Source organism: Neomonachus schauinslandi, chromosome 8 (genome assembly GCF_002201575.2).
Source record: "Neomonachus schauinslandi chromosome 8, ASM220157v2, whole genome shotgun sequence".
Classification (NCBI taxonomy): domain Eukaryota; kingdom Metazoa; phylum Chordata; class Mammalia; order Carnivora; family Phocidae; genus Neomonachus; species Neomonachus schauinslandi.
The window spans coordinates 98,150,416-98,222,504 of record NC_058410.1 but is presented as its reverse complement, the minus strand read 5'-3'; the positions used below and the strand labels follow the sequence as shown (position 1 = coordinate 98,222,504).

At 43.4% G+C, this 72,089-nt stretch overlaps 2 protein-coding genes, 1 non-coding gene and 1 pseudogene across 3 annotated transcripts in view; all 4 read right to left on the bottom strand.

Moving 5' to 3' along the window:
- The window catches only part of LOC110582041 (glutathione S-transferase A2), a 13,128-nt gene extending 1,261 nt beyond the window's left edge, over positions 1 to 11,867 (bottom strand). The window contains exons 1-6 of the mRNA XM_021691962.1: positions 11,710 to 11,867; positions 5,596 to 5,698; positions 4,752 to 4,803; positions 3,632 to 3,764; positions 1,579 to 1,720; positions 1 to 132 (exon numbers count right to left, since the gene is read on the bottom strand). Of these exons, the coding sequence (XP_021547637.1) occupies positions 1 to 132; positions 1,579 to 1,720; positions 3,632 to 3,764; positions 4,752 to 4,803; positions 5,596 to 5,698; positions 11,710 to 11,762 (615 nt within the window). The 5' untranslated portion in view covers positions 11,763 to 11,867. The remainder of the gene's footprint in view (positions 133 to 1,578; positions 1,721 to 3,631; positions 3,765 to 4,751; positions 4,804 to 5,595; positions 5,699 to 11,709) is intronic.
- Positions 11,868 to 15,955: 4,088 nt separating this feature from the next.
- Positions 15,956 to 55,368, bottom strand: LOC110582186 (annotated as a pseudogene).
- A 1,528-nt stretch (positions 55,369 to 56,896) lies between these two features.
- On the bottom strand, positions 56,897 to 56,998 carry LOC123325613. Its single transcript, XR_006540547.1, has one exon. It is a non-coding gene; the product is annotated as a U6 spliceosomal RNA (small nuclear RNA).
- An 8,355-nt stretch (positions 56,999 to 65,353) lies between these two features.
- GSTA4 (glutathione S-transferase alpha 4) overlaps positions 65,354 to 72,089 on the bottom strand; it is a 17,786-nt gene continuing 11,050 nt past the window's right edge. The window contains exons 6-7 of the mRNA XM_021692142.1: positions 70,490 to 70,621; positions 65,354 to 66,187 (exon numbers count right to left, since the gene is read on the bottom strand). Of these exons, the coding sequence (XP_021547817.1) occupies positions 66,065 to 66,187; positions 70,490 to 70,621 (255 nt within the window). The 3' untranslated portion in view covers positions 65,354 to 66,064. The remainder of the gene's footprint in view (positions 66,188 to 70,489; positions 70,622 to 72,089) is intronic.

Genomic DNA, 72,089 nt, shown 5'->3' with positions numbered 1-72,089 from the left:
CTTCAGCAGAGGGAAGTTGGCCAGAAGGCTGGGGTCAAGCTCTTCCACAATGTAGAGAAGTTCAACCAGGTGAATGTCAGCCCTGCTCAGCGTGTTGCCAACAAGGTAGTCTTGTCCATGGCTCTTTAACACCTGGAGCGTTTGAGGAATCACATCATGAGCTCAGGCACAGTCAGGCTGGGCCCCTCTGCTCCTCTCTGCTCTCCAGCCCAACCTCCCCATCTCTGCCGCCTCACTGAGAGGGTGTGGGCTTCAGACCCTCTGCATTGCCCCTGACTCACTGAGACACTGGGTCTCTGCTGTTCTTTCCCTCAGCTGAAGTCCTGGCTAATGTCTCCCTAAAACATGTGTTCACTGTATATCTCTTCTGACGTATGCAACTTTTCCTAATAAAATGTTGGGGAAATTCATGAAATTTATTAAAGTATTCCAATAATATGCAAATGATAACATGAAGAGAAAACCCCATGGCACCACCAACTTCAGGAAATTTTGGCAAATACCCTTTCAGCCTATGTACACATAAGGAAACATGGACAATTATTAGGCAAAGAATATAATAAAACTTCATATGCTATATGGTAACCTACAGTTTTCATTTATCTTATCATAGAGCTCTGTGATTTCAAAGTATAGCTGTGCTCAAATGGGAAGACTGTTCAGGACTTCATCATCTGAATGTGCCCCAAACTCTCAGCACCACGGGGTCAAGAGAGAGAATATTTCCTGATTACTGTGAATTCTTTCCTCCTTGAAAAGGGCCAACACGCAAGCAATGACTTAACATTTGTCAGTGATTAACAGAATGATCTAATGCCTCATAAAGATGGGTGTGTCTGTGTTAACCCTTTCATCTCTATGTATGGCCCCCTGTATCTCCTACAATCATTTTTTTGGCCCATAGTTTTTATTTAGCACAATTTCAGGTACTTTTGATCCTGAAATGTTCTCCTCTTACCTCCCAGGAGAAACATTAACTAACATACATACTATGTATAGTGATGGAACCTCATTTCCTTAGTTTGCATGACTTTCCTCTCAAGTCTGAGAACCATGTCTTCAACTATGTCAATTGATTTTTCCTTAACATCCCTCCATCCGTCTGGTCCTCTCTGTCCCACTGCCCCCATCTCTGTCCAAAAACATCTCATCCATCCATCCCCAAAACACTACCATATTTTCTGAAGGGCAGCTGGCCTCATGTCTCCCTACCCATGTTGCTAGTGTCTCCCCTGACCCATTGCTGTCATTGTTTTCCTCTTGGATCAAAGCCCCTGCATGGTGCTCTGCAAGATCTATTCCAACCTCAGAGCCTTCAACCGCCCAAGCTCTGACTATGACCAGGGAGGTCTGCTGAATAGAGAATTCTAGATTGGGTCCTGGTTAGTTGAAGTCTTGCTGGAAAACTGAAATTTGGGTATAACTGGTACAATTCTCCCTCACCATCAGTTTTTATAAAATGCCTTGTGAGTCAGGGTGCTACTGGGAGTGAAGGTCAATGCCTAAGGAATGCCAGTTAGGCACTCTCTTTCCTTGCTTCCAAGTCCAGTGCCCCAAAGCGCTCACCAGTCCACTTACTTTCTCAAACACGGGGAGATAACGATCTGTCGTTCTCTCTTTGATCAGGGCAATCTTGGCATCTTTTTGGTCAGGTGGGCATAGAGGCAAAACAATGATCATTTCATTCAAATCTGCCATACCTTCTGTGTACATATCTATCCTGAAAGACAAAGGGACCAAGTTGTCAAATGTCTCCTGCTTTGATTTTATAGTTGAAAAACATACAAGAATGGGCATCAGGAGGTGGGAAAGTGGCTCAGCTCCCATTGGATGCATTTTTATTGCCACCCATTCAGCTCAGATTTTTACTTGATTTGAAAATTTCATCCTAGAACAAGCCATCGACGTAGAGACATGTCTAGCTATTATGTGCAAAATTTTCATCATACACATGACCAAAGAGAAGGACAGAGAGCATTGGTGACCTGTCCAGAGTCACAGAGAAATTGGTGCAATCCTGCATGTACCCACCTACAGGGACCGTACCTGGGCCTTGCCATATCTGTTGTGATTTGTTCTCTGCACAAGGTAATGTGACTCATGTGGCTAAGCCCTGCCACCGAAGTGATCTCTAGAGAGAGTCCCTGGCACAGCCATCTCAGTCATGTCCCTCCTGTCTCGTCCTGTTACACACCTAGGCCCACTGATGTGCCCAATATCAGCAGGCTTTCCAATTATTTTCCACAACCCTACCCACATACAGTTACTGAACTCTGGCCTTGCTTGCATTTCTTAAGTCTTCACCTAAAATAACCCCAAAAAGGGTGGAATTCTTTGTACATTCCAATCAGTACATATTTTAGGAGATTTGGCTTTATTGTTCTAAACTGGGCTTCCTATAAGAGTTTTTTCAAATAAAATCTTTATTTTCACATAATTCACATACCATAACGTATACACTTCTCAAGTGTAACAAGTTTGTGATTCTTATAGTAAAGACAAACAATACTGTACCATCACCACTCTAATTACAGAATATTTTCATATTCCCAAAAGAAATGCTGTATGCTTTTATACTCATTCCAATTTCTTCCCTCCTCCAGCCCCTGGCAACCACTAAGCTACTTTCTGTTTCTCTAGATTTGAGTGTTCTGGATATTTCATACAAATAGAATCATACAATATGTGCCTTTGTGTCTAGTGTATGTAACATGATGTTTGTAAGGTTTATCCATATTGTACCATGCATCACTACTTCATTCCTTTTCATGGCCAAATAATATTCCATTGATAGATAGGCCAATCTTCCAACCACGGATCAGTTGATGCACATTTGTATCATTTCCACTGTTTGAACAGTAAGAACAACACTGCTATAAACGTTTGTGTACAAGTTCTAGTGTGGATGGATTTTCAATTGTCTTATGTGTACACCTAGTGATGGAGTTGCTGGTATATGGTAAATCTATGTTTAACTTTTTGAGTAACTGGTAGCAGAGCCTTCTGAGATTTAAATATCAATCATGTGGTCCTATCACAACAGAGAAGAGAACCCACAGATATGGTTGTGTTGACTAAAATTTAGCTGCTTTAGTCCTGTATCAAAATGCTCAAGATAACCTTGGCATCTTGAGGACCAGGCTCTGCTTACTCTTGTCAAGTGACCAGTCCATATAACAGGCTGGCAAGTGAAGTTCTTGGTCAGCATTCTTGTAATTTATGAACCTTTAGAATCAGCTCCTTTGGGTCCTTCTCTTCCCCCATCTTATCTGCTAGATACTCAGACACGTTGTCCTTTGTCTCTAGCTGGTATCCAGCTCCTAAAGGCCTGAGTACCTGGAGTGATGAGCCGACCATCTTTCTGGCTTCATAGGTCATCAACATTAGGGAAACCCTCTCACCATATGTGCTCTATCCATGGACTGCTTCCTTTTCTGTGACCCCACTTGGTGAATCCACTCCAAGTAGAATTCCTCATCCTCACAGATCTCTGTGGTGTCGAACCTCAGTCTATCCCACCAAGTCTTGTGCTGCTGCTGGCCATAATCTCCCTGACACAGTCCTGCTCACCCAAGGAAGAACCCAAATTTTCACATCAATTGTTCATGAAAGAACAGAAAAAATACCGTACAGGGCTCTCTCCTTTATGTCTTTCCCATAGAGGTTGTATTTGGTGGCAATATAGTTGAGAATGGCTCTGGTCTGCACCAGCTTCATTCCATCCATTTCTACCATTGGTACTTGCTGGAACATGAGACATCCATCTTTTGAAAGAAGAAGAGAAGAAGCAGAGTGAAATGTTTTATTGGATCATCCTCTTTTAGCATGAAAAAACAGGTATTGCCATGACCTGAGACATAAAAGGAAACAAAAAATTATTGCCTGGTCACATTTCATCAAAACAGCATTTTGTTTTTAGCTTTCCCCTAACCCTCTTTTTTCTCAGTCTACCTCTTACTTTTCACCTATTATTTCATTTATCTTTTTCCTTCCGATGCAAATACATGGTAGGTTCCTGTAGTTTTTGCAGCTGAGTTACTTCCGTGGATGTGTTGGGAAATCTTGAGAGAAGCTGCAACAGAGATGCCAGCACCTGTATTTCAAGTGAGAAGTCCCTTGGAGCTTATGCCGTCAAGGGCAATTTTGAAGGAGATGTCTCTGTAGGCTGTTTTATGTGCTCTTTCAGTTCTACCACTGGATGGTGTGTGCAGGGCAGGCCCTGCTTTCCTGAGTCCACTGATGCTTGTAGTGTTGGACCTTGTTCTTCATCTCCCTCTTCACACTGTCACCTGGCCTTTCAACTAATGCAATACCATCTCATTCTCTGAGTCTATAATATTGCTAGGTATGATCTTGTCAACCCCACCAGAGAAAAGCACTCACAGCAATGGCTGACCTATTTCTACTTTTTCACTCTACTGCATGTGTTTGAGGGTCCTTGGATGGGCAGGCTGTGTGGGATGCTGAGCTGACCCAGCTCACTTGGGGTGCAGAAAAGCTGGAGAGAGCAAAGAGAGGGCATTTGCCGGACAAGTGGCATGATTCCTTTAGTAAATACTCAGAGTTCAAGCCCTTCCTAGCCCTGAATGAGATGGAAGACAGGCCCAAGGAGCCCCACCCCTTACACTGGAGCCACTTTTCTTCCTTTCCGCCACCCCCAACTCCCACCACACTCACAGATAGGTGTTAAAACCTCAGCTTATGACTTCTACCTGATAGCCTCATCCCAGGAATTAGATACTTGGTCTTACCATTCCTTAATTTATCCCAGTCTTCTGGAGTTTCTATAAATTTCTCTTCAAACTGGAAAGCAGAAACTGAATTAGCATACCTACAATATCAACAATGCTTCTTTAAAATCATCTAAGATCAAGGTCCATGTTTCTAATTGTTGCACACATGTCATAAATGATATTTTGTAGTTCACTTAAATCCAAATCCAAATAAGGCCTACACACTGTGCTTAGTTTCCTTAAGTTATTTTAATTGTTTATGTTCTTTGATGAGAAGAAATTTTAATAATATATTAGGTCAAATCTGTTCATCTCTCTCTCTTTTTTAAAAGATTTTATTTATTTGAGAGAGAGAGAAAGCATGAGCAAGGGGAGGGGCAGAGGGAGAGGGAGAAGCAGACCCCCCGCTGAGCAGGGAGCCCGACTTGGGACTCCATCCCAGGACCTGAGATCATGACCTGAGCTGAAGGCAGACCCTTAACTGACTGACCCATCCAGGTGCCCCAAATCTGTTCGTCTCTTAATAGCTGACTTTTTTTCTTTTTTTTTTTTTTAGAAAGAGAGTGCAAGCGTGGGGGCGGCAGGCAGAGGGAGAGGGAGAGAGAATCCCAAGCAGACTCCACGCCCAGGGCAGAGCCCAGTGTGGGACTTAGTCTCAGGACCCTGAGATCATGACCTGAGCTGAAATCAAGAGTCCGAGACTTAACCAACTGAGCCACCCAGGTGCCCCAGCTGACAATTTTTTTAATGCAAAACTCTTGACAGGTCATTTAGTAAGAAAATTCTCTTAGCTTATGTGAGAAAAGTACTTTGATAGAGTCAATTTTAGATCCAACTTAAGGTGACAGGACTCAGATCAAACCTCTACTCCTGCTGCGGCCAAGAGCCACCGGATGGACTCCATTCGGCCTCGTCCATTGAAGTAGTGAAGCTTGGGCTTTCCCGCCATGGTAGTCTCCGAATTTCTTTAAACATGATGAAAGAACAAACAAATGAATGGATTAACAAATGAACAATACCACAGAAGCAAAAATGTACTTTTTGATGCATGGTCAGATAGCACCAACCATGTGGAAGGAGCATCTGCCTTCCTCATGGCAGAGTCGGAAGAGTCCCTAGAATGTCTTTCATGGCCCAGATTCTCATCCATCAGTAGCCAACCCTGGAAAATTGTTCCAAACCATGCTCATATCTCCACTGGGTAGAATCTGATTGTCTTGGAAGGCTAATAGGACAGAGTGTACGGTAAGGATGTAAGTCTGGGCATTAGGGGGAGGGGGACGGATTAGAGAATTGATATTTATTGAAAAATCTCCTAATGATCATGACCCAATGCTAGTCCCTTTGGATACATTATACCTTTAATCTTCATAACAGCCCCAAGAACTGGTTGTTATCATACCCATATCAGTTAATGAGAACAAGACTCAGAGGTGAAAAGACGTGTCTATAGTCATTCTCAAGTTAGTGATGGACATGGAAATCCACACCTAGGATGAAAAAGAGAGGATAGGGCCAGAACCCACACAAGTGCTGGCCCTGGGAGCCTGTGAGGGGCACTGAAACCAGGGGACTCCACTTACAAGAAGGGGAGGAGAGGCAGAGTCAGTCTTCCATTCCTTGGCTGTTATGCTGCTTTTGTTTAAAGCAAAATTAGGGCCGAGACTCACTTACCTATAGCTCAAAAGACCCTAGTTCTTTCCGTAGACACAGGATGCTAATTCCCTTCCTTTTTTTTGGAATTCTGCATTCTACCTTTACTTGGTGGCATTTTATAATCTGGAAAAGGGGATGTTACTGTATTAACTTTACAGTAAATGGAACAGAACTAACATTTCTTCAGTGTGTGTATGGGCATGTGCATGAGTGCACACTCATTTGATCTGTATAATGGTAAGGGATACTTTGGTTCTGCCTGGTCAGTGAAGCTTGAAAGCCCTTGGTTCATCCCCGCCTGCATGAGAAGTGAACATAGCAGGGAGCCAGACAATGAAACCCAATGGCTCAAACAATGAATGCTCTATCATAGATGTGAAGGACTCAAAACCAGGAGTCTCAAAGCCAGGTCTTGAAAAGGAATAGGTGCATATTCTGTGCAAATCCCAGGCTCTGTTTACAGAACATTAAGATTCTCTTGCAAAATTCTGTTTTGGAGTTTGGGACAAAAAGATACCTCTCTTTACCCAATGTGATGTGGGAAACAAAGGCAGAAGGAAATGTAGATAAAATTAAATGTCCTCGCAGCCCACTGACAAACACTTGAGATAGGCAGAGTTGTAACATTCCTCCAGGAAACTCCCAACTTTCTTAACGATAATGCTTTGCTAGAGGGAAAAACAACCTTAGCTTGGCAATAGCAAGGCCTCTGGTACCCAGTGTCTTCTTTAGCATCTGAAGATCCTTCTGGAACATCCCTTATCTTTACTTCCCCCACCCCCAAAGCATATCATCAGTTGCTCCTCACAATCCTGAGGCAGCAGCTGTTCCTGCCCACGGGTCCGGTCCCTGTTCTTTAATTAAAACCACCTTTTTTGCGCTGAACAAGTCTCAAGAATTTGTTCTTGGCCATCCGCTCCAGACCCCACCAACACTACTCCAAAAAACTACCTCAGATGGATGTATCTCTGAAAAAGTGTGTGTGACTTGAATTTTAGATATCAAAATGTTTTCAATGTCCACATTTTTCACGTGGCACTCAATAGTTCTAACCTTTAGAAAGTAAAGAACTGTTGGGGCGCCGGGGTGGCTCAGTCAGTTAAGCCTCTGCCTTCGGCTCAGGTCATGATCCCAGGGTCCTCCTCAGTGGGAAGTCCGTTCCTTCCTCCCTCTCTGTCCGCCCCCCTCAAACAAATAAAAAAAATCTTAAAAAAAAAAAAGTAAGTAAGTAAAGAACTGTTTGGAAATGTACTTATCAAGTCATTTGTCTTGTAATTGGAGATTTTGTTTATTGTACTTTCTTATCATGGGGAATGGAGGTGCTGTGACTCAGCAGAATGAAAAGGAGAATGCAGCTTGTACTGAGTGTGTTTTGAACTACAGATCACGGAGCTGTGATAAAAGGCCGCACACTGCCTTACCCATTGACTGAGGTCAGGATACAAAAGTAAACGATGTTTACCTTATATAATATTTGATCATAAGGCTCCCCAGGTAAACAACTTTGCTTCCCTTCTGAACGGGAGGTCTCATCAAGACTAGGGCAAAGGTTGTCACAGAACTTTGCCTGATCAGCGGAAAATGAGAACCGGAGAGACTCAATGATTGGCCATAGAGCCACACACCTATGCTCCTGATTGGCACTCCGTATCTGGTGAGCCTGACCATCCCCCCAGGACAACCCCAGGAAACAGCTTCTAATATCCTCTTTTAAAGATGAGCAAATTCAAGTACAAAGAGACAAAGCCGCTTTCCTCCACTCACAGGCTGTGTGTGTTGGCTTAGTCGGAACTCACCTGATTTCAGGTCCTGGGCTTTTAAAACCATGTAACACTTTGACAGCTTCTATGCTTCTCTCTGAGACCCTTGTTAATTTGTTCCCATTCAGAGCCCATTAGCCAACTCCTGGCTGAAGGAGGCAGAGGGGGAAACATGGAATTCACAAGCTCCTTTTTTGTTAGCTGATTTACAGGGCTTGACAAGAATATTAATACAAGCACACCTTGCTTTGCTTTTACCTTAATAAAAAAAGTAGACTCATATTCCTCAAAAGGAGAATATCCTATGATAATTCCAGTAGTAAATGAAAGGAGTTATGGCTCTGGATGTGGTCCTAATCACAGTGTGTGGGTCAGAGAGAGAGAAGGAAGCCTTGGAGACAAATGCCAACCCCTCTGCTTCTGAGTACATAAACTCAGCCAGGTTGTTAAATCTCTGCCTATCAATTTTCTCTTCTAAAAACAGATAGTTACATTTACTCTTGAGGGCTGTTGGGAAAGTTAAGTGAGATCATGGACCTAAAACTCATAACAGGGATCAGTAAATGCAAGTCCCCTCCTGCTCCCTGTTTCTGGGCGAAGGTTGGTCTCTGGGCACACTGGGTAGCACACATCTTTCTTCTGTCTGTCTGTCTATCTCATCTCTCTGCCTATTTATCCATCATCTTGTGTGTATCTATCTACCTCTTGACCCACAGAGCTCCAGTAGGAATCAGATGTTACATATATCCAGATGTTTCAGAGTCATACAATCATTTATCTGGCTTGTGTGGAAAGACCAGTGATATTGACTGTGTGCTAACCGGAATTGCAGGACCTTTGACAAAGATTCAGGGAGGTCGGGCACAGCATTAAACACAGCCTTTTGTAGCCTCAAGACGTCGGCAGATTTCTGGTTCGGCCCCTGCCCCATGCACCCCGCAGCGTCTCTCACCTCTGGCCCACCCCCCCGTGCCCCCGGCTCCCTGATCCAGACACTCTGGAGTCTTTCCTGTCCCCAGGCTCCTCTGCGTGGGTTCCAGCCCCGTGAGTGGGATTGCTGGTCACCGCACCGCAGTGCAGGGTCTCGCTGTCAACACTTGATGAAAATGATCGCTTCTCTCCAACATCCTGTTCCCTACCTGGTAACAGACATTTCACTGAACCTTCTCCAACGCTTTGTTTCCGGCTGACGTGTCATGTATTTCCTGCTTTCAAAAAGTTTCCCTCCAGCTTTCTCGACTAGCATCATTGAGCACTCTCCCGTACTAAGAAACCATGGCTGCACAGGAACAAGGTAGGAGCCTGATTTGGTTCCTGCCCGAGAGGGTTTGGAGACAACAGACAGCACACAGAGGGCCCAGTGGCGACTCTAGTTTCGTTGGTTCCAATGAAATCATGATTCATGATTCTCATGGCCAAGCAGGTCACAGCAAGGCGAAGGCTGCCGGGCTGTAAGCCGAGGATGCTGTGCCTTCTGTCCAGGCCGGCTCCTGCCTCCCGGGGCAGCATGACATCCTCACGCTCCGTGCCTCTTCCACCCCCACCTGTCTGCCTCCCTGCCCTTCCAATTAGGGTCATGCCACATCCCTGTCAACCTTGCTCTCTTTAGCATCTTGCAGAGTGTTTTTCCTCATTGCCATCTCAATATCTTCTGCCATAGGTACTGTATTTTTCCCGTGGATTCTGGATCGTTACAGTGATGTCACTGACCCTCTCGTCTCACCTGTACAAAACCTGTCTTTTCCCACGGATATTAACACTTCCGGCAGCACATTGTTGACTCTTCCAGTCTGATTCCAATGACTCGTGCATTCTAGCTAGGTGAATTTCTGTGCCTTTTAAAAATGAATGATATGCTCTGCTGATCACCTAGTTTTCTTATCAAGACTTCCTGAGTTTGGGAGTTTGGGAAGTCCTGTAGGCCAGTGAGTCTTAAATGGGAGTGATTTTGCTCGCCTGCATCCTGAAGGCCATCTGGCAATGTCTGGAGGCATTGCTGTTGTCAAAACCAGAAGGGCGGGTGTCACAATGTCAGTTGGGTAGAGATTAGAAAAGCTTCTGATGTGGCATGAGGCCATGCTTCATGTGCCTCTGAATGCTTTTTATCTACTACTAGTCATTCTGCAATTTATCTGCCTATTTTTCATCAACCATGTTATCCTGACAGACACATTTATTGGATATTTAGTTGGAAATATCTTATGATTGATTGTAGTTGGCTGCTGTATCTACGTAGTCTTTCCAGGAGAGAGCGCATGGCCATTTTGGAAAATACACTCATGCTCCTGTTAGCCATTGGGACTTCTCGTTCTGCTCCTCAGGCTGTCCATCACGGGCACTAGAATGGAGCCTCACCCCCGCACTGCGCTCTTTCTACAAGTACTGAATGAAATGGACAGACACTATGAGAATCTAAACTGTGTCAACAGCATTGATGAAGTGACCATCTCTTATAAAACTTGTAAATAAACTATCACTGTAGATATTTTAAAGGTGTGAAGTTTCCAAATTTGAGGAAATATGTATGTTAAGATTATTGTCAAGTATGTTCTTTAAAATGAATTAAATGTACATTTCTACAATACATATTTTTTAACTAAACAACAACAAAAGGACAATTAGCAGGACAGCTCCCCACAGCAGGGAATAAGCCAGCCCAAAGTGTCAATAGTACCAAGGTTGTGAAACCCTGCTCCAGCCCTGCTCTAGGTTGCCATGAGCTGGTTGAACCCTAGAGAGAGAATGGGCCTCGCCAGCTAGCTAATCAGAGCAGAGACTTGGAATCTAGTTCTGCTGATATTTTTTTCTATTATAGTAAGTCTTAATTTTTACAGGCTACATAACATTGCAGTATCATAATTCACAACCGTTGTGGGTTGACTACAATAGTTCTTATCTGCGTGGCTATGTTCTAAGACCCCCAGGGGATGCCTGAAACCAGGAGAGTACCAAACCTTATATAGACTATGTTTTTGCCCTATGCATACATACCTATGATGAAGTTTAATTCATAAATTAGGCACAGTAGGAGGTTAACAACAATGACTAGTAATAAAATAGAACAATTACAACAATATGCTGTAATAAAAGTGATGTGCATTGATAACTTATGAATATTTTTCTTTCTGGAATTTTCCATTTAATATTTTCAGACTGTGGTTGGTTACCATGGGTAACTGAAACCACACATAAGGGGGGGGCGCTATACCTACAAAGAAAGTCAGGCTGGCACAAACACGTCTGCTCGCTCTTGCTCTTGTCATATTGTCGGATTGCTGAAATGCTTTCATTCTTTTCCCCCTCATACCATGACTATTTTTCTATCTACGTTCTCATGCCCTGGTTTTCGAATCTCTTCATTTTTACATTTCTGTAAAAATGTATCCAACAGCAATTGAGTAAACAACTCTTGAACTATCCCCTAAACACACCAAGAAGGCACAATGTGAGTATAAAACAGACTTTTCCCTGTGCTAAGGACACATTTTAAAGTAGTTTTCTGGTAACCTAAAGATGAGGATGTGAGGCAACATCAGAAGATGTATGAAAGCAGTACTTACCTTATTAAAGTCACTCTCCCAGGAGGCTCAGCAGCTCCATGCCAACCCCTCATGCGTTTATAAGCTCTTTGACAGTAAGTAACGCCTCCTTTCTGATAAGGGTAGAGTTCAGTGAGGGAAAAGTTACTCCCACAGTGTTCAGGGCCTTGGCTCCCATGCTAGATTAGAAGGAAATGGCGAGTCATCCTCTTATGAAACAACTGGGTAATATGTACCTTTTCAAGGTTGGCAATTAAAAGATTAAACAATTTCAGACTGATTGGACTCTCTCTGCCAGTCAGTGGAGTATGGCTTTTGGAAGAAATTGACTGTGAGGTTTTCATGAATTGGATGCCAGGTCCAAGGTAGATGAGAAACCGCTACATGAGCCTAGCAGGGAGCTGATGTCCGTAAATAGCAAGTAGATCTCTGGAATACTGTTTATATTGGGTTTTAGATAAAATAAGGGCACCCAATTAAATGTGAGTTTCAGACACATAATAAATGATTTTTTTGGTACTGGCACAAAAAATAGACATATAGATCAATGGAACAGAAGAGAGAGCCCAGAAACAAACTCACGTTTATATGGTGAATTAATCTTCAACAAAGGAGGCAAGAATACACAATGGGAAAAACAGACTCTTCAACAAATGGTGTTGGGGAAACTGGACAGCTACAAACAAAAGAATGAAACCAGACCACTTTCTTATACCACACACAAAAATAAGCTCAAAATGGATTAAAGATCTAAATGTGAGACGTGAAACTATAAAAATCCTAGAAGAGAGCAGAGGCAGTAATCTCTCTGACATCGGCCATTGCAACATTTTTCTAGATATGTCTCCTGAGGCAAGGGACATAAAAGCAAAAATAAACTGTTGGGACTACATCAAAATAAAAAGATTTGCACAGAACAGAAACAATCAACAAAATAAAAAGGCAACCTCCTGAATGGGGGAAGATATTTATAGATAATATATCTGCTAAGGGGTTAATATCCAAAATATATATAGAACTTCTACAACTCAACACCCACAAAACAAATAATCCAATTTAAAAATGGACAGAAGGCACGAACAGACATTGCTCCAAAGAAGACATACAGATAGCCAACAGGCACATGAACAGATGCTCAACACAACTCAGCGTGAGGGAATTGCAAATCAAAACCACAATGAGATATCACCTCACTCCCATCAGAATCACTAAAATCAAAAACACAAGAAACAACAAGTGTTGGTGAAGATGTGGAGAAAAAGGAACCCTCGTGCACTGCTGGTAGGAACAGTATGGTGCCACCCCTGTGGAAAACAGTATGGAGGTTCCTCAAAAATTAAAATTACAATTACCATATGATACAGTAATTCCACTACTGGGTATTTACCCAAAGAACATGAAAACACTAATGCAAAAAATATATACACCCCTATGTTTATTGCAGTATTATTTACAATAGCCAGGGTATAGGAGCCACCCAAGTGTCCATCAATAGATGAATGGGTAAAGAATGGGTTAAACACAGATGAATGAGTGGATAAATACATACCACATATACACAATGGAATATTACTGTTATAAAAAAGAATGAAATCTTGGGCGCCTGGGTGGCTCAGTTGGTTGGGCGACTGCCTTCGGCTCAGGTCATGATCCTGGAGTCCCGGGATCGAGTCCCACGTCGGGCTCCCTGCTCAGCGGGGAGTCTGCCTCTCTCTCTGACCCTCCCCCCTCTCATGCTCTCTATCTCATTCTCTCTCTCATATAAATAAATAAATCTTTAAAAAAAAAAAAAGAATGAAATCTTGCCATTTGCAACAACACAGAGTGACCTAGAGGGTATAATGCTAAGTGAAATAAGCCAGTCAGAGAAAGACAAATACCATATGATGTCACTCATATGTGGACTATAAGAAACAGAACAAAAAAAAAAAAAGAAAGAGAAACAAACAAAATCAGACTCTTAAACACAGAGAACAAACAGACGGTCACTAGAAGGGAGGTGGGTGGGGGATGGGTGAAATAGGTGATGGGGATTGACAGTATACTTGTAATAAGCACTGAGTAATATATAGAATTGTTAAATCACTATATTGTATACCTGAAACTAATGTAACATGTTAATATGTTACTGATACTAGAATTAAAAACAAATTTTTAGTAAAAAAAGATACAAGCTTTTAAAAAATAAATGATTTAGTATTAGTATGTCCTAAATGTTGTTTGAAACATACTTACACTAAAAAATTATTTATTGTTTACCTGAAATTCATATTTAACTGGTGTCCTGTATTTTCTCTGCTAAATCTGGAAACTCAGTTCTTATGATTTTTCTTCTCTTCCTCACTCCAGTCAGCCTTCCTAGCCTCTGGGCCTTTGCACTTACTATTTGTTCTGTTTGGAATACTCTACCTTGAGCTGCTGTTTGTCCCCTATTATGTCCTTTCTCACAGTATTTTGACATTATATGTTTAATATCAATTTCCCCCATGCTATGAACTCTTGGGAAAAGGATCTTCATCTTGTTTTCAGTCAAGCTCCCATTGCCTGGCACAGCACCTGGCACAGAGAGCTCAATAAATAATATAGTGTTTGAAAATAAATGGAGGGGCACCTGGGTGGCTCAGTCAGTCAAGCGTCTGCCTTCAGCTCAGGTCATGATCCCAGGGTTCTGGGATCAAGTCCCGCGTCCGGCTCCTTGCTCAACGAGGAGTCTGCTTCTCCCTCTGCCTCTCCCCACCCCCCTCATGCATTCGTTCTCTCTCTCTGTCTCTCTCTAAAATAAATAAATAAAAAATTTTTTTAAAAAAAGAAAAGAATTAAGTGGAAAATGTTTAGCAAATGCCAAAGTAGAGAAAATAGTATAACAAATCCTGATGTACTGATCCCCCTGCTTCAGCAATTGCCAACAATCCTTTTTCATCAACACCCTGTAGTGGGTGGTACGCAGGCCTCCTAAATGTCCAAATCCCTGGAACCTGGAAATGTGATCTTATTTGGAAAAGAGGTCTTTGCAGAGGTCATGAAATTAAGGAACTTGAGATGAAATCATCCTGGATGACCTGGGTGGATCTCAAATCCAATAATGCATGTCCTTATAACAGAAGAGAAAACACAGACACACAGATGTGAGGTTGTTTGAAGGTAGAGGCAGAGAGGGAGGTGATGTGGCATTGAGCCAAGAGAAGCAAGGATTGTAGAAAGCCACCAGAAGCTGCAAGAGGCAGGGAAGGATTCTCCCCTCGAGCCTCTGGAGGAAGTACAACCCAGCTGGCCTCTTGACTTTGGACTTCTGGCCTCTGAAAGTGTGGATTGTGTTGTTCTAAGCCACCCATTTGTAGTAACTGGTAGAGTAACCATGAGAAACTAGTATGTACTCCCACCTACTGCCCCCAGTACCATGGGATTATTGTGAAGCAAATCCTAGACAGCATATCACTCCATCTATCAAAAACTTAGCATGGTTTTCTGTAAAAGGTAAACACTTTGGCTAAACAGAACCATACTATTCTCCTATCATGCTCACTTTTTAATTCCTGACTTTTATTAAATTTTCAGCATTCAAATTTCCCCCAATGTCTCATGAAGTTTTCTGTACAGTTGGTTTATTGGCATCAGAATCCAAGCAAGGTCCACAGATCACATTTGAGTGAGATGAATAAATATATTTTGAGACATGGATAAATGAACACAGACGTCAGGCAGGGGAATTGTGAGAAATTCCCAAAGCCCAGACTCACACCCTTGGGCCATCGAGGTGTACTCGGAGCCCTGGGCAATGTTATCACCATTTCCAGACACACCATTCCCAAAACATTTTTATTATAGAAAGAAAAATGACTCCCAAAGATGAAACAAGAACATATTTTTATGGCATTACCCAGAGGGGTAGCTATTTTCCTGTGGGTACATGAGAAGGTCAGATATGAATTTCTACACTCAACTCTTTGAAAGGCTAGGTAACAAATGTTATATGACAATTCCTAGAAAGATCAAAGAGACCACATAATCTATGTTTTCCTATGTTAATTTTTAATTCCAAGAGACAGAGGGACTGAATACTGATTTTATATTTGATCCTAATGAAAAAGAATAAATAATAGTTTAAAAAGTTAAATTGGCTCATAGGAGCATTATTATTTAATTACCACTAAACCTTGGCAACTTTTCCTAGTCTCATGATAGCCAGGATTTACATTTAGGTAACGCACTTCATTGCTGGAAAACCTCAGCAGATTTGTTCTGCATGTGCTGGACATCCATTCCTGCTTCATTTAATCCTGAAAATCTTCTTGGCTTGTTCTAAACTTTTCTCATCGATGGGAGGCTTCCTCGGGCTGCTAGGCTGCAGAAACTTCTTCACGGTGGGGAGATTGCTGATTCTGCAATGCACAAGGGCACAGCCTCAGAACGGAGCCAAAGACCAACCCCATCACTAGCACAAGCCAGGGAATCAGAGACCGTCCTGCAAGGACCAACTGAGTCCCCTCCATCAGCACCAGTGTGTGGCTGAAAAAGACACCCAGGGAGACATGAGGGTTGGAGGAGAAAAGACAGCTCAATGCCATTTGCCCCAGAAACATCTTTCTTTCAGACTCATTTTGGTTTCAGGTTTTCCCTATCTCCTTCCCTACACATAAATCCTGTAGATTCATCACTCTTGTGCAACCCAGGGAAGAGGAATGTGTCTGTCAGATATCAACACACATAAAGTCTCCAGACAGATGAAAATATAGGAAAATTGTCCTGGAACAGAAGACAGAAAATATAGAAAGGTAAACCATGAGACTGGTCAAAACCAGTCAGCCCACTGAGAGAGGGACAGGGAGAGAGGGAGACTCTGCCCAGAGAAACACTAGGAGCAGGAGTGGAGGGAAGGAAGCGGGAGGAAGGAGAGCCGCTCAGGCAGACACATGAAGGATACACCTGGATAAGGGAAACCCCAGAGAAAACAAGGACAGAAACCATAATGGAATGGGGATGGGGAGGTTGATGCTGAGCCCTGGGTCCTTCTCCTGGTGAAGACAATCTATTCTTCTTGGGGAAGCATCCACCTCAAATGTCCTTGGCATGACAAGATTCTGTGCCTCAACCAGCCCCTAGGACCTAACTCTGGAGGGAGTTGTGGGGCTGAGAAGGAACAATGATGGACCCAGAGTCCAAATGTCAAATCCTGAGGTGGGAGATGTGAGCCTTCCCTCCTGAAAGCTGTGAGAGAGATCACCTTCAGCAGAGGGAAGTAGGCCAGAAGGCTGGGTCAAGCTCTTCCATATAGTAGAGAAGTTCAACCAGGTGAATGTCAGCCCTGCTCAGCGTGTTGCCAACAAGGTAGTCTTGTCCATGGCTCTTTAACACCTGGAGCGTTTGAGGAATCACATCATGAGCTCAGGCACAGTCAGGCTGGGCCCCTCTGCTCCTCTCTGCTCTCCAGCCCAACCTCCCCATCTCTGCCGCCTCACTGAGAGGGTGTGGGCTTCAGACCCTCTGCATTGCCCCTGACTCACTGAGACACTGGGTCTCTGCTGTTCTTTCCCTCAGCTGAAGTCCTGGCTAGTGTCTCTCCTGACCCATTGCTGTCATTGTATTCCTCTTGGATCAAAGCCCCTGCATGGTGCTCTGCAAGATCTATTCCAACCTCAGAGCCTTCAACCGCCCAAGCTCTGACTATGACCAGGGAGGTCTGCTGAATAGAGAATTCTAGATTGGGTCCTGGTTAGTTGAAGTCTTGCTGGAAAACTGAAATTTGGGTATAACTGGTACAATTCTCCCTCACCATCAGTTTTTATAAAATGCCTTGTGAGTCAGGGTGCTACTGGGAGTGAAGGTCAATGCCTAAGGAATGCCAGTCAGGCACTCTCTTTCCTTGCTTCCAAGTCCAGTGCCCCAAAGCGCTCACCAGTCCACTTACTTTCTCAAACACGGGGAGATAACGATCTGTCGTTCTCTCTTTGATCAGGGCAATCTTGGCATCTTTTTGGTCAGGTGGGCATAGAGGCAAAACAATGATCATTTCATTCAAATCTGCCATACCTTCTGTGTACATATCTATCCTGAAAGACAAAGGGACCAAGTTGTCAAATGTCTCCTGCCTTGATTTTATAGTTGAAAAACATACAAGAATGGGCATCAGGAGGTGGGAAAGTGGCTCAGCTCCCATTGGATGCATTTTTATTGCCACCCATTCAGCTCAGATTTTTACTTGATTTGAAAATTTCATCCTAGAACAAGCCATCAACGTAGAGACATGTCTAGCTATTATGTGCAAAATTTTCATCATACACATGACCAAAGAGAGGGACAGAGAGCATTGGTGACCTGTCCAGAGTCTCAGAGAAATTGGTGCAATCCTGCATGTACCCAGCATACCTGGGCCTTGTCATATCTGTTGTGATTTGTTCTCGGCACAAGGTAATGTGACTCATGTGGCTAAGCCCTGCCACCGAAGTGATCTCTAGAGAGAGTCCCTGGCACAGCCATCTCAGTCATGTCCCTCCTGTCTCGTCCTGTTACACACCCAGGCCCACTGATGTGCCCAATATCAGCAGGCTTTCCAATTATTTTCCACAACCCTGTCCACATACAGTTGCCCAACTCTGACCTTGTTTGCATTTCTCAAGTCTTCACCTAAAACATCCCCTGAAATGGTGAAATTCTTAATAGTTTCAACCAGTACATGTTATAGGGGATCTCTTTTTCTTTTGTTTCAAACTGGCATTTCTATTATATATAAGTATAATAGAAATTATAGAAATTTCAATACCAGCTTATTGAAATATATTCACATACCGTAACTGTCACCCTTCAAAATATATTTTCAATAGTTTTTAGGATATTAGGAAACCATCACCACTTTCTAATTCCAGATCATTTTTATCACCCTGAAAACAATTCTGTGCCTTTGACAGCCACTCCCCATCTCCTCGCCCCTCCAGCCCCAGGCAACCACTCAACTACTTTCTGTTTCTATGGATTTGAATGTCTGGACATTTCATATAATTGGAATCATACAGTATGTGACCTTTTGTAACTGGTTTCTTTGATTTAAAACATTTTCAAAGCTCATCCATGTGGTAGCATGCATCAGTACTTTATCCCTCTTCATATCCCATTGTATGGATAGGCCACCTTCTGCTCATCCATCCATCATTGATGGTCATTTTATTTGCTGCACTTTTGTGACTATTTTTTTAATTAATTTTTTAAAGATTTTATTTATTTTTCAGAGAGAGAGAGAGAACACAAGCAGGGGGAACAGCAAGGAGAGGGAGAAGCAGACTCCCCTGAGCAGGGAGCCCGATGTGGGACTAGATCCCAGGACCCTGGCATCATGTCCTGAGCCAAAGGCAGACGCTTAACAGACTGAGCCACCCAGGCGTCCCTCGCCTTTGTGACTATTAAGAACAATGCTGCTATAAACTTTTGTGAACAAGTTCTTGTGTGGATTTTTTCATTCTCCTGGGTGTATACATAGCAGTGGATTTACTGACACACAATAACTATGTGTAATTTTTGTGTAACTGCTACAGTTCCCTATAAGATTTAAATTTCAATCATGTGATCCCATCACAACAGACAGGAGATCCCCCAGATATTTCCATATTGACTAAATCTGGCTGCTTTAGTCCTGTATCAAAATGTTCAAGGTAATCCTAGCATTTTGAGGACCAGCCTCTGCTAACCCTTGTCAAGTGGCCAGTTCATGTAACTGGCTGATACGTTAGGTTCTTGGTCATTATTCTTGTAATTTCTGGAACTTGAGAATCCAAAGGATCTTCCTTTGGCTTTCCCAAGCCTTCTTCTCTAGACACTCAGATACTTTGGCCTTGGTTCTAGCTGTTGGGTGTATCCAGCTCCTAAAAGCCTGAGTATCTGGAGTCATGTTTCCACTATCCTCCTGGCTTCATAGTTCATCAGTTTTGGGAAACTCTGTCAGTGTACTATATCCATAGACTGCACCCCCTTATACAATCGTACTCACTTGAATCCACTCCAAGTTTACTATTTCTCTCCCTCATAGGTCTCTGCTGTGCTAGAACCTCTGTTATAACACCAAGACCTACCCAGCTGTTGGCCATGAAACCTGTGAGCACAGTCCTGCTCACTCAGGGAAGGAACAAGATTGTTCCGGCTAATTGTTGATGAAAGCACAGAAAAAGTACCACACAGGGCTCTCTCCTTTAGGTCTCTCCCATAGAGGTCGTATTTGGGGGCCATGTAGTTGAGAATGGTTCTGGTCTGCACCAGCATCATTCCATCGATGTCCACCATTGGTACTTGCTGGGACATCAGACTTCTGTCTCTTGAAAAAAGAAAAGAAGAAGCAGAGTGAAATGTTTTCTGGGTTACACTCTTCTCAGATGGAAAACATGTTTGTTGAGATAAAAAATGAAATTAGAATTACCTGGTAACACTCTAGCAGAATGGCATTTTGTATTTATGTTCCCAGAGTCTTCGTTTTTCCTAGCAATCACTCTTTTACTTTCTAGCCACCATGCCATGTGTCCATCCATGTATGTATCCATGGGTACCTGCTCAAATACCCACCCAGGTACATGAGAAGTCCCTTATAATTTTGTGTCAATTTATTTCTTAAATCATGGAGATTTTAGGAAGATGTTGGAAGAGACTACAACAAGGCTACCAACCAGGTGCTATTCCAAATGGGAAGTTCCAAAGGAAGTCTGTAACAGCACTCCGGCTGGTCTGAAGGGTTAACCTATGTCAAGCTAACATGCTTCTGATTTGCTGACGTTAAGTCCCTGGATTCTTAGCAGACAGACCACTGGCCTTGAGGAGGGAAAGACCAGAACTTTCCCGGGATGCAGAGGCCAGTAAGTCTGTTCGAAGCGGCCTCTGCTTTCTGATTAGCCTAGCAATTTTTTTAGCCAAATGTTCTTTTTTTAGGTCACACAAATGATTTTAGTAACCTTCCTTTGTGTATCTGTAGACTGCTCTCCTTTGCAGAAAGAACAGTTACTGTTGCATGTCATGAAACAGGAACCCCACCCCCTCGCACAACCCTGAGCACTGAAATAACATTTGTATCATGGAGGCTGCTTGTAATCAAGGAATGTTGCAGGCCACTACACTCCCTTTACAGATTAACTGCCCTAAACTCCTTTAAAAACCCCTTTAGAAGCCTCAGAGTTGGCTTTTGGACAAGAGTCCAGCTACTCCCCAGGTGGCCAGCCTTCTGATTAAAGCTCATATTCCTCTTCAATCAAATCCTATCTCCTGAGTATTGGCCTTTCAAATGACAGGCAGCCGAACTTGGGGCTCAGTAATAAGTCTCATGGTATTCATGGCATTTAAGGCAGGTTTTGAGAGACATTCCTGTGTAGGGGTCCCTTTCCCTGCTCTCCAAAGTTTCTACTTATTGCTATGTATATTTCAGAAGCATAAGAACTATTTTGAAGATAACTACAATAATACACCTAAAATTATACTTAAAAATTAACAAAAATTCTTTAATACCATCTAATATTCAAGCAAATATCAAGTTTCCAAATTTCGTAGGTGTCATACGTACTTACAGTTTGTTGACATACAAATCCAAATAAGGTCCACACATTTGATCAGTTGTTGTGTCTTTTGTTTCCCTGAAAATTTGTTTATGTGCTCTCTCATGGACAAGATGACTTGAATTTTCATTCAGTCAAATTGGTCCATTTCTTTCTTTTTTTTAAAATTTTACTTATATATTTGTCAGAGAGAGAGAAAGAGAACAAGTAGGGAGAGAGGCAGGCAGAGGGAGAAGCAGGCTTCCCACTGAGCAAGGAGCCCAATGTGGGGCTGGATCCTAGGACCCTGGGATCATGACCTGAGCCAAAGGTAGACGCTTAACCAACTGAACCACCCAGGCGTCCCCAGTCCATTTCTTTCTTAATATGTGGATATTTTTACTTAGGGTAAAACTATTCACTTGCCATCTAGTATGGAAATCTCCTAGTTTATGAGAGAAAACTACTTTGATCCAGTCATACTTTTATATCCACCTTAAGATGACCTCACTTAGAACACACCTCTACTCCAGCTGCAGCCAGGAGCCACCCGATGGACTCCATTCTGCCTCATCCACTGAAGTAATGAAGCTCGGGCTCCCCCGCCATGATGCTGTCTCCTGGTTTCCCTAAACCTGGATAGATGGATGGATGGATAACCATTGAACGAATGAAACCATGGAAGCAAACTGTACTTTATGCTGTGCATTCAAACAGAAGAGCGAAGTGTCTGCGTCCTTCACAGGACTGTTGGAGGAGTCCCATGGAGGGCTTCATGGCCCAAATTCTGACCCATCAGTGGCCATTATCATGAAATTGCACCAAACCAGGCTCAGGTTGCTGTTCCTTCTCACAAGGAGGGCATAACTAGGGCTGCCTCGATCCCACACAGGTTCTGGCCCTGGGAGCCTGTGAGGGGCACTGAGACCAAAGGACCTCACTCACAGGGAGGAGGAAGAGGGAGCAGTCAGTCTCCACCCATTGGCTGTCATGTTCTACTTGCTCAAAAGCATTAACTGGGCCTTTGTCTTCCCCTGACTGTTGCCAAAACCTTCTACATTCTCTCCATAGAAAAGGATACTCAACCCATTTTTTTTCAGTTGAAATTCTATGGTTTTCTACTGCTGGGCAAATTTGATTTTACAATCTAGAAAAAGAGGATGTTAGTGCATTACCTTTAGAATATATGTAAAGGAACTAATAGTGATCACATAAAAGGCGTTTTTCTCCTTTTTATCCTCATTTCATCTCCATAAAAATTACTTGAGGGGGATTCTGTAATTTTTTTAAAGGTTTTTTATTCACTTATTTGAGAGAGAGAGAAAACAAGCAGGGGAGAGGTAGAAAGAGAGAGGGAGAGGGACAAGCAGACTCCCCGCTAAACAGAGGGCCAGACGTGGAGCTCAATCCCAGGACCCTGGGATCATGACCTGAGCCAAAACCAGACGCATAACCGACTGAGCCACCCAGGCGCCCCTACATTCTGTTATTATTCTCCGTTTACATTTGGGGATTTTGATATCTATAGAGGTTAAGTGACTAGCCTAAATTAAGTGGTGAATCTAGCATTCAAACATGCTTTTATTTGACCCCAAAGTCTTAGAGCTTCTCTGTACCAGTATTTTGCCAACTATAGGCTGTGACCCATTAGCAGGTTGTGAAATCAACACAGCGGATTCTGCTTAGATTTTTCAATTGCAATATAAAAGTAAACATCAGAGTGTATCATATGCATTAAGGGTACGTATTTTGGGGGTAAAGTTTTAATTTTGGTTACATTTATGCTGCATGTGAGTGTCCCTGTGTGACTGGGTGCTCTGAATTGTTGTAAAGTGAAATATTTTGACAGGGAGCAGCCAAAGAAGTCTGACAGCCATTACTCTATTCTAAGGCTTCCCTGGACTATTGACATTTGGGGCTGGGTAATTCTTTCTTATCGGAGGCAGTCCTGTGCATTGGAGGATATTTACTTAGTACCTTCACTGGCCTCTACCCATGAGATGCCGGACACATAGTGTCCCTCTTCCATCATGACAACCCAAAATAAAACCAGGGGCAAAATCAGCCCTGGCTGAGAACCATGGCTCCACGCCAAGCTGCTCACAGCTGGGAGGAGCCAGAGAGCTCCTCACACAATTACTGGGAAAATCAGCCATGGTCTTGGGCTTGTCAGTGACGTGAGGACAGAAGCACAAGATTCATTACAAAGCAAGGATTCAGTCCCATTTTTAGTCATCAGAGCTCTGGTCAGGAAATATTTTTAAACATCTTTGCAAGATTTCATGGTGGTTGAGTTTTTAGCACAAATGTGTTCGTCCTTACGTAACTCATATTTTTGAAAAGTGACATGAAATTTGGATTTTTATATGCCAAAATAGTTTAAATGCTCCAGGGGTCCTTTATTTATTTATTTTTCTTCTTGGACACCTGGCTCCTGGTTGACACGTAGCACATTTCCTCTTCTCGAGAAGTTTCCTTCAAACTTCCTCCACTAACTCACTGAGCGGTTCCGTGTATGAAGCCAAAATGGCCGGTCAGGAGCAGGATACAAGTCTGATTTTCTCCCTCCCCTGAAGGGGTTTAAGTCTAGTCAGAAAAATAAGCTGGTAGACAACTGAAGGTCTGAGGCTTTCCTGTATAAGGGAAAGCCTGTTTTATTTATTTCCTGTTTTATTCTCTAAGTGCTGGCAATATGTCTAGGGTCCTGCTGACTCTCATTATGTTGCATCCTAATTGATGCCTTCATGTGCCTTCTAAAGACTAATTCTGTGCTCCATTGATGTATCCAGCTCTCCCCTCAAGACTCCCGAGCCATGGAGCCACAAGGCAACTGAGAAGTCAGCTAGTCCTCCAAGTGTGGAATGCATACGCCGCACCCCAGGGAAAGCGTCTGGTTTGCCAGCTAGCAATGAAGTCTGGACTAGCTCCTAGTTCTCCTGACATTCAGACTAGTTTCTCCCTGTTACTCCTAACTATTGAATTTTCACAGCCTGCGGCGATTACAGTTTCTGTGCCCCTCACTAAAGTGTGAGCTCCCAGAAAGCAGAGAAGTTGTCATAGTCCTTTAACACAGTACATTGCTCAGTATGGCTCAGTAAAGTTCGGCACCCTCCATATAACACAGCATGATTGGATACTCAAGAGCCACACTTTTTTTTTTTTTTTCCGGCACTTCCCTCATGGGCCCCCATTTTGCAATATGGGAGTATAGAGTAATTAAATAATAATCTAGGATCGTGGTAGCGAAGTGACTGATCCTGATTAGAAAGCCCAACATGGTGCTGTTTAAACAGACTTATCAAAGCAGTGGAACCCTCCCACATGGCAGAAACATAACTGTGTGATAAAATTTGGACAGTTCATTGGCAAGGTAGCCCAGGGGAATGTTTAACTAGTCAAACAGAATGAGTTCACAAATCCTTTGTTGGACTGGGAACAGGGTAGCTCAAGAGAAGGGCATTATTGCTCTTAACTTTGCCTAGGAGGTAAATCTAGATGCACTCACCTTACTATCCCAAAAGCCCTATATATTTAGATTCACTTGTAGTTTTGAGTCTTTGCTTCATAAAAAACCTTGCCCATCCTTTGGTCCCAAAAACACTGAACAAGGAGGAGGAGGAGAAGGAGGAGGATGGTGTGGAGAAGGAGGCAGAGGGAGAGAAGAAGGAGCTGGAGGAGGAAGTGGAAGAGGAGTGGAAAGAGGGGGAGGAGGAAGAGAGGAACAAGGGAGAAAAGGAGGAGGCTGCAAAGAAGGAGCAGAAAATGAAAGAGAAGGAGAAAGAAAAATAGCATGCTACTTAGCACCAAATCATAAAGTAACTCGTATGAACAACCAGCTAATGAATGTGAAATCAGCTGTGGGGTGTAAATTCTGATACTGATTGGCAGGCATTCATGATCGGTTTCCCAACAGGAAATGTCCGTTCGAGGGGCATGCAACCACTTGGACATATTTTCTTTTCATTGCTTAAGTGGGAGTCCCCAGATGTGGGACCCTGCCAAGTTTGAGTCTAATATAATTGTGTGTTGACTTCTAGATGAATCACACTATTCATCATTTCTAATAGAGAAAGCAATTTTAGTGTAAGCTCATTCCAATGCTCCTGGCATTGGAATGGTGGTATTTTCAGATTGCCCATAATGATAACACCCTGACCTTTCCCATATTATCAAATCCTCTGTTCTTGCTTTCTAAATTCTTGACTATGATTATTTTTCTTAAAGATATGTCCTTGAGGAGCTAATAAACAATGCTTGAATTGTCTCCTGAGCACACAAAGAAGGCACAATAAAAACATAAAGTACTCAAAATAACACATTTGAAAATATTTTCCTAGTGAAACAGGCAGGAGAAAATTAATGAAGGTCGATAAAGTCAGGACCATAACCTGATTAAAGTCCAGGCTGCTCCTCCGCTCACTCCTCAATGCCAATTTCTGATATGTATATTAAATGCTTTAATATTGAGACAAGCCGGTCCCATCCAAAGGGTGTTCCCCAATAGGGAACAGCCCCTCCCATGGCTCTCCAGGTTCCACAGGATTCCCCACCAGACCAGGTAAAAAAAAGACAAATCAACAATGTTTCATTTCAAGGTGATCCCTGAATGCACAAGCAAGAGGTTTCAGGCTTATTTTGCTGCCCAGAAGATCAGCGGAGCCCGGCTGCTATGAACACCATGGCCCATGGGTTTCATTACATTGGCTGCAAAGTTTATGGCAGATGGAAAAAGTCCTGTGGGGAAAGGCATGGAAGGGTCTTGTCATGGGAGGGTCTTGTCAGCAAAGAAGATATGATAGAGAGAATAGGGAGATAGCCATCTAAACTGGTCAAAAAGACTATATAGTGAATACTGTTGCAACCCAAATCCTGTACGACCAGAAAATCTAGCTGAGTTGTTCTAGCCCTGGGTGGGAGGACCTCAGCTGCCTTAACTGGATCATTTGCAGACTCTTCTTTTCTTGACTGTACTTCGGCTTTTCTCTTGAGCCCCAGGGCTCTTGCCTGTATTGCTTCTTGTGCTTGGAAACAGTCTCCCCTCCCTACTCTTAGCCAACCTGTGCGTCCTCTAGCCCATCACTATTTTGACATCATGTGTTAATAGCTGCTTTCCCCGTGTTGACTATGGGCTCCGTCAGAGCAGGGCTGCAAGTGCCCAGGGCTAACTATAGTACCTGGCCCATGGAAGGGACTTAATAAAATTATTATCTTTTCCTAATGGAAAATTTCTAACATATAATAGACTTCAATGTACCCATCACCTTTCTTCAACAATAGTCAGCAATATTTCAAAGCAAATCCCACACTTCATTTTATTTCATCCATAAATAATTTAATATATATCTTCTAAACTCTTTTTTTTAAAAGATTTATTTATTTGGGGGGGCAGGGGCAAAGGGACAGGAGGAGAGAATCTCAAGATTCCTTGCTGAGCACAGAGCTGGCTGATGCAGGGTTCGATCCCCTGACCCTGAGATCGTGATCTGAGGCAAAATCAAGAGTCAGACGCTTAAGTGACTGAGCCACTCAGGCGTCCCTCAAAGGGGTCTTTTTAAGAAGCAAATTAATCCTGTCATTTTCTGGCTTAAACCCCTTCAGTAAGCCATCGTTGCCTTCAGGGTGAAGTCCAGACTCTTGCACAGAGTTTACAAAGCCCTCCCGAGTCCCCCACTCTTGTCCAGCCTCATTTCAGTCACTTACCCCCGCCCACCCCCACCATCTCATCTTTATTTTTATTTTTAAGATTTTTTTAAAAATTTATTTGTCAGAGAGAGAGAGAGAGCACAAGCAGCGGGGGCGACAGGCAGAGGGAGAAGCAAACTCCCCGCAGAGTAAGGAGCCCAATGTGGGACTCAATTCCAGGACCCTGAGATCATGACCTGAGCCTAAGGCAGACACCCAACCTACTGAGGCACCCAGGCACCACTGCCCCCCTTTAGAACTTCTTTCCCACCTCTCTACCCTCCTGCCTTGACACAGGCCATTTGGTCTTAGAATTCTCTCTTCTATCTGCCTTCCTCCTCCCCCCTTCTGGATACCTGCTCCTCACATTTCAGGCCCGCTAAAGTGCCACTGCCTGCTAGAAGCTTCTCCTGACATGGTCCCACAGACCAGGTCTGCTAAGAGCTCGGCTTTACATTCCTGTGGCGGTTACAAGCCCAGCCTTTGGAGCCAGACTACCTCCCTGGTTTCATATCATGGCTCTGGCCCTCACTACTGTGTAGGTTGGGGTAAATTGCTTCCTTTCTGTGTTTCAGTTTCCCCACCTGTAAAATGGAACCATAATACCTATCTCATGACCCTATTGTGAGGATTAAATGTGGAGTGCATTGGTCAGAGCCTAATAGTAAAAAAGCACTATATATATGTCTTAATCATTATATTTCTGCCCCTGTCCCAGTGTTTCCTGACTGTCAGCCTTTAACCCCATTAGGTGGTAGGTTTTATGTGGAAAATATGAAAGAATATACATTTTGATGATTAACAATGGTTATCTTTGGGTTGTGAAACTAGGCATGGTGTGGGTGTGTACATTTTGTCTTTTCATAAGTTTTGCACATTAAGCCTATACTATGTTTGAAATTTAAAGAAAAAGTAATGCAATACTTTAGGAAGTTAAGAAGAATCAGAATACTCAACCATTTCCTCACAATGGTTACAAATATGTGAGGCTATCTATGTACATGGACAAAGACAGAAAGGAACACAGAAGAAGGAAAATAACATGCATTGGAGTTGCAAAACTGTGGATAAATTAATCTTTTTAAATGTATTGGAATTTAATATAATATCATTTCTTAATAAAATTAATTAATTCAAATCAGGAGAACAGGCATGAAGCAAAAGGGAATTTCCTCTATAAAACAGAAGGAAGGGAGGGAGAGCTAAAAGGAAAAAAGAAGAAGCAGGATTCACTTTACCTGAACACAGATTTGCACAGATGGCAAGCATCACCTTATACTGCAGGGTCTAGTGCAATTAGTGCTTAGCTGAACATGCATTAGTGTGGCCCAACCTGGTGTAGGCTTTAACGTTGCTTTTCATTGCCTTGTGTTAGCTTAGGGTCTCCTTGTACCTCATCAGTTACTGTAACTGTACAATGAAGAAGTGAGCCTTTGAGTTCTAGTTTCAAAACACAGCTTAACCACTTACTAACTATGCAAACTTGGGAAGTTGTTTAATATCTCTGAGCCTAATTTTTCATGAGTAAAATGGGGAGAGTAATGCCTACCTTGCTAGGTTTTAGTGAGGTTTAAATGAAGTAATATGTGTAAAATAGTTGGCACTTAACTAAAAATGGTTATCACACATCACACACACACAAACACACACACACACACACAGTGGAATATTATTTAGCCATAAAAAGTATGAAAGAAATCTTGCCATTTGCAACATGGATGGAGCTAGAGAGTATAATGTTAAGTGAAATAAGTCAGTTGGAGAAGGACAAATACCTTATGATTTCACTCATATGTGGAATTTAAGAAACAAAACAAACGAGCAAAGGAAAAAGAGAGAGACAAAAAAAAAAAACCAGACTTTTAACTATAGAGAACAAACTGATGGTTACCAGAGGGGAGGTGGAGGGGGGGATGGTACAAAAAGGGGGTGGAGATTAAAGAGTGCACTTAACATGAAATAAAATAAATATTAAAAAAAAAACACTAGAGATCATTTGGGATGACAAACAAAAACACCCAGCTGTGGGAGGGTTGTCAATAAAGCTAGAGGTCAATATGCAAACCCTGGGGCTGGGCCCTTTCACCAACAGTCTGCTGACAGATGCTGGAGACTCTGGCTCAATAAATACATTAAATCCCAGGTTTTCATTAGAATGTGGTTCTAGAAACTATTTTGAAAGCAGGTTTTTATTCAATCATTAAAAAAAATAAGGAAATCTTGCCATTTACAAAAACATGCATGGACTTTGAGGGTATTACGCTAAGTGAAATAAGTCAGACAGAGAACTCAGACCTATATTGTCTGATCTCATATGAGGAATCTTAGGGGGAAAGCTCATAGATACAGAGGACAGACTGGTGGTTGCCCGAGGCCGGGCGTGGAGGGCAGGTGAAAGGGATGAAGGGGGTCAAAAGGTATAAACTTCCAGTTACAAAATAAAAAAGTAGTGGGAATGTGATGTACAGCTTGGTGCCTATAGTTCATAAAACTGTACTGTATATTTGAAAGTTGCTAAGAGAGTAGAACTTAAAAATTCTCATGGCAAGAAAAATTTATAGCTCTTTGTAGCTCTGTGTGGTGATACATGTTAACTAGACTTATTGTGCTGATCATTTTGCAATATATACAAGTGTCAAATCATGTTGTATACCTGAAACTAATATAATATTACATGTCAATTATATCACACAAAAAAATTTCTAAAGCAGGTTTTGTAAATCAGAGCTTATTTTCTCCCAAGAATTGTGATATATTTGTAGAGCTCCTTTCTGACCAAGGACTCAGTATAAAATAATGCTTAGATATGGCCAAGAAAATGTCATGAAAACACAGATGAAGCAACTCCAAACCTTCAAAGTAGATTTCAGTATATTTATTGAGCTTTAATTGGTTTAAGATGGAAATCTGCTGTTATCCCTAACCCCTCCTTAAAACATATTTCGACACAATTGATATTTTGCTGGAAGAATCTAAGGAGTTGGTGGCCGACAGGAAGTCATGGGCTTCCCATGTCTCCCTCACTCCCATACATAATGTCCACCAAGTTTGCTGATTTTCATCCCTGTTTTTGAATCCATCTCCTCCTCTGTCCTTACTTCCCTCTGCCTTACTTTTGGCTCCACCATCGCTCAGCTGGGTCCTTCCAGGAGGCCCTAAACAGATTCCCTGCCCCCTGATTCTTTCAGCTTGAAGTTACCGAAAACTCAAACCACAGCGTGTTAGCAATAGAGAGTATCACTGTCTCAACAAGAAACCTGGAAGCATCTCAAGAGATCATTAACTTGGCAACACAATAAGGTTATCAAGGACTCTGCAAGTACATCGGCAGCTTCATGACGTCGTGCCCTTGGCCACACAATGACTGCCACAGCCCTAGTCTGCTCGGCTCTTCAGCTGACTTCTGCTTTTGGGTCCTTAGTTAAGGTTGCATGGCAGCACATAAACACATGACCATGATTGCCTATAGATTAATCAAAATTCATTGATGGAACTGAGAAGGGGCCACTTTCCCTAAGCCCATGAGATGGTGATGACAGAACAAATTGTTGGATGCCAGTGGGATAGGCAACCAAGTGTGCCCGCTATGTCTCACCTTCCTCACCAACCTCCTTCTGCACAAAAGGCATCCCAATAATGCATATCTGATCCACCTGCACTCCAGATTAAGGCCCTTTAGTGGCTCCCCATGATTTAAGTCCCCTACTCTACATTCTGGCAGCATGAATACAAACTAAGAAGTATTTTTACGCATACCAATCAATCTGCTCCATGCTTGTCCTCTCCCTCCTTTATTCTCATGCTAATACTGAGCCTCCATGACTCACCTGGAGGAGATAGTCTCCCCTTTCTTTTTTTCTTTTAAGATTTTATTTATTTGAGAGAGAAAGAGAGAGAGAGGGAGGAAGCATAAGCAGGTGGAGGGGCAGAGGGAGAGGGAGAAACAGGCTTCCCACTAAGCAGGGAGCCTGATGAAGGGCTTGATCCCAGGACCCTGAGATCATGACCTGAGTCGAAGGCAGATGCTCAACCTACTGAGCCACCCAGGCGCCCAATAGTCTCCCTTTCATCTAATGTAAGATAGGGCTAAATAACCCTTATTAAAGTCCCATTCCGAGCTATATCTACTTAGTACAGAAACCACCACAGTGGTTGTTCAGGGCTGAGTTCCCTCCTGGTTAGTCCCTGGCCTTCCTAAAACCTACTGTTAAATACGTTTTACATCATCCTACTTTTGTAACACTCTTGCAACCTATCTTAGTAGTTACCTCTTAATGTAATGATTCTTTATCAAATATAAGCTCATTGAGATAATTATCTTATTCATCTATGTAGCCCCCATACCTTCCATGATGTGTCATAAAGTGAACTATCAATTACTTAAAGCATTGTTATTGTTGAACCAGCTGCATACAAGCTGATAAAGGAGAGGAAGGAGTCAAAGATAATGGTGATAAGTGAAATAATTTTGCCAGGAAGAAAGTTGAGCAGGAGAGCCAATTGGGGGTGGGGAGGAGAGGCAAAGGTGTTGTGGGGTTAAGTTTTGGCCCTGTGGAGTTTTAGGCAATGGCAGGACCGCCCCGGTAAGATGAAAGACTGGAGTCTATCTCTGGGGCCAGGAGAAGTTACAACGGTGGTATAGTGATCAGTGCAGAGGAGATCATGTAAAGCACCAGAAAAGACCTATTCATCTCCAGTTGAAAACCTGTATATATGGGCCTAAGAGGGCTGGAGGTTTTAGTGTAGGTGCCACAACTTCATGATCCCGCTCCTGGCAACTCCCATAGGAACCTGTTCTATTGCCGTTGTCATACTTAGCACATATTATTATTATTTTATTATTATTATTTTTTAAAGATTTTATTTATTTATTTGAGAGAGAATGAGAGACAGAGAGCATGAGAGGGAGGAGGGTCAGAGGGAGAAGCAGACTCCCTGCCGAGCAGAGAGCCCGATGCGGGACTCGATCCCGGGACTCCAGGATCATGACCTGAACCGAAGGCAGTCGCCCAACCGACTGAGCCACCCAGGTGCCCCACCCCACCATGTGTTTTATTTATTTATTTATTTTTTAAGATTTATTTATTTATTTATTTGAGAGAGAGAGAGAGAATGAGAGAGAGCACATGAGAGGGGGGAGGGTCAGAGGGAGAAGCAGACTCCCCGCCGAGCAGGGACCCCGACGTGGGACTCGATCCCGGGACTCCAGGATCATGACCTGAGCCGAAGGCAGTCGCTTAACCAACTGAGCCACCCAGGCGCCCTATTTTATTATTATTAATGATTTGACTATCTTCCCTGTTAGTCTATAAGCACCATTATGTCAGGGACTGTGTCTACTTTGGTCTCCATGGTCTGTCCAGCCCAGCATCCAGCACAGCAGACAGCATTTAAGAACGATTTCTTAATTGAATGACTGAATAAATGAATGAATGTTGACAATATTTATACTAGCTAAGACTTACTAAGTGACTCATTGTGTCGCAGCTCCCGTGCTAATTGCTTTTTCATGAGTCCTCTTTTGTAACCCTTACAACCCTCCTTTGATCTGGCACCATTATCCTCCTCCTACAGATAGGAATCTGGGGCTTAAGGAGTTTAAACAGTTTGTCCAAGGAGAGTCTGCTGTCTTGAACACATTATTTTACCTCCTGGTCTTAGTAAAAAGAAGGCGAAAGATAGGTTCTCAATCGTCATCCATGGGCTTATATCTGTCCCAGTCTTTTATTTGACTTGCCCAATATTTTTAAAACATTGAAGCCAACAGTGGAAATGGGGAGATTTCACATACACACCCGGAAATCAAGCTTCTTTTGTAAAATCTCAGAAAAATGAAGGAATTTGTGCAAATTCAGACAGGTCAGCCATGGGCCGGAGCTGAGTCATAGCGGCCAGTCTGGTGAGGCCACGGCATGCCCCCCTCCTGGCACTCACACACACTCTCCACAGAAGGGCCCACTTCATTCATTGGCCTCCATGTTCCCTGCAGGCATTCGAGTTTGCTATCCCTGATCTTCCAGCGAGTCCTTATAATAAGTTCTTTTATTATCATTCAATTTCCTCCTTTTTTTCCTTAAAAGCAGAGTAATCAATCTTTTTTTTTTTCTGGCCTCTTCTTAGTTGTTGTTTTTATTAAAGCCCCACCTATTACTCTGCACTCTCATTTTCCAATGAATTAGAGCCCTCAAGTAGGAAGCTGGATTCCGAAGTCCCCTCTTGAACACATCTACCTCAGGACTCTGTAGTCACACCTCACGTCTCACCAACTGCAAAGTCGGCTCTTACCTGCACCACGACGACAGGAGGGCAACCAAGCTCCTGCCTGAGGAAAGCCAGCCCCTCTCTTCCCCGCGAGCCCACCACCCTGAGGAGCCCTCCAGAGTCGTGCTTGCTCCAGCTATGGGGTAGAAGACAATCACCTGGAGAGCGTGAGAAAGCACAGATCGTGGGCCTCCTTGAGGAGACATTCCGATTGAGTTGGTTCAGGTGAGCCCAAGGAATTTGTACTTCTACCCAGCAATTCCACCTCTGGGTATAAACTCAAAAGAATTGAAAGCAGGGTCTTGAAGACATACTTGCACACCCAAGTTCATATAGGAGCATGACTCACAAAACCAAAAGGTGGAAGCACCCAAGGTTCCTCAAGAGATGAATGGACAAACAAAATACGGTGTGTACATACAACAGAATAGCGCTGAGCCTCCAAAAGGAAGGAAATTCTGACTCATGCTACAACCTGGATGAAGCTTAATGAAATAAGCCTGTCACAAAAAGACAGGGACTGTATGATTGCACATACATGAGATACCTGGAGGAGTCAAGTTCATAGAGACAGTGGTTGCTAGGGGCCGGGGAGAGAGGGGAAGGGGGAATTGTTTAATGGGTATAGAGTTTCAATGTTGCAAGATGAAGAGAGTTCTGGAGATGGGTGGAGGCGATGGTTGCACAACAGTGTGAATGTGCTTAGTGCCACTGAACTGTACACTTAGAAATCAGTGAGACAGTAAATTTTATCTTTTATGTGTTTTACTAATATTTTAAAAAATAATAATAATAAAGATATTTGCATTCTAAGAAGCTCCCTGATGCTGATGCTGCTGACTTATGAACCACACATTTAGAGGACACCACCAACCATAAAAACATTGACATTGAAACCAAATTAGCTCTTAGGGATACCATCTTCCCTCTTTATGACTGGGCGACTTGGTGCTTGTTCTCCAGAGAGCAGATCTCTTAACCTCCCTGGGTCTTTGTTTTCATGTCCAGAAGATGAGAGTTTAGGTGAGAGCCTGGACCAGGTGACCCCTGATTCCTTCGGGCTAGGTGAGTACATGCTTTGAATCTGAACGTGCTTCCAGAAGAGAGCTCCAGCCAGTGGATGGAAAGACTGTGCAGTGTACATAGTGTGGGTTTAGGACAGTCCAGAATTTCCCAGTCTATGGGGAGGAAACAAATTCTTTAGGAAAATTAGGTTCATTCAGGATGGTTCTAAAGGTTTTGGATCAATGTTTAGTATGCCTGGAACCTGACAAGTGGTTATTGGAATCTCTGATTTCAATGTTTGGTAGTTTCCAGAAATGTAGGAGTCTAGTACAGAAGAAAAGCTACAAAATGACCATGGAGGCCATCAAATGACCGATAAAGAGACTTTCCCCTGACATTTTTAGGGACACATGCTAAGGCAAAAGCAAACAATGGCCTGTTTTGATCATGTCTGCTTGTTCTACTTAAAATCCAGCTTATTTTCTCATATTACAATAGGAACAACAAATTCCAAGTTCATTTCAATGAAGAGAGTGGTTTTTTTTTTAAGGTTTACTTATTTATTTTAGAGAGAGAGTGCATGTGTGCATGGGGGGAGAGGGGAGAGAATCTTCAAGCCGACTCTGTGCTGAGCACAGAGCTCCACACAGGGCTCGATCCCAGGACACTGAGATCATGACCTGAGCTGAAATCAAGAGTCAGCTGCTCAACCAACTGAGCCACCCAGGCGCCCCAGTGAAGGTAGTGTTTATTTTAATATATCCTCCTTCCGCTACAAGGTTCTACGTTGAAAACCAACCATTTGAAACTCACCAACAATCAAGTTGGTGCTTCTGTTAAAGCCAATCCCCAGATGACTTTAGATTGAGATTAACTGTCAGATGTCTCCACACCAGGTCTGCAGCACGGTGGAGAGGAACTCTGTCCCTCCCTCGAACATGCTTGGAACTATCCAGAGGGCAAAAGGGGCCTGCTGGGATGGAAGTCATTGGTCATGACGAGCAATGCAAACCGATGGGTACAAATATCTGTGTTGACAAAAATAGAGCCAGCTAAGAAACCAAAACCAAAATCTTAACTGAGGAAAAGCAAGCAGATGTCATTCTTATTTTTTTATTTTTACTTTAATTCCATTATAGCTAACATACAGTGTTATATTAGTTTCAGGTGTATGCTATAGCAATTCAACACTTCCGTAACACTTCCATACATCACCTGGTGCTCATGGCAGATGGACCTTTTAAATCCCATCTCCTCTTTCTTATTATTGTGAGATATTGTTTCCTTAACTGCAAAGAGACCCCCCACACTGCCTATGCAACATTAACGGCTGGGGCTGGAGCTTGCTGCTGATTTGACGTTGAAATCGAAGTAAACTTTAGATGCGACACACTTCATAAAGCTGGTACTTCTTTAACTTTTTGATTATTCAGCTATCATCAAATATACACACAGCTTGTATAATAGACCTAGTAAAACTAATGATTACGTGGATACATCAGTTTCAGGTTTGTTTCTCCCCATTTGGAAAAGAAAAAGTTACAGAAGAATTCAACTTCCCCTCTCAAAGCTACCACCAGGCAAAGACCCGTTGAATAGAAGGTTCCTTCTTACCTCTGCTGACCTCTAGTGGTGTCAGCAGGAGCGCTTAAAGGAGCCAACAGAAGGGGAAATGCAAGGGGGGAAAAAAGTACATGGTGTTTGTGGAACGCATGGAATGTCTAATAGCCCAAACATGTTTTCCTTAGACATGCAGTTGAAACCACCCAAATGAAAACTCATCCATTGGTGATTGTTAAACACGTTTCCTTCCAAACAAAAAAAGTTGCTACAGGTACAACATAACCACCATATAATTACCACATTTTGCTTGGAAGCACCTTGAGGCAAGGATCTCATGCTAAATTTGCAACCCAGGAATTGCTCCAGTCAGAGCTGAATTCATGGCAGACCAGTGACGGACGTCATGGGAGGATGGCACCTGTCTGCGTCGTCGTGCTGTTCACATCCAGTTCTCTGGAGTTGATACCGGACAAGGGTACAGACTCAAGGACAACTGGGCCTCGCCTGCCTGAGTTTGGATGAGAGCCTGCCAGGGACCTGGTTATCAAGAGATAACTAAAGGCAGCCAAGGACGTTGGATGAGCAGATGTGTTCTGTCCTGGGCACTCTCTGGCAAGGAGACAGGCTCAGAGAGACCAAAGTTGCTGAGTCAAGGATGCCAAAGTCTGTGCCTTGATGCCAAGTCTGTGCTATTTTTACCACCTGCCTCTCACCCACCATGGGAGGAAGAAATCATACCATGATCTGGGGCTTGAAACATGAACCAAAGCTGCCACCACTGGAAGCAAGTAAGGGTCTGAAACCTGAAGCAGGCAGAGGTGAAGGTGGGAGGGGGTCAGGGCAACCCAGGACTTTGACACCTGAGTAGGGCTGCCAGTAAAATCCAGGACATATGCAACATTTGGGACATACTGGTACCGAAAAACTCTCCATTGCTTCTCTGAAACGCAAATGTAACTGGGCGTCTTGTATTTTTACTTGCTAAATTAGCAACCCTACGTCTGAATGCCTTTTGTATCTGGTTTGTTTGAATTGGAGGCAAGGGCGTTGAAGTTGTTCTTATTAAGTAAATGTCTGATAGCTCCTGTGGTGTAGACAACAAGTAGGGGATGAAAGGCAATAGAACATTCTCACACCTGGGGAGGATAGCATTCTTCGTGGGGAGCCAAGAGTGTGTTTGTTTGGAAAGACAAGTAATAATACAAGGCCACGTCAAAAACTTCGGTGGGCACCCAGATCACCTGGGATCTGGTTAAAATGCAGAGTCTCATTCAGTGGGTCTGGGGGAGGGCCTGAGACTTTGCATTTCTAACACGCTTCCAGGTGCTGTCCATACTGCTGGTCTGGGGCCACACTCTGAGTAGTATGTGTAAACCATGTAAGCTGAATGGGTAGTTCAGACACAAGTGCCCTCTACAGATGGAGCCTTCCACCCTGGGATGGGGGACAGAGGCACCGGGGGACAGCCGCTGAGGTGCCAGGATTCTGTGCTTCAGATAACCACAGTCTTGGGCATGGCTGTTATTTTTCTGCTGCTGTCCCAGTCCAACTGTGGGTCTTGATTGTTTACTTTTAGCAAGAGACATACAAACACTATTGGTCTGGGGGTGCTATCTCTTTCCTGCCAGTGGCCAGATTTCTGCATTTCTACAGCAGTTGGGCTGGCCATGGGAGCATTTACTACCTACAGACATTTGCATTCAAGGATGAGGATGATCTCATCTCATCTTTCCATCTCCAGATCAAAGGAATGCCTTCCCCACAATCTCACTTTTCAGAGCTTGATTGTTTTTGAATTACAGGGGGCAGGATTGAATTGTGGGGCTAGACCCAGAGAGGCTCATAAGAAGCCGGCTGCACCAGGCCTGAGCCAGCCTTGGGGAGCAGAGAGGTTTCCCTGCCCCAGATCAGCAATGTGGATGCTACAGAATGAAACTGTTCTAGATATCAAGGCCTGGCACCTCATATTTGGCAAACTTGAAGGCAGATAGTGGCTTCAGGGTCATCAGCAAAAATCTCTACTTCTCTTCTCTAGGGTTGGAAAGAAAGAGGACAACTGCAATGTATCTAGGGTCTGCTATGTGCCAGGCATTGTGCCTAAATCCATCATTGGATTCACACACACACACACACACACACACACACACACACACATCCATGTTGAAGAGGGGGAAAGCAGCTGGTTTTTAATTTTTGTTCAATGCAATTGTGAGAATAAATGTCTATCTTTAGAGTACTGATAGACACACACACTTCAAATCTTTTTGCTTTTGTTGATACGGATGCCCTGATTAAACAGAAAATTTGATTTTGGAAATTGTTCAGATAGGGTATAATCTTACCCAAGAAAAAGCCTTTGTAATTCCGTTCCCTAGAAGAGTTTGGGGCTGCCCCGCCCGTTCAGTGGACGTGTCTCTGGAGGTATCATCTGATTCACTTAACTCTGGCATCTCTTCCGATCCCAAGATTCCTTTGTCTGCTTGTTTTGCACTTGACCGGATGCTTTATCACTACATAAAGCTATTCTCTTTGATGCCTTCTGGGAATAATAAAGGCAACTAAGTTATAGCTTTTCATTCGGCCACAAAGTCCGGAAAGGAAAAATAATCAAATTAAGTGGATTTTTGAACTCTTTTGCAAATGTCAAGGGACAACAGAGGCCTTCAGTCTACTGGGAAATACTGGCTCCTTGCAGGTACGCACTCCAGCCCTGTGAAGAGGTGATCCAGCTTAAAGTAGACCTTGAGACTTCTCCACACCCTCCTCTCCCCTGTATTGGTGTCATTGGTCTGCGCAGTCTAATAACATTGCAGGCCCTTCCCGCCCCTGACCCTCCTCCGGAGCGAGATTCACAACAGGCACTCCTGGGCCAGGCAGAGGAAACTCCCGTTCAATCACTTAACTTACTCCATTAACTTCTCAGAGACCTACCTCACAGTCATAGGTAAAACCTGCCTAGCACAAAGCTAGACACAAGGAAGGCACTCAAAGACAGTAGCAAGAGGCTATGCAAAGAGAATTCAAAAGCACCGAGGAGTGCTAATAGAAAGTGGGGATGAGAGAGGTAAGTCAGTTGCCTCTGGGAATGGTTGCTATCTCACATGGTTAGAAATCTAGCCAGGAAGCCAACCTCAGTCTGCCAGGCAGGTCTTGGGGGATGCCGCCAGGGAGAATGGGGCCACATAGACTTACCAACCAGGATGCCCATAGTGATCTACCACCACTACCTCTTATGAGAGGCTCATAAGAAGCCGGCTGCACCGGAAAGCAAAAGAGAATTGCCTCTCTGGCCCCTTCTGGGGCCACTGGCCTGGTGGACCTGGCTTGTTAGAACGGTCTTACCTGGAGCCTGGGCTGAGCAAGGATGTCTCCACAGGACTGGACTTCTTTTTTTTTTTTTTTTAAGATTTTATTTATTTGCGAGAGAGAGAATGAGAGACAGAGAGCATGAGAGGGGGGAGGGTCAGAGGGAGAAGCAGACTCCCCGCCGAGCAGGGAGCCCGATGCGGGACTCGATCCCAGGACTCCAGGATCATGACCTGAGCCGAAGGCAGCCGCCCAACTAACTGAGCCACCCAGGCGCCCCAGGACTGGACTTCTTAATGCTATCAGAGGCCATGCTGGGAAACAAGATGGAATAATCTCTCCCCAACAAGTGTCTGGATCTTTTTAAAGCCTTGTATTTTACAGTTATTTGCTCTTAACTCTGGAAAAGGAAGGCACCTTGGGCCTGGCATGAGTAGCCCTGGCTTTTCCCCCTCGTCCTGGTTCTATCTCTGGGAATCTTCGTCCTCTGGGTTCTCAGGGCCTCGAGTTCCTCTGTACCATCTCAAATGATGGTATGGCTCTTGGAACATTATTGAAAGGATTAAATATTATAATGGGTGTACAGCACCTGGAAGAGAGCCTGGTCCATAGAAAATTTCCAATAAACATTACTTTTCACTCATGACGTATGTCTGAAGCAATCTCTATGTTGTATAGTTTCAGCATGAAGAACCTTTGGTCCCTGATATATCCATACCTATCTTCTGATATCTGAGATTCCTCTTAGAAGGGACAAAGGTTTTTACAATTAAATATGAGGTAGAACGTACAAATTGTGCAGAGAGAGGTTACATAAATCTGAGAATTAACTGTGGAGGGGAAGAGTGTTGTGATCAGAGAAGCCAGAAGGAACAGGACCCCAGCTGGCTTCTCAGACAAAGATGGTGGTGTCTTGTAGGGTCAACAGCCCTGCGTCTGTGTGTCAGCTCTGCAGGTCTTAAGATACAATAGAGTAAGTGCCTTCAGAGGTAACACAACAGGAGAAAACTTCCTTTCATAAAAAATACAGGAGACAGCTTTAAGAAGAAGGAAATTCTGACACATGCTAAACATGGGTGAGCCTTGAAACCAAACACAAAAGGACAAATATTGTATGAGTTCACTTATATGAGGTACCTAGAGTGCGAAAATTCATGGAGACAGAAAATAGAACAGCATTTACTAGGGGCTGGGGGAGAATAGGAAGTTATTATTTATTGGGTATACAGTTTTAGTTTGGGATGATGAAAAATTTCTACAGATGGAGAATGGCAGTGGTCACACGACAATGTAAACACACCTGAAATGTACACTTAAAAATGGTTAAAATGGGGCGCCTGGGTGGCTCAGTTGGTTAAGCGACTGCCTTCGGCTCAGGTCATGATCCTGGAGTCCCGGGATCGAGTCCCGCATCGGGCTCCCTGCTCGGCGGGGAGTCCGCTTCTCCCTCTGACCCTCCCCCCTCTCATGCTCTCTGTCTCTCATTCTCTCTGTCTCAAATAAATAAATAAAATCTTTAAAAAAAAAAATGGTTAAAATGGTAAATTTTACATTATGCATATTTTACCACGATAAAACACAAAGAGGGGGGGCACCTGGGGGGCGCAGTTGGTTAAGCGCTGGACTCTTGATTTTGGCTCTGGTCATGATCTCAGGGTTGTGAGATCGAGTCCCACGTCGGGCTCCACGCTCAGCGCAGAGTCTGCTGGAGATTCTCTCTCCCTCTCCCCATGCTCATGCTTGCACTCTTTCTTTCTCAAATAAATAAATAAATCTTAAAAAAAATAAGAAATAGAACACACAGAGGAGACATATATACAAACCAGAGACACCTGTTACTTTGCAAGAAGAAAATAATTGCCTGGAGCATCAGAATGTTCCTGGTAGCTGGCCAACACACCCACAATCCTGGACATAAAAAAAAAAAGTCTGGGGTGCCTGGGTGGCTCAGTCGTTAAGCGTCTGCCTTCAGCTCAGGTCATGATCTCAGGGCCCTGGGATCAAGCCCCGCATTGGGCTCTCTGCTCAGTGGGGAGCCTGCTTCTCCCTCTCCCACTCCGCCTGCTTGTGTTCCCTCTCTCACTGTCTCTCTCTGTCAAATAAATAAATAAAATCTTTAAAAAAAAAAAAAAGTCTGTATGAGAAGCCGTGATGAACGCAGAATCCAAGGTAAGGAAGTGGGGTGATGTTGAGAGCTGGCTCAACTCATGAAGTTATAAACTCAGGGTCCACCATCAGCACTTCCCAGGGCAATTTCACAAACTAGTGGAGAGAAGAAATGGTCATATTTGTAAGCCCTGGAGGTAAATCACGACACTACTCTAACTGCCTCAAGGGGTTGGCTGATTAATTCCTGGCTTCTGCAACCCATCCAGGACACACAGATTGGGAAGTTCTGTGTCAGGGGGCCCAGAATACTCATGTTCAAGTGCTGGAACAGTCTCCAAATTCCCATCCTTTGCACCCTGCCTTATAAAACTGCTAAGTGAATTCTAACTCCCTTTTGCATTAAATCCTATTTTCTTGAGGTTAGACCTCAACATCCTTAACAGACTTAGGAGCTTCTGAGATTTCCTCACAGAACCTTGACATTCTCTCTTTGCCTAGCAGAGTCTGTAATACCTTATTTCATTCACTGTTGAGAGAAGGAGCTACCAGCTCAGGTAGGACACCCTCTCACCTATGAGGGCAAGTCTTACTGGACCTTTCCGCAGGAAGCAAAAGCCATAGGAAGATGACCCAGGGTTATTACCTTGGCATTGTGGGTTCATGCCAGTTTTATCTTGGAGAAGTGAATGGTCTGTGACAGAAAGCAGATCAGAGATGGCCTGGGGCTGGGGGTGGGAGCAGCCTTTGACTGGGACAAAGAAGCTTTTGTGGAATGGGAGCATTCTAAAACTAAAAAAGAATTTATAATTCTATTTTCTAATTTAACCAACTGAACCATCTGGTTAAGCATCGGACTCTGGATTTTGATCTCAGGGTTGTGGGATCGAGCCCAGCAACAGACTCCACACACAGTGGGGAGTCTGCTGGTCCCTCTCCCTGTACCACCCGCCCCACCTCTCCCTCTCTCTTGCTCTCTCTCTCTCAATCTTTTTTTTTTTTTAAAGAAATGTGACATTTGTAAGAACAGAAACAGAAAACATTGAGCTGCAAATGTAAGATTTGCCCCCTTTACTGAGTGTTTGCTTTACTTAGTTAAAAAGCTTTATCAAAAAAAAAAAAAGGCATCAAGTTCCGATAGTATTACAATCTGAAAGAAAGAAGTCTTAGTCTTGCAAGGTTTGGGGGAGGATACAACAGATATTGGATGGAAAGGGCCATGGGATAAAAACAAAAACCAAAAAGTACAATATGCTTGCTGCAGAGGGCAGGGCATGGGAATACCCAATCCAAATCTGCCTATTCTTAAGCAACCAGGAAAGACTATCTCCCAGCTATCTTCAGTCTCGCAAACTGAACACCAGGCTACTGCCAAATCTATTTAAAAGACCATGGATCCTGACTGCGGGGTCTGGGTTCAGTTCAGCCACTCATTAACTTAGACCAATTTGCCTCCCCTCCGTGGGTCTAGTTTTTCCCATCCCTAAAGCCAGAATATAATTCCTGCTGGCAGCACACAGGATGGGAGCTTGGCGTATGGGGTAACAGACTTGCCGAGCCTCACTTTCCCTATCTGTAAACTGGGGAGATAGTAAACCTTTGTGCCAGCATGTCTCCCCTCTCCTCCTGGCGATGCCAGCCCACTCCTTTGAGGAACCTCAACTCCAAGTGGCTGCAGCGTTACCTCAGTGTTAGCCCCTGGGTCACCTGGGATGAGGGTGAGCCAACCACAGAACCTTGGAAGAACCTGAGGCCAACACAGAATGAAATCTGGGCAATCTGAAAGGTCTCTGGATTCATGCTTGTTCTTTCAAACATAGGAGCTAATAAACCTCCTTCTTTGCTTAAAAGCAACAACCAACACCCCGTGCCCCAAATCAAAAATCAAAAACAAAAACAAATCCTTTTCTCCCAATTTTGCTCAAGGCTGGCAATCCAGCGGGGGCGGCGGGGGGTGGGGGGGGGCGGAGGGGGCGGGTCGCGGGGCTTTGTCTTTTGTCTTGAGTTTTTCACTCTAGCCCTGTGCAGAGAAACTCACGCAGCAATCCCACATTTTAAAATCCAAGCTGGAGTCCAAAAGGAGGATTAATTATCAACACCAAGTTAGGGAACGTCATCATGGGGCCACTGCACAGGTTTTAATTCTTTGTATGCTGAGGTTTCAACAAACAAAAGAAATGGGCTTTAACTGAAATGGGAGATTCATAGTTGCCAAGAAAAGACATTCTCACCTTCTAGAGTGCTAAACTCTTGAAATGGGAGAACAAAGCTGGTAACAGGATCTCCATCCCAGTATCTTCTGGAAGAGAGGACCAAGGACCAACAAGGCCCCCACTCTCTGTTCCTACAGGTATATTGAGCTGACCGTCTTCACTTGTCCTTCTTCTTTTGGTCCAAAGCTATGACTCTCTGGTGGTGGGGGAGAAGTTGAATGTTGCTGGGTGCTCTTGGGCTCTGTGAGGCTCACTTCCTTGGGTACCCAGAGTTACCTCTACTAGTTTGGGTAACTAGGCAATGGGCCCAAAGAGAACCCTATAGGGAAGAATGAAGGTGTAAAAACTATTACAATAAAGACAGCAAGTTGTACATATGGGGTTATTGGATGATGAACCATGCTTTGGCCCTGGCTGGCCGTCCCTCTGTCAGGTGCTTTTAGGGTGTACTCGGAAAATGTGCCAGGTTGGGGTCAGACCTAGGGCTTGTTTTCAAAAGCCAGGAAGTAGAGCCCTAGGCAAAACAGGCTTAGAGCTTTGGGAACTCAACCACGCTGTGCTTGGATTCTCAAGGGAGGCACCGGAGCAAGGAGGGAGGACCCAGGAAGCGCTTGTGTTTAAGAACAATCCAGGGAGGGGAGGATTTTATTCTTTCACTGTGAAAGTCTTCTAAACCACTGAATTATTTACCAAGACCATGTGATTATAACAAATAGAGATTGGCTTGCGATTATGAATCATAAAAAATAAGTTCTTTTCCTTTTCTCACCTAATTTCTGCCAGGTCAGACTCTTAGCTTTGGTGGAGGTCAGAGGAAAAAGTCATCTCACACAGAGAGGGGCAGAGTTTTCCTATGAAAGCCTTTTCTCCTCCTTTGTCTTACGCATCATCTGGTAGTTGGCCGTGGCCTTGCCAGAGTGGTGAATGAGATCAGGCGATGGATTGGGATTTGACCACGGTGGGAGCGAGAGCTCAGGCCCTACACAGGCTGGGCTGGGGGACGCTGAATGGCCCAGGTGGTCCTAACTCTGTTGATCAACCTGTCACCTGAGTTGGGGAGGAAAAATGGATGGGACCGGATATCATGTAGGAATGGTCCTGGCCTGTGGTGGTCCTGAGGAAAGGGCATGATGTCTGGTGAGCCATTAGGTCATTTCACAAGTAAGGACATGCACGTGGGTACTCACTCAGAAGCTGAGCAAGTGTGTGGCCCGGGCAGGATGGCCCAGCAGCAGTTGAGAGCTGGTAGAGCTGTATACCTCAAAGGACTGGCAGGAGCCCTGCTCCGGACCACAGACCCCTCCACTGGAAACCACAGCTGTGCCTGTAACATCACCTGCACGGCTCCTCCATCCCCCACCACACAGGACCCTGATGTGGGGCTGAGTTCCAGATTACCCAACTTGGGAACACCAGAGTTACTCTTAAAGGACAGGGAATCTTTGGGTCAATTCGTATAAATATCGGTTATATCTTAATCTCAGTGTTACTTGTTTCAGCAAAGCCAAACCCAGTCTCAGGTGGCTCTGTTAGGTGGAAGAGAGTTGTCTAGTTGTCCAAGTTTTTTTTTCACGGTCTCAGAATGATGTTCTGTGGAAATCCTCTGTTCCCCTATCCTTTCTCACAGGATTTTCTGGCATCAGCCATCATCTTACTCCTGATTTGTCATTTGTCACTTTTTTTTCCTATGCCAAGTACTCAGGGTCATTGTGGGTGTTGGGGAGATCCTGGGCCCCCAATCTCTGCTCCTTCTTCCAACAGTGGTCCTTATCTCGGTACAGACCGTAAGAACAGTGCCTTACATGGGCCCCCCCTTGCCCTAAATAAATCAGCCTCTGATTTATTGACACAGAACACTGATTTCATCAAAGTTAGAACTATCACCCACAACCGACAAGTTTACAAAAATTTCACACACCAGAATGGCTTTGTATTGCATTTAATTGGTGTCTGCCGTTTTCCTGGCTGTATGGTTTTGTTCTGTTCAGACACTTGGCTCCCAGAATGTACAATTCGCTTCGCTGGGCGGCCCGTACCGATGCTGTGACCAGACCATCGCTGTTTGCCACGGTAAGGCCTGCTGCCATTAGAAGTGCAGGATGCTTCTGACCACCTTCACGTAGTGGCTATCCAGGGGGGCTTCCTCTGACTCCCAGGCTGCAGGAACCTCTTAATTGTAGGGATGTTACTGACTCTTGTTTTATTTATTTATTTATTTTTTTTTTAAAAAGATTTTATTTATTTATTTGAGAGAGAGAGAATGAGAGAGAGCACATGAGAGAGGGGAGGGTCAGAGGGAGAAGCAGACTCCCTGCTGAGCAGGGAGCCCGATGCGGGACTCGATCCTGGGACTCCAGGATCATGACCTGAGCCGAAGTTAGTCGCTTAACCAACTGAGCCACCCAGGCGCCCTGACTCTTGTTTTAAATGCCTGAGATGAGAACCAGTCAAGTCAGAGCCTCGATAGCAGTCGTGACCTTTAACAGAACTTTGCCACGGGAGGAGGGTGCTTAGACTGTCAGCTTAGGGAGCCCAGTGGGTTGAACCTGAGTTAACCCCTCAACACCTGTTTGCTGGGGGTTCCCGAAAAGCTAATACAATGGCTAGTGTGTTTAGTGTGAATGAAATTATCTTCTTAAAAACTCATTGTCCCAAGTAGATGGCACATATTAAAAACCCTAAAAAATTCATATTCTTTGACCTATCGATTCCTGTTCTAGGAATTTATTATAAGGGTGAGCAAAGAAATCGCGTAAGGCGTGAGCAAAGAAATCATGTTAAGAATGTTAGCAGGGTGGGGGTGCCTGGGTGGCTCAGTCAGTTAAGTGTCTGCCTTCGGCTCAGGTTATGATCCCAGGGTCCTGGAATCGAGCCCCACGTCGGGCTCCCTGCTCAGCGGAACCCTGCTTCTCCCTCTCCCTCTGCTGATCCTCCTACTTGTGGGCTCTCTCTCTCTCTGTCTGTCAAATAAATAAATAAAATCTTAAAAAAAAAAAGAATGTTAGTAGGGTGAAAATGTGGAAATAACCTATGTTTCCAAGAAAAGAAAACTGGTCATATAAACTATGGTATGTCCTTACAAGGTATATAAGCCAGTAATTTAAAATGACTTATATATAAAAAGAAAGAGGAAGGTCCCTGTATTGACAGGGAGAGAGCTCTAGAATGCACGGTTTAGTTTAAAGAAAGGGAAAAGAAAAAAAAAAAAAGTCCAGGGCAGAACAGAATACATTTGCTGTTTTGTGTAAGAAAGCCAGGGATGGGGATGAGAGAGAAATAGATATTCATATTTGCTTGTATCTGCATAAATAGGAACACTGGGAAGTTACACAGGAAACCAATAAAAGTGATTATAGGAGCAGAAAGGTGGGAGGGCAGTGGTGGGAATAAGCTTTCTCAGTTTATGCCCTTTTTATATAGTTCTGATTATTCAAAAAGATGTGACTCTATTGCCTAATGAAAATAAAATGATATTGTAGAAGAATATTTGCTGACCTGTCAAAACATTCATGATAATTTTTTTTAAATGTTAAAAGGGGGCCACAAAACAATATTTAGTATGATCTTATTTTGAGGAAAAATGTAAAATAATAGATCAGAGTCTAATCCAGTAGTAGCATTTGGCTAGTTAGGTCTTTTCTTCTTTTGTTTCATACAAATGCCTAACGTAAAGACCTGAACTTTCATTTCTTTGGTAGTAAGAAAAAAATACTATTCTTAAACCACAAAACCTACGGTCACCTCTTAGATAAAATGTTTCTAAGGAATTGGAAGAGAGGCCAGCTCTGGTCTGGCAGTGGCAGGATTGAGAGAGGGAGGTCTAAGGACCAGCAACAGCAGGAGACAGGCAGGGACACCCAGGCAGAATCTCTGAGCAATGGAGGGAAATGGTGGGGTGTCCTCGGCATCAGGGTCACTAAAGGGGGGCAGAGTTGTCCAGTAGGCACTGGGGAGGGAAACGACAAAGACAGACTTGTCAGCGTTGCTTCATCAGGAAAAAAACGCTTAAAGCACTAAAAAAAAAAAAAAAAAAAAGGAAAGCACTAAATGTTTATGTTAGAAACCAAAATAACCTATCTCTCTCCCATCATAAGGGTTTATTTCCTAATGATCCTGTAGTATGGAGCAGGAGAAAATTGCCAAGATGCATGAAATAATGATTTTTTAACAAGTCTTCTTTTAAGATTGACCTGGAGATACATTTCATTTTAGTCTTCGTTTCTATTCACTTTGTGTGGATGTGAATACTCTACCTTTAGCAAAGGGAAGTCAGAAAGAACAGAAGCATCGAGTTCTTCCACCATTAAAATCGCTTCTAACAGTTGTATGTCTGCCCAACTGAATTTGTTGCCAACGAGAAAATCCTCTCCATGGTCTTTCAAAATCTACAGAAAGAGAAATAACAAAGAATATCAAATAAAAGTAAAGACTATTTTGCCTGGCTAAACACTTATAAAAGCAGGGAGTCTTCTGTCCAGATCAAATTTACTAAAGAATCTTTTTCTTGATTATCTCCAAGACTGCTGGAAAGGATCAGATGAAACCAACTCTTATGCACTCTTAAACATTTCTGTAAATTGGCACTGTCTTGTTGGAAGTTTGTCAGTGATTATTAAGACATTTTGGGTAGTGAAGGGCTGGAACGGAGCTCTCTCTTATAAGCCTACAGCTGGTTAAGTAAAACTATACCCACCAGTATAGGGAGACACGAAGGTCATGATTAGTTAGAATCAGGCTACTATACCACAAGTAGAAAATAGTATCAGAAACCCCATTTAACATTACAACTCAAATAATCATACACGTTTTTTTAAATGGAAGGCATTTCAACAACACTGTACATTGCTCCCGAACAAAGAGGAACTGGATCGTCTAGGACTCTGAGGCACTGGCAAGACTCTTCATTATAGCTTAATCAGTAGTAAATCATTCCTTCCCGAGGCTAAGACTGAGGAGAAATCCCACAGAATTCTTCTGTCTGGCAAGCCTTTATTTATGGAGCCCTCTGCTAACAAGTCTTTCTTACCATGTCCCATGCTGTCCTCTATGTTTAGAAACTTACCAGATGTACTTCAAGGACATTCGTAATTAGTATTCACTCCAAAATGACTTCGGGAAAGTTGTAAATTTAAAAGATCTTGTTCTTTTGATTGAGGCATGATTAGCCTCCAGTATTAAAGAAACATCTGACACGGTGAATTTAAGGTGCCGATGCCCTGGGCTGCTGATGGCTTATTTTAAAAATCAGAACAGAAAGGCTGTATCCTTTCGTTGCATTTGGTTTATTGCCATTCTGTTTTGTTAGAGGTTCCACATGATTCCGTCATGTCATTTGTTTTGGAACCCTTATTAAAGTTTTGGTCCGAGGGCAAGAAAGCACTACCATAGCTGGTCTTTTCAGATATTCACTCGAGAACTACTCTTCTCAGCAACAGGAAATCAGTCCCGGATCCCCGCACCCCGGGAAGCGTCAGTGGGAACTTGCTGCGCCCGAAACCCGCCTCTCAGTTCTCGCCCCTGTCTGGAATGGGAGGGGGAACTGGGGGCCGCTCGAGGACGTCACAGCCCCGCCCCCTGCTCCCCCCGCCCCCTCGCGGGATCTGCGCGCGCAGCGGTCGCCGACCCAGACCCAGGCTCTCGCGAGAGCACCCAGACGCCCCTGCCCGGCGCGGGGTGAGATCTTGCCGCCGCGAGGCAAACTGGATTCCCGCCGCCTACGTTTTCAAAGGCGGGGAAGTAACGAGTTTTCGCTCTCTTCACGGCTAAAGCAAGATCCTCCTCTTTATCCGCGGAGGGTTTGAACGCAGCCAGCGCGGTCGTTATCATGAGGTCCAGGGTGCCATCAGTGTACGTGTTGATCCTGACAAAAGAGCGCGTGACTCGCGTTCCCACGGTAACCTTTGAGTATGGGGGTGTCCTACTTCGCCACCGCGATGGCGTAAATGGATATTGGGCCAAATGACTTTTCACACCCTTTCCCTTAGGAGTCCATGCTGAGGAATGATTTCTGGAACCAGAGCCCTCCAAGGGACCCGAGGATACTAGGGTCTCTGGAAATGTTCATTGGATGAAGGGATGTGTGAAAAAATTAAGAGCCTCCAAGTTGAAATCTGCCATAAATAAATAATTATTATGGTTTTAAAAACCCAACCGAATGAAGTTTACCAGAAGTGCAAAACTATTAGTACCAGAACCTTTTCAGTTCTTTAGGGAAGATACATAATTTAGCAGGTCTTCCCCTGACCTGGAAACTGAGAAAGAAAAGTTTGCTTTCCTAGTCAGGTCAGACAGATACCTGGATTTCATTCTCTAAAATTTTCCTTTCATTGACAAACACAAAAAGCTAAAAACAACAATAACCAAGAATGGTAGATCTATTATCATTGATTATTTGCCTGTTGGTGCAGTTATGCTGTGCAAGTTATCTCTACGACCAGTGCGCAAACATTAGGGGTTGTGTGTCTGTGTATCCCCCACTATATGCTAATTGCTCAACAAATTTGGTTCAATGGTCATCTTTGTGTTTTGCCTTTTAACATATATAAAAGCATAATTTACATTATTGTCCTATCTGAATTACAAATCATTTTTCTTACAGGTTAGATTGTTACCTAGCTGGTCACCTTTAATTGTAAAAAAACAACACATGCATCAAAACTATGACAAACAGATTGCTTTTGCATACTACTACTTGTTTACATTATTATAAAAGGATTCTTTTCACACAGTTTGAAATTGCTTCTCTTGCCATATACCTTTGGGACTGCAAGTTAGGATGACTAAGTTCATTTTAAAGTTGGAGCAGTGGAAAAGTTGGGGCATGCTGCTTCTTGTTATGGACTTTGCTCATTCCTGTGATATACTCTCTCTCTCCTTCTTCTGAACAATTGAATTTGGATCTTTCTCCCACCATGTCTTCTATATATATGTACAGACCCTCCCATAGTGTCATGCTTATGGGGATGAGATTTCAAGGACCATTAAAATGGCCCTTTGACCCCAAGTCCAGATAAAACTTTAATAGTTGTAAGTCTTTGCTTTGTCTTTAGTTTACTTATCTTCTATAACTCTGAACCATTCCTGGGAGTAATAATCCAGCCAACCTCAGTCAGGCCTAGCATAGTGTCCAGCACATAGTAGATGCTTGTATATATGTGCAAAACCATGGACACCAATTTTCACCCCTGAGTAATTGTGATAAAACTCAACAGCTCCTTCCATCAATAGATGGGGTCTGTTTTCTGGGTTGATCTCATGACTTGCTTTGACTAATGGAGTGAAGTGGAATTGACCAGTTCTGAGCCTAGAACTTTAGAGGCCTTGTGTGCTTTCAGTCTCTCTCTTAGAACCTTCCCTAGCTACCCCAAGAACAAGCTCGGCATGAGAGACACATGGCTCATTTGCCCCTCGGTTGATACTCAACACCCAAAACCAGAGCCTCCTGGCTGACTGTTGGTTGACCACAGACCATATGAGTGAGTCCAGCCAAGAGGAGTCAAGCCTGGCCCAGATAATGCCAAAGCCCACATGACCCAGTAATAAATGCATGCTGACTTAAGTCACTGTGTTTCAAGGTGATATGTTACACAGCATTATTTGTGGTAATAGATTATTGATATAATGCTCAATGTTTGTTTGCTGAGTCAGTCATTTCCACCTTCATGTAGAATAGTTTACCAGGTCATTTTATGAGAACGTATTTTGTTAGGAGTGGAGAGAGAATATGAGAATGTTGAATGCCCACCACTATGAGTAGTAAAAGGGAAGAACTGGAGTATTTATACAGTTATGCATCAAAATGGTGAGAAATAGATTGCTTTTGCATATGGGTGTAGCAAGAGCATCTCCCCTTTGTTCCCCCTTGCCTTCTCCCCCCAGTCTAGGCAGAAAGGCTACACCTTAACTGGGTCCCAGCAGGTGCAGGACTACAGAGCTTAGATAAGAATCAAGTACAGATGTGAACACTATGCTACCTGACTGTCTCCTTCATGTCCTTCCCATACAAGTCGTACTTGGCAGCAAGGTAGCTGAGGATGGCTCTAGTCTGCGTGAGCACCATTCCATCAATTTCAATCATAGACACTTGGCCGAAAAGCAAGCGTCCATCTGTGGGTTGAGCAAAGTGAGATTAGGATACTGTCCTCCCGTGGTCCAGGTAAGCCTGTAGGAGGGTCTCTTCTAATTTTGTTGAGTGATTTTGTTTTCATCCAAAGTAGTGAGTTAAAGACCCCAGTTGTTGAGGAAATGCCTACCATTTGCTTTATGGAAAATCTGAGATTTGTTTGATGGTTTCACACATTTTTGTGTCTTGGTTAATCATGATTGTTTAAGACGCTATACATTTACTATGACTGTGTTATAGTATAAGTGCTTCTGGTTCTCAAAGTTCATCTCAGGGTGGTGGGTTGTTAAAAATATTCACCCCACTCCCCAGATTCTCTGATTCAGGGGTGGAGGCTGGGAGCCTGAATTCTTTGAAAAGCACAGCAGGTATCACTCCAGGTCTGTGTGGCAGCAGGACGGATGTGACAGCAAGAACCCCGGCAGACGAGGTCCAAACGCCAGCTTTAGCCCTCCCCAGCCATGTGACTTTAAGCAAATGACCTATCTGAGCTTTAGCTTCCTTTGCTCTAAAACAATAATAATATCTATCTAGCAGGATTTTTGAAAAGATGAAATGAGATAAATAAAACACTGAATACTGTCAATAACTAGTGTTTAGTAAAGTTAAATTTTCTTCTTTGTGAGTGACTGCCTATATAAGTAATGCATTTAAAGATGTACTATTAATAGTGCTCTTTTCATAGGGTCTTGAAGAAATAAATGGCCTTTAAATTTCTTTTACCACCTGTACATTGCTGAGAATCAGGAACTTTTTATCCAGAATAGGAACCAGATTTCACTAGTGCATTGGCAAAGGCCAGAATTAATTTCCCCAACTTCCAGTACTGTTGCTACTTGACTTAATGAGAGGCAGTAGAGGATGGTGGAGAGGAAACCACCATAGGAACTTTCCAGGGAGCCAGTGTCCCTGTCTAGTTGATGATGTCAGGCTTCCCTGAGCCTGTTTTCTGATCTGCCCATTGTAGAATTTCCTTAAGCAGGAATAAGATCACCTTGTGACCATGCTTTGGAAATATTAGTACTATTATTAATGGAGAGACTGCAAAATCTCCATTTCCTAAAAGCAGTTATACATTTGTCCAAAACTGAATGAGCATCTAAACTGGGCTCTGTGCTACTGCTTGTTAGTGATGCAGAAGATATTAGATTATTAGATATGATCCTTGCTTCTAGGAGCTGATGATCTTCTTCAGAAGGATTTTTAAAACTCTCAGATCAAGAGTATAGGAAAGGATCTTGGAGATCATTTAGCTCACTCATATCATAGACTATGGCACTGTGAAGGCCAATGGGGCAAACATGACTTGCTTGAACTCACAACAGAAGTGGGCCTCCTGACTCTTCAGCCCACAGCCCTCTCTGCTGCCCCTCTCTGTCTCCTATTTACAAATAATGGTAATGCCCAGGAGAGTGTCTCAAGCACAAGAGTAGCATCACAGACTCAGGGAGGGCTGGAGGATTTCATAGGGTATTAGGGAGGAGTTCTTGCCGGAATGATCATGGAAAAGTTTCTGGAGATGCATTTCATTTACTTATTCAATACATATGTACTTAATCCCTACCACGTACCAGTGACTGGCCTCATTTGGGGTGGAGTAGGGCAGAAACAAAGAGAATGGGGAGCTTCAGGGATATTCCAGACAATAAAGTTCCTGGACAAGAATTGGGTAAGGGGCTAGCCAACCTTCCCCATTTAGTGAGATCTACTGGTATACTGCATCTGTGACCACAGAGATTATTTTTATTTTATGGTAAAGAGATAAGATGCAGAGAAGTTAAAGGCCTTCTGCAAAGTCATATGGTTTGTAAACGGCAGGTCTGCTGATTACTAGTTGAACGGCAGGTCTGATTACTAGTTGAAGGTTTCTCAAAAAAATAATATGTGTCAATTTCATGACTGTTTATCAGCAATGGTGGGGACATCCATGTTTCCTTAGGTAAGGAAAGTAATGTTGTGGCTATTAGAAGGTTAAGAAGTGCTATGAAAGTACTAGTCTTTTTTCTTGGTTTGAGAAACTTTTCTAGGAAATTGTAAGGGTGAAAGACTTCCGAATTTAATCAAATTTCGGTCTTTTCAATAGTCTTGGTTCTACAATTGTGACCTGATAAAATGGTGTCTGTTAATCTGTTGAAACCACTAAGAAGAACGGATATGAGCCATGAGAACTAGAGAATATTTTAGCCCAAATTCCCCTTCCCTTCCAACCCACTGGATCATTATTTAAGAATTCTTCAAGCATTCTTTTTTTTTTTTTAATGTAGTGTTCCATGATTCATTGTTTGCATATAACACCCAGTACTCCATTCAGTGGGATGGGGAGTATTGAACCAATTAGCTGAGTCAAACCCAGGCTCCCATCTCTCACTGAGGTCCGGGCCAGAGTCTACTTGATAAGCTTTTATGACGGCTAAAGACACAATGCAAATGATAAATTTAGCCCTGTGACAGGGACATAGTGGGCACTCAATCAATGTGAGCAGTCCTTTTTCTAATAGTTGTCACTCCAGAGTTCTGTGTTCTATATTGAAATGAATATTTCCAGAAACAAATGTTTACTTTTTCCAGTAAGAAAACATTGAATAAATCTCAGGCTCACCCTTCAGCAACTTCTCATATTGTTCTGTTGTTTCAATAAATTCTTCATCAAACTAGATAAAGGATAGAAACTTTGTTATAACTTTAATGTCCTCAGAGGAGGAGGGGGGAGAGAGAGAGAGAGAGAGAGAGATTCACAGTATAAAATGCCCAATAGCTTTCAGAATGAAAATTTTAAAAGGAACCACAAAGTTGTCAGTTTCCACACAGCTGAAAAGTCTGCCAATGTGTGTGTAGATTAGCTTCTACAGTCGTGGGACTGGCACCCCTTTGGGGGTTTTGCCTACTTATAGGATATCCTCAGCCCCATTCATATTTTCCCTTTTCTTCACCTTAGCTCTTTTTTCTCTCCAAGTTCTTGTCCTTTTCACCAACTTCCCCCAGTGATTTCCCTTTTTCCATTCCTGTCTTTCCTTTCTTTTCTCTCTTGTGTGTCATTCTCCCTCCCTATCAGGTCAAATCAAATTTCTCTTTAATGCTCATACATTCAATGAAAGGGATCTGAAGATCATTATTCAGGTGGGGTTACCATTATTTATTGATGGAATCCCTAAAGCTTCTGTGAGAAAGATTGATTTTTTTTTTTTGTCCCCTAAACCTTGAGATGGGGGTAGGATAAGGTGAACAAAACAAAGAAGGTCATGCACGAGTCCTTGTCTTAAAGAAGATGGCATTATTATATGTTAATAATAATTTAAAAAAGAAGATGGCATTAAAATGGGGAAAAAGAAGTCTACACCTTCCAAATAACTTGTGAAAATCTATGGAAAAGTCAATGGTTAAGGAATTCAGAATTAAGGAAAGATCCCAGTGGGGCAGACCTTTCCGAGGAAGGCTCAAGAGGAGACCAGACTGCAGCTAGGTCTAGGGTTCCAGTTGGCAGCCATGGGTAGAACAAGACTGAGGTGCCTGGCCAGAGCTGGAAAGACCACAGGAAATTAGCTGGTTCCAGTGAAGATGATAATCCAGTTATGGGTTTCCTCTCTCCTCTTTGTCTTATGAGTCACCAGGACCTCTTGGGCCCCTATGAAGCTTCCAGAACATCTCCCTAGGCTTCCACCCTCCCAACCTTGCTTAAACAGAGAACTATGATCCCTCTCTCACCTCTTACAAAGAAAGGTAGGTGGAAAGGGAAAGAGTGGATCTATCTTGAAGGCACCATCCTAAATTTTGAAGGGGGGAGAGGACCACTCCAGTCCACCCAAATTACCCTCCTTCCTTTTCCCAATCAGGAACCAACCTCCACTCCAGCTGCAGCCAGCAGCCAGCGGATCAACTCCATCCTGCCCCTGCCATGAAAGTAGAAGAGCTTGGGTTTGGTTGCCATGACTCCGGGCTTGAGGTTTTCTGAAGGGCAAAATAAGAAAAATAAGAAAAGCAAGAGAACAATGATCACAGAAGCAGGATGGTGGTTACCTCCAGTGAGGAGAACGAGGGTTGTGATAGGGGAGGGATATGGGGAAGGAGACTGGAGTGCTATTAATAGTCTGTTTCTTAAACAGAATTAATAATCAGTCTTCATAACTAGTCTTTAAACTGCAGGTAAATGCACTCTCCTGTATGTGTGCTCTCTCACAATTTAAGAAAAAAAAAAAACGATACATATCAAGGTATCAAGGTATTCCATAGATTTGAGAGATTGTCTCTGGTATTTTGAGACAAGAACCCAGAGTTAATATGATGGTTTCGTGAATGACCTTGCAAAAGAAAATATTATCTAACAGTGTCAAGGAGTTGGGCTGGTTTGGACTGAAATGATCCGTGGGAGTTGGGCATGCTTTCGTTTCTGTCACAAGACTTTTCTGAGTGCTGGGAGAGGCACAGACAAAGGCAGGCCTAGTCAGGACCAGGATTCTAGTCTTGACCCAGCCACCAGGGAGCCAAGCAAACCTAGGCCCAGTTCAGTACCTCTGTCTGCCTGCATGTCTTTGTCTGCAACTGGGAAGGAGAAGGATGTCCCTGGGTGACCCACAACCTTTTAAAGAAGAGGAGAGAGCTAATGCGAGTGCACCTGATCGCACTTTCCACCTCACCGTGGCAAGGGCCACAGTGGTCAGTATGTTAGTGACCCCTGCCTGTCTCACAGGATTACCGAATGTGCTCTGAGAATACTAAAAGCTCTACACCAACTTAGAGGACTGCTGGGTCTCCTTTTCTCAAATTTGCCGCTCCAACCCCATAGGCAACAATGCATGCTTCAAGGAAACGGCAAAAAAGCCAAGCTTCTGGTGCAGGCGGTGCACATTGGTGCTGTGGCTGGGAGGGTGCTCAGGTGCACCCGCGGGGTGATACATGGCTCTGGGAGAGGCTGACCTCAGCTTCCCAACGCAGCACTCACCATGGTCCTTCGCCCACTAAGCCCCAAACTGCCAAGTATCCTGTCCTAGCTGGGATTCCACTTGAGGATGCTGCCTGTGCTAACAAAATTCACAAGAAAGTTAAAAATCAGAAGATCAGTAGTTCTGCTGATGATGAAAACTTTGACTGTGAATACCCACAATCATATGACAACGAAGTCACTCAGGTTCACAAAATCTTACAGGTGTTTTGAAGCAATGTTGCCCACAACCACCCTATTTTCTTTTTTTTTTTTTGAAGATTTTATTTATTTATCTGACAGAGAGATAGCAAGAGCAGGAACACAAGCAGGGGGGGAGTGGGAGAGGGAGAAGCAGGCCTCCCGCTGAGCAGAGAGCCCAATGCGGGGCTCAATCCCAGGACCCTGGGATCATGACCTGAGCCGAAGGCAGATGCTTAACGACTGAGCCACCCAGGCGCCCCAACCCTATTTTCTTATATGTTGGATTTACAGTTTAACTCTTGGAAAAGTTGAATTCCTTTCCTCCTCTGTTTTTTTTCATATGGAACGCGTCACAAATGTGTGCGTCATCCTTGCATGGAGCCATGCTAATCTCTGTATTGTTCCAACTGTAGTGTATGTGCGGCCAAAGCCACACTAATTCCTTTCTTGCTGTGGTCTTGTCATGCCCTGGGCACTGCCTCTGTTGGGTTGCTGTCAAGATTCATTCCTTTTAAGTTGCCTCTTTAGTTACTGAGTGTTGAAAGTTTCTGAAGCTTCCTAAAACCCCACTACTTTATTGTCTTAGGAGACACAATGATTAAAAAGGAACCCAAATTCCCTGATTAGAGAAATATGTTTGAGTGTAGTAACTCACTACCCACACACCTTGGAATGAACCTTACAATAAAATCAGTGTGGAGAAAATATGACAAGAGGGAGAAGAGAAATGGTGGCTTCGTGTTAACCTTTCCCCAGTGAGAAAACTCCTACTAAATTTTCTGGTCGCCTACAGGGTCCCAAGTAGGATGTTTAAGGAGCAAATGTAAGCACTGTTAGAAGTCAGAAGGAGGAAGCATAGCAGTTCCCCAGCATGCCAACGCACAGCAGGATGCGCATGCCCAGTGGGTCCCAGTGCTAGAGAAACTCACATCCACGTGGGCCATGTTTCAGGTACTGACCAAGTGTCACGAAGGCTGCAAGGCAAACAGACAACTACAAACATCCAACAGCAGCAAACTCTGGGCGACCGACAAATGATTCAAGCCCTCACTCCGAGAACCCCTTCTGGGTCTCTGTCCGTCCTGCTGCCTTCAGACAAAAATAAAGCAATACTGGTGAAGTTAAGTATCACCGTCCATCTTGAGGAGCTCCATCTCTCCACTGTCTGCTTAGCACACAGAGCTCCAGTTTGACCCCTCTCCACTTGCTCTGAGGGACGGGGATGAGGCTGTGAATCTGGCTGGGGCTGGTCTCAGGTTAATTCCTGTCGTTCTGTGTCCCTGAAACCTTCAACCAGTCCAAATTCTGTTTGAAATAAATCTTATGGTGAAAGAATGTGGGACATAGAAACACCTGTGAACACCCTTTTTATAGTAATTCTATCCTGCTCCCCCAGTTAGCCAGAGCTGAACGTTATCCTTTGGTTTAGACCATGAATCCAGAAAAGGTCATGTCTGGTAGCCTCCAGAAAGCTGTTTCTAAGCAACCAATGGTCCCTTAAAATGCAGGCTGAATGGTCTTTCTTCTGACTATTCTCTTAGTTATTTGAAACCTATGAGATTAAAATCCTAGCCCCAGATTGCCCACGAGAGACAGATACCTAACATGACTACTGAGTGTCATAATGTGGAGGCTCCAGACATCGTATTTGTTCCAGAGACCCAGTGAAGTCTCTCAGATGAAAGGAGAGACATGTAGTCCTAAAATGATCAGGAGAGGGCAAGCTTCTTGCCGGCATGGCAGAAGCAACACTCAGAGGGATGCAGAGATATGAGCTCTCGGAGGTGCTGGAATAAAACAATGGGGAGCTGGCAACATCAGGTAGACAGGAGTCTGAGTGCCAGGGATGGAAGGTGGTGTGTTCCATTGGGAGGGGCGTTGTCACCGGGTGAGAAGGGAAAGCTGTGTGCTCCTTAAGGTCTATAACCAAGAATGTGGATCAACACCCCCCCCCCCAACCCCCCCGGCTTCCCTGAGAGAATGAACACTGAGAAAACTGAGGGCATGGATGTGGATCTGGTCCCATTCATTTACAGCCCCTCTGCCAGGCATGATACCCAACCATGTCAGGTCCTCAAACGGAAATAAACACTTATTATGTTACTGTCCCCATCTTTTAAAGGCAGGGGGCTCCGGGCTTTAGAGTCGTGAGTCCTCACTAATGTTGTGCAACCTTTTTCCACCTCTGTAAGCCGCAGTTTCCTAATCCTTAGAATGGGTGTGATGGTTGCACTGCTGACCTCAGGGGGCTATTGTGAGGACTAAGGACTGAGTAAAGTAATGGATAAAGTACATCCCGCAATGGAAATTTTCATTCCTTTCATGAGAAAGGGAACAAAGGAGAGTGTTTTCTGGATTTCACCCAAAATGCAGACACTCTGCGAACACAGCTGCTGGAAGATCCAGAACCCGAGGTGTTGCGCTCACCAGAAACAAGTCTGTTTTTTGTGCTGCTAATGTTGACCAATAGATATGTCCTGAATTAAACCTGGTTCACCAACTAGGCTTCCCACACAGGGCTTATTACATTGGGAATCGAAAGCCACCTCTTGGGACTCGTAAACATCCCCCCTGTGCAGCTTCACCTGAGGTGAGCCATGGGATGCACCCTACCCCCCATCGGGCTCCCTGCTCAGTGGGTGCCTGGGTGGCTCAGTCGGTTAAGCAATCCTCTCTTGGTTTTGGCTCAGGTCATGATCTCGGTCGTGAGACCAGAGCTTCTGTCGGGCTCCATGCTCAGCGTGGAGTCTACCTGAGGATTCTCTCCTCTGCCCTCCCCCACTAAAATAAATAAATAACATAAAAAAAAAAAGAAAAGAAAATGTGGAAGAACTCATACCTGAGTTTGCCCCGGGTACCAATAAAAGCAAAGAACTAAGTTGAAATTTTAGCTCTATTTCTCACTTGAGCAAGTTTTTTAAACTGAGCCTCAGTTTCCTCATTTGTGCAATAAGACTAATAGTTCCTAATTCATGTGGGTAGTTATGAGGTGGAAATAAGATAATGTGTGCAAATCACTAAACACAGTAAGGGCTCAAATAATGATACACACCCATGAACACACGCACGCCTGCATGCATACATAGGCACACACACATCCACATCTCCAGATTGCAGCAACATTCACGTGCGACAGAAAAGAAGTGAAACTTGCTTCTGAAAGGAAGGGGAGGCATTCTCAGTGTGATTTTGGACCATTAGCATTGGCTTCACCTGGAGGCTTGTTAGAAATGCAGACTCTTAAGTCCCTGGGTCAGAGCGACTGAATCAGAGCGTACATTTTTCACAAGACTCCAGATGATTCACTTGTATATTAAAATGAAGTTTGAGAAGCCAGGTCTGGAGTGAAAACCCAACAAAACTGTATCTGGGGCTTGGTGTGTGGCCCTAGGTCATTCTTCTCCGGGACTGTTGTGCAGGTGTAAATTGCAGAAAATGATGCTTGAAAAATAGGGTGAGCAAATGGTGAAGTGCTGGAGTTGTGTGTGGCTAAGAAGACAACGAGGGGCAGAGAGGAAATTGGGGGTAAGTATAAGTGAATTTCCCATGGTAAATCATTTTTGTTGACCCCCTTTGAGGAGATGTAAGGCTTTCTTCAATCCCCAAGTTTAACCAAGTAGCAGGTGTGTAGCTTCCTTCCACTCCTGGGGCAGGTCTGGAAGAAATGTCAGGTGCCTGAACTATAAAAATGCAAGTTGGTTCAGAATTTGGTAATTTCCTTCATTTCTTCCAGTTTTAACAGTCTTTCTGATCTAATGTCTCTTCCCTTGTCTTCATTCTTTGTGCTATGCTCCTAAATGCGGAACACACACATCGGGAGAGCAGCCAATCTTTTTGGGGTGAAAATTGAATATTGAATTTTCTGGATAATGAAAAATTTTTAAGGGGTTAATTTAAGAGGCTGCCAGTTTTAGCAGATGTTTTGGGCCAGAATATAAGATGTCAATTTTAAATCTATTATTAATATAAATAGCTATAACATTTACTTTAGCTTCTCCAGTGGATCAGAATGGCCTATCTTCATTACAACCAGCAGATCAAAATGTGTCACTGAGCAAAAAAAAAAGAAAAAGGAACCTCTCCCAGATAACCCTGTATTCCCCACAGAACTTAAATTTGCTAGACTGGGGGTGCCCGGGTGGCTCAGGCGTTAAGTGTCTGCCTTGGGCTCAGGTCGTGATCCCAGGGTCCTGGGATCAAGCCCTGCATCAGGCTCTCTACTCAGCAAGAAGCCTGCTTCTCCCTCTCCCTCTGTGCTCCCCTGCTCGTGCTCGCTCTCTGTCAAATAAATAAGTAAAATCTTAAAAAAAAAAAAAAATTTGCTAGACTAGACAGATGTAACATCAATTTAGTCCTAAGTACATAATGTTTCAAAGAATATGTTCCAAGTTGGAAAATAGCAATATTAACAGCATAACCAAGCTTTCAGTAGAACTTCAAAGTCTGGCTAAATATAGCCTTAAAGTTACATTCCATTTATAACTGACTAGGAATTATTTTTCTTCTATTTTCCTAACCTGACCTATTAGCAAAATATTTAATTAGTTGATTTGATATGTTGATTAGTTGAATTGGACATGTTATGAAAAGGTAAGCCTCCTACATGGAACTAGTTCTTCCGAAAAACAGCTCAAGTACTTATCTGGCATTTTTAATACACAGCCAAAGGATACTCCTGGGTGGGGTGAAGGTGTGAGTCACTTCTGTACAAGCTGGGTAGGGAGGTAGCTCTAGTCCGGCCTCACATGCCAAGCAGTTTCTCCAAAAAGCCCACTATTTCAGTTTTAGAAACTTTATTTCCTTTCCATTAGGGTCTAATGGATTGAGTCACGTTTCCAAAACTAACAAGAGGTCAACTTCTACACCCAGGCTTATAAACTGAAATGAAAAATGTACCTGAGCCATGAAAAGAGATGCTCACCTGCCCAGGTGATTGAGGCTGCTGGGAGAATAAACAAGAGTGGACCATCACCTGCCCCACTGCTGTTTAATGATCAGGACAAGTCCTAGAAAAGTTGTTTCAGGGCTTGACTAGAGACTCCTCTGTTTTTCAACTTAGCACAGACCCCCCCACCTCCCAGGGATGCAGGACCTCAGAAGAAGACCCCCATGTCAGGTAATTTGGATTATATCCTCCAAGCATACGTAGACACCTAGAGAAGGAGATTTAGCCTCTCTTAGGCACCATGGCCCAGAGTGGGCACTGCCTATGTTCTTCCCTTCAACTGCATACAAAAATATGAGATTTGGTGGTGCCTGGGTGGCTTAGGCAGTTAAGTGTCTGCCTTCGGCTCAGGTCATGATCCTGGGGTCCTGGGATCGAGCCCCGCATCGGGCTCCCTGCTCAGTGGAGAGCCTGCTCCTCCCTTTCCCTCTGTCCCTTCGCCCCGATTGTTCTCTCTCTCTCAAATAAATAAAATCTTAAAAAAAATATATGAGATTTGCCTGAGGAAGAAAAAATGTAAGGGCTCAAAAGCTTCAATTCTGCTAAGTGTGTTATTTCCACCAATCCACTGAAACACCACTTGACTCTTACACATTTTTTAAATTACATTTTATGTGTGGTATGGGGGTAGGAGGGCATTTTAATGTCTAATATGTGTCATGCATAGGCAATGAAAGCCTTTAAAAGGCCTTGTCTAAATGTACATTTGCTATCTTGTTTTCATGTACACATCTACTCCGTATAAGAATATGTTCCTTTTATTTGATATAGACAAGTTTAAAATAGGCATTAAATTAGCCACAAAGTTAAAACAATGGCTGACTGCAAGCTGCAAAATTGGCCACAAAATATAACTATCCCCCCACACCCAAGAACAGTGTCTAAGAAATTCACCACTAACCTTCTTTCTTCCTGGCTCTCCTCTTGGGGCGCTGTGGGGAGGTCCAATGAGGGTTTATAACTCTTTCCTTTCCCATTGAACGCTCCACCCAACTCAAGGGATTAGCCAACCAATGAGCATTCCTTTGCAGCTTCACTTTACATCTGTTGTTTGTGTATTTGAGAGCATATCAAGTTGCCCAAGTAAGAAGAAGGATTTTGGGCACCTGGGTGGCTCAGTTGGTTAAGCAACTGCCTTCGGCTCAGGTCATGATCCCGGAGTCCTGGGATCGAGTCCTGCATCGGGTTCCTGGCTCAGTGGAGAGCCTGCCTCTCCCTCTGACCCTCTCCCCTCTCATGCTGTTTCTCTGTCTCTCTTTCTCTCAAATAAATAAATAAATAAAATCTTTAAAAAAGAAAAAAGAAGAAGGATTTCACTGGCTCCTTGAACAAATTATTTACTGAGTACCACTCCATGCCAGGCACTATTTTATTTTAGGCCCTGGGTCTAAAATGGCGGGCATACAGCCCCAATTCCTGTACCCATGGTGCTTACATTCTAGTTGGGGAAGACAGGCAGTGTCAATATATGAACAAATCAATGTAATGTGTTAAAAATAAGAGTAGCAACAGATGATTATAGCTGATGGATATGACATCTATAACAGAAATGTTATAAGGGACCAGAAGGAGGAATCTGAATACTCTTAAGATACCTGCACTACCCATCTTATTCGAAAGTGGTCTTAGCATAGTTGTAAATCTGTACGGCAAACTTTCTGAATGGCTGGTGCTGGGTCCCAGACTCAATAAGTGCTGCCCATCCCCCTCTGTCCGGACACCACAGCCCCCTGACATGTTGTTCTGCACTTTTACCCCTTGGTTTACCTGTTGGGTCTTTAGTCGGTGAGCCTCCTGGTTCCTGTGCTTGGGTTCAGCCCTGAACCCTCTCGCACACTGTTGTTTTTGAGGATCAATGATTTCTCGTGCCTGTCCTCTTACTCTATGACCGAGGGTCTGGTGGCTCAGGAGAATGGGAGTGGGGTGCCGAGGGCTGAGACTAAAGGGTAGGACTCTGGACCAAAAGGGGACTGGGACAAAACTGGGGTAATGCTACTCAAGGCAAGATGGGGGAGGAGGGAGACTTGTTTTCAGTATGGGAATGGCACTGCACCATTTAAGGTCATGCACCTATAGGCAGGAAAGACAGGGGCACCTGTCTTCTTTTGAGACAGCGTGGCCTCTTGCATTTATTGCCTTTAATCCTCTAACTCAGTGCAGAAGCCAACCTTTCTCTCTGGTGGTTTCCTCAGAGCCAGCCCCCTGGTGTTTAAGAGAAGTACAACCCAATGATTACAAAAAGGCTTAGCGTCCACATATTACCAGGCAATGGTACTGCATAGTAAAATCATGCCAAAATCATAATATAAAATAGCGCAAATTTGCTGCCATCCCACACAACTGCATAATACAGACCCCTGGGTGTTATCAAGTCAATGTCTGGTTCCTATGCATAAATTAATCGACACATAAGTATAAAACATTTCTGTTCCCTAAGAGGTTAGAAGGAGCGGTCCAAAAGACCACCCTCACTTCTGACACCAGCTCCAAGTTGAGGAGTGCCTAAACACCAGCCTTAGGTTCCACAATCCACTAGAACTCACAGAACATGTTGAAAGCTGTTCTATTCACAGCTATGGTTTACTACAGGGAGAGGATACAGATGAAAATCAGCCAAGGTGGGACACCTGGGTGGCTCAGTTGGTTGAGCGTCTGCCTTCAGCTCAGGTCATGATCTCAGGGTCCTGGGATCGAGCCCCGCATCGGGCTCCCTGCTCAGCGGGAAGCCTGCTTCTCTCTCTCCCACTCCCCCTGCTTGTGTTCCCTCTCTCGCTGTCTCTGTCAAATAAATAAAATCTTAAAAAAAAAAAAAATCAGCCAAGGGGAGAGAGGCCCAGGGCAGAATCCAGGAGAGTTGCACACATGGAGCTTCCAGATGTGCTCTCTCCCGTGTAGTTGTGGACAGCTTTCACTCATCCTGGCAACCCTGTGTGACAATCAATGCAAGTACCTCAGTGTTCGATTAGAGGAAAACCCAAGTGCAGGTGTCCAGGTGGTTATTTGTGTTCCCACGTCCACCATGTGGGCCTCTGTCATCACCACGATACTTAGAATTACCGGACCGTGGTTTAGTGGCGGGTGCAGTACCAGGCAAGCCTGAGGAGCAGTGATGGCCCAGGCTGCTGCCTCTGAGGGAGAGGCCCAGGATCCCACCAGGCCCCGAGAGTACAAACCAATAAGAAGGAAATGGGGGCGTGTATCGTACAGTACTACCTTGCCCAAAGACAGGTCTGGCCATTGCTTCTGGGAGTTGATCTCTAAGCCCTTGGACTGTCATGTCTGATGGGAACACCTCTTTGCCTGGAGACCCTGAGTCAGCCAGGTAATAACTGGATGATTTAGGGCGAGAACTTTGAGCCACACCAGCACTGCAGGGTAGGGTGGGCGCTTTAGGTCATGTGCTGTCAGCTACACTCTGGAGGGCTGGAGACAGACCAGCCAGATGGGCCGTCAGTCATGCCCACATGATGGAGTGCCCCCCAAAGTCTGGACTCAAGGCTCTGGTGAGCTTCCCTGGTTGACAATACTCCATTGCTTTTCCTCAGTTTTTTAACTCCCGAAATATCAGATACGCTAAAGGCAGCAATTCTTCCTTTTCCAAAATAACTTCAGCTGTTTACACATCTCTCCCCTACTATGTGCTGAATTGTTCTAGAGCAGGGGCTCTGTTCTAGGGTTCTGCCTCCTGGCACCCTGCCTAGCACATAATAAGTGCTCAATTAATATTTGAGACCCAAATCAACACAGGTTAAAAGCTGTATTAATAAACCATACTTTCAGTTCTGAAATGCAAAAAATTAGCAGCTGACAATAACAAAGTTGGGTAGTAAGAAGATAAAAGTAATATATATATTACTTTTTTTATTATATATATATATATAATTTTCTTATACATGCATCAAATACAACTGGAGGGATATACAAATGATAACTACGTTTGCCTGTGGAAACCGAGTAGCTGGGGGCCAAGGCCGAAAAGAGCACTTCCAACTCTATACCCTCTTACGCTCTTTTGATTTCTGAACCATGGGAATAGTTATAGATACCAAGAAATGTAATCCAAAAAAATTCTGGCAACAGGGCAATGATTTGTAAATTCTTTATTTTGGCTAATATTGACTGCCTTCATTACCACCACAGATTTATTATAGCTGAGAGGAATTATTCACTAGATATTCTGTTGTTATTAACACCAAAAATTAGGAAGAGACCAGAGGGCTTTTAGAAAGGGATAAGGAGAGGGGGGGAAGAAGCTCAAGAGAGAACACAAGGTCCTGCCCAGCCTGGTTGTCAGGAAATGAGTCACCACATCAGATCTAACTGAAATGCCAGTCTCTCTGAAAGGGCTTTCAGGAAAAAGTTGCATTAACAATTATTCACTGGACAAACCAAAAGATCAATGAATGTTTCTAGAAAAGATCTTGGCATGAAAGACCCACCTAAGGAACAGTTCTACATAGCACCATGACAGAGCTGGGATCAGGGCATCAATTAAGATGGACTGTGGACACAGCAAGCTCTAGAGGCTAACTCTCACTCACAGATGGATGTGATGCTTTATGGCATAAAGATGTTGTAGACGGTTCTCACGTAGATGTCATCCGGAGGAGGCTTCTTCTTGCTGCCAGGTTCCAGGAATTTCTTAATTGTTGGGATATTACTTATTTTCACTGTGAACTCCTGCAAAAGGAAAACACAACAGTCTGAGGTTAACAGCAAAGGTAATGGTTAACTACGAAAATACGGTTGTGTAAAATGGCCCATGAAAATTTGTTCAAGAATTATTTGTTACAGGAACCCAACCAGAAATGTAATCCAGCATCTGCTTGGGGTCTGATCTCTTGGTGTGACTGTTTATGATCTCTGTCCACAATGGCTGGGATCTAGACCAGGTTTTATGCACGCAAACCTCACGGTTCAGACCAACATGTGAATTTTTTTCAGAGATAAAAAAATTTAAAAAATGCTTAGATTAGGATTATGATGCTTGCTTAAGAGAAAAAAGGAAGGAAAGATCAGTACCTTAAATATACTTACCTACTCAGAGAAAATGCATGAGCCATTTAAATAAAAGTACTTTAAAAGGTCATCATATGGTACAATTTCCTTTTTAAAATTCAGCTTCCTTGGACTTTTTTACTCCTATTAGCAAATGAATCCTCTTTCTGGCTATGTGTGGGAGATGGCCAGTTATATTTTTTAATGGCCTAGGGCTCAGACACCAGATACCAGATATTTATGTAAACCATATTTATGGAAATCATATTTTCCATTCACAGAGTCAAATCTTACCATTTCTCAGTAATTGAGAAGAAAAGTCTATTTGAGCTAGTAAAAAATTTCAACCATATGAAGAAGTGTATATCCATCAAATATAGTTGTTCTAATAAAATTTTTCAAAGAGGTCATTTATTAAAAAAGCTACTATTAAATGTCTATGATGTACAAAGACCAGCCTTAAGCATGCACACAAAGATACACAAACATACATACATGTATCACTAATACTGACAAAAGCTAATAGTTATGTCAAAGCTATGTAAGTGACAAGTTTCTCTTTTTATCACTTATTCAAACTCTTTGTATCATCTCATTTCAAATACTATACCAATATTTAGAAGCTATTTCTATTGGATTTATTATTTCAAGATTTACCTGAGGTGATGTATAATAAAACTTTTGTGACTTCTGACTTGTTTTTTATACTCTTTAATCAGTGTAGGAATGACCCTTTAATTCAACTCAGATCTGGTGTTAGATTCTGAAGTCCTGGGGCGCCTGAAGGCTCAGTCGGTTAAGCAACTGCCTTCAGTTCAGGTCATGATCCTGGAGTCCCTGGATCGAGTCCCGCATCGGGCTCCCTGCTCGGCGGGGAGTCTGCTTCTCCCTCTGACTCTCCCCTCTCTCATGCTCTCTCTTTCTTTCTCTCTCTCATTCTCTCTCTCAAATAATACTCCATTGTAATAACTGGAAGCTAAAACTCCTTGCACAGGTACATGATCTTTCAGCTCTAAAGATTTGGGGACCAGAAATAAATAAAATCTTAAAAAAAAAAGATTCTGAAGTCCTTTAATTAAAATTGTATTTAGGTGCAGCCACTATGGAAAACAGTATGGAAGTTCCTCAAAAAATTAAAAATAGAAATACCATACAATCCAGTAATTCCACCACTGGGTATTTACCCCCCAAAAATGAAAACACTAATTTGAAAAGACATATGCACCTCTATGTTTACTGTAGTCTAATTTACAATAGCCAAATTATGGAAGCAACCTAGGCGTCCAACTACAGATGAATGGATAAGGAAGATGTGGTATATATATAACGGAACATTACTCAGCCATAAAAAAGAATGAAATTTTGCCACTTGTGACAACATGGATGCACCCAGAGGGTATTATACTCAGTGAAATAAGTCAGAGAAAGACAAGTATATGATTTTACTTATATATGGAATCTAAAAAGCAAACAGAAACAGACACATAAATACAGAGAACTGATGGTTGCCAGACGGGAGGAGAGTGGGGGGGATGGGCAAAAAGGGTGGAGTGGGAGGTACAGGCTTCTAGTTGTGGAATGAATAACTCAGGAATAAAAGGTACAGCATAGGGAATATAGTCAATTACATTGGAACAGTGTTGAATGGTGACAAGTAGGAGCTATACTTGTGGGCATAGCATGATGTGTGGAGCTGTTGGGTCACTGTGTTGAAACTGGCATGGTGGGGCACCTGGGTGGCTCAGTCGTTAAGCATCTGCCTTCGGCTCAGGTCATGGTCCCAGGGTCCTGGGATCGAGCCCCGCAGCGGGCTCCCTGCTCAGCAGGGAGTCTGCTTCTCCCTCTCCCACTCCCCCTGCTTGTGTTCCCTCTCTCGCTGTGTCTCTCTGTCAAATAAATAAATAAAATCTTAAAAAAAAAAAAAAAGAAAAAAGAAAGAAACTGGTATGGTGTTGTGTGTCAACTATACTTCAATAGGAAAAAAAAAACTGCACCCATGTTAAAATATATATATATATATATATATATATATATATATATATATATATATATTTACATAGATGTGCCTGGGGTATAAGCTTTTTTTTTTTTTTTTAATTTATTTATTTGACACACAGAGAGAGAGGGCACAAGCAGGGGGAGCTGCAGAGGGAGAGGGAGAAGCAGGTTCCCCACGGAGCAGGAAGCCCGACAAGGGGCTCGATCCCAGGACTCTGAGATCACAACCTGAGCCGAAGGCAGATGTTTAACCAACTGAACCACCCAGGCACCCCTATGTCTGGGGTATAAAAACAAGTTGTTAGCATCATGGATAGAAAATACCAACAGGTCCCTGGGCTATTTCAGGGACCTACTGGTATTAAAGTCAAATTAAAGAATGTGTGCTTTGTCTGCAAGAGGAAATGAACGGATAGCTAAACAACATAATGATGGCTATTGCCTTGTTGAAGACGTCAATTCTTATTTCTGGAGGCATGTATTTAAATAGTGGTGGTTGTCCTCATTAGTGTATCAAAATGTATTTGCTAGACTTGGAAAAATTATTTTTTTCTAAAAAAAGCATACGTACTTGGAGACTTTGGAGATCTGATATATTTCTCTTTGATAACTTAGTCATTTGAGCTATATAGGGGATTGGCAACCTTTTCCTATAAAGGACCAGTGAGTAAATATTTTAGGTTTTGCAAGTCGTATGGTCTCTATCAGAACTACTCAATTCAGCTGTGGCAGCACAGAAGCAGCCGTAGACAATGCACACATGAATGAGCATGGCTCTGTGAAATTCAAACTTCAGAGAATTTCATGTGTCATTAAGTATTATTCTTTTGATATTTTTTTCAAACACTTAAAAATGTAAAAACCATTCTTAGCTCAAGAGCTGTACACAAACAGGTGGCGGGCCCAATCTGACCCTGGAGGCTGTAGTTTGCCAATCCCCCATATAGAAGAAAGCCCACTGGCCTGGGAGAAGGTTATGGTTCTAGACAGAACTGAGGCCCCCACTAACTAGGCCATCTCAGCTGCTGACTTCTTTACCCTCAGCTCTATTTCCTCATATCTATACTGAAGGAGCTGGATGAGATTGGTTGTTTAAAGCCCCTTTCTGGGACACCTGGCCATTCAGTTAAGCATCTGCCTTTGGCTCAAGTCATGATCCCAGGGTCCTGGGATGGAGTCCCGAATCGGGCTCCCTGCTCAGTAGGGAGTCTGCTTCCCCCTCTGCCTGCCGCTCCCCCTGCTTGTGTGTGTGCATGCTCACTATCTCTCTCTCTCTGACAAATAAATAAAATCTCTAAAAACATTTAAAAAAATAAAGCCCTTTTCTGCTTTGAAGTTCTATGATCAATTTTGGCAGAATAATACTGAGGTATAAGTGGCCACACGCAAGTCTCTCCTTGGAATTTCTGGGAAAGGGAATAGTGGGAATTCTTTGGGTGCCACTTATTAGCTCTCAGAACTCAGGCTGGGATGTTTCCAATTTGAGAGCATGTTATTTCTAAGACTGGGACTTGCTAGTCCTTACTGGCAAACTGTATGGAGTTTGTTTCAAGAGCATAGTTACAGAACAAAACTAAGCTAAAACTCCTTGCACAGGTACATGATCTTTCAGCTCTAAAGATTTGCGGACCAGAAAAACCTTTTTTTTTTAAAGATTTTATTTATTTGACAAGAAAGAGACAAAGCGAGAGAGGGAACACAAGCAGGGGGAGGGGCAGAGGGGGAAGCAGGCTTCCTGCTGAGCAGGGAGCCCGATGAGGGGCTCAATCCCAGGACCCTGGGATCATGACCTGAGCCAAAGGCAGACACTTAACTGACTGAGCCACCCTGGCGCCCCTCAGAAAAACCATTTCAAGTCTGCACCTTCATTTCATAAACTAGAATCTAAAAATGTACATACACACCCCCCCCAGCCAACCAATCAACAGACACTGAAGGAAGGTGTATGAGTTCTGGGCCAATGTTCTAAAATGTGGTTTTATTTACCTGGAGATGAGGAAATGCAGACAGGATATTGGGGATTTTCTCTTCTAGAGCCAAAATGGTTTGGAGTAGAATCACGTCCGCAAGGCTCAGCTGGTTACCAACGAGAAACCTTTGCCCATGATCCCTTAAAACCTACAGGATACAAATGTTTTGCATTGCTTACAATAATTTATATGGAGAGACTGATGAAACTGTTGAATCAGTGCAGTATCTGAGTATTTTAAAAATAATACCAAGTAAGAGGAAGTTCCCTGTATCAGAGAGAGAACGCACAAAGGGTGTAGAAATGGAACTACCGTAAAATGTCTGCTTTATATCAGAATGAAACACTGAAAAGGGGAAGAAATATTAATTCTGGATTTAGCATCCAGTGCTTTAAAAGGATACCCCCATTCCATAAATGTATCTATAGAAATGAGTTAGGGGCAACAAATTCAGGAGGCTGGGGGATATGATGTAAATAAGCAACAGGTCCCCTTCAAGGAATCTCATCTCATTTGCCAGCTCTGTGTTTCTACAAACATCAAGACTTGTAGTCATTAACTAGACATGACTATTAAAAAAGTAGGCTTCCTTTCATATCTTCCAAGACAGAGAAAACTAAAAGCATCAGGGCTCATCTTGAACCCCATTTTGAGAGCATGTAGGTTCAGAGATTCATAGGGATAGATGATGATGGGGGAGAGGCAAGGAACAGTGGTAGAAGCGGCGGGGGGGGACTCCTTTGCAGCGAACTGTTGGATGCCCACAAGCGAGTGTGTGTGTGTGTCTGTGTGTGCGTGTGGTGTCTGACAGGGGCTCTACATACAACATCAAATAGCTACTGAAGCCGGAGCAGGAGAGCACAATGAATCCAGAATTGTAGTCAGAGGCCTGTCTAATCCTGACTCCCCACCTTAGGCGTGTCACTCAATCTGTCTATGATTCCATTCCATTATGTGTCCAAGGGATACCAGTTTGTAGCTGATGTGTTGGGAGGAGCCCTGACTTAGTCTGGGCCACAGGAACATAGGGACCGGCAGTGACCCTTCACTAAGGCACCTGTTTCTCCCTCATCACACCCACATTTCTACATTATCATATTTTACATTCACCAAGTGCCTGTGGGCAAGAGACTGTGACACCAAGTGACAGAAAAGCCCAGAAAATACCTCTCCTTCTTAAATCTCATTCCACAAAGATGGCCAGAGGAGATCTGCCAATTCCCTATTTTTACACTCTCTTCTTTTTTTAACTGAAACATTTAAAACCATTCCTCTCAGCTAAGAAAAAGAGTTTGAAGCTCAGAAAGGCAGATATATTAAGATGAGGAAAATAACAAAACAGGAAACAAAAAGAGCAAAGGGAAGAGAAATAAAACAACAATGGTCTTCTCATCATATCAAACTATCAGGTAGGATGTCTGATACACAACGGCCATTCCACAAATGTTTGTGGGATGAAAGAAGGAAGGAATTAGGTAGTTTCTGCTTTGCTGTATCTCATACAGGGTGGGCTCGTGGTGAATGTAAGGACAGTAACACGCCCATGTGGTAAACCCATTATTTTTTCCAGCCTTCTGAATAACATGGCCCAAGGAGCATCTGAGGGGCTTCAAAAC